The sequence below is a fragment of the Sabethes cyaneus genome, chromosome 2, assembly GCF_943734655.1.
Source record: "Sabethes cyaneus chromosome 2, idSabCyanKW18_F2, whole genome shotgun sequence".
NCBI classification, from domain to species: Eukaryota; Metazoa; Arthropoda; class Insecta; order Diptera; family Culicidae; genus Sabethes; species Sabethes cyaneus.
The window spans coordinates 167,643,109-167,715,197 of record NC_071354.1 but is presented as its reverse complement, the minus strand read 5'-3'; positions in this window follow the sequence as shown (position 1 = coordinate 167,715,197).

Sequence of the window (72,089 nt, the reverse complement as noted above, 5' to 3'; positions counted from 1 at the left end):
AAGTGACCTGCTTTTCCTTGCTTTCCTTTCGTCATTGGTGCACCTAACAGCGGACAATATACGGTTATAATGCGTATAGTTATGCCATCAATGTGCGGTCGGAATGGCCAGTCACTCTGTTATTGTTATTAACAAATATTTGCGGTTGAAAGCGCAAGAGAACAGTATAAATATCGGCTCTAACGGACAAGATTGGTCTGGACGTTTGTCTGAAATGTGCAGATAAACGGGAATCACCAGTATTAGATTGTCACGAGCAGCCAATTCTGAATGTGATTAGCAAAAGTTTATGCTAAACGAGCGTGTCAGGCAAAGACTTAGCATCCGTTCCATTTAAGGAATATGGCATTTTGGTTGATATGCATAATATGTATGCGCTGCTAACTGTTAGTGTTTAGTCCCCTCTGACGCTAATATCAGGTTGTCAAGGATGAAATTTTTAATTAAAAGTACAGTCAGTATTAGTGGTTTGGAATTTCTCGATTTGTTTCTTTTGGTGACGATTGTATGCACTATTCTGGTGACATAATAATGAAGTGCTAAACACTGATCCTGCAGCGATAAGTATCGTTCAACGAGCTATTCTATGTTATCCTCATTATCCAAATAGTATGCGTTTGGCAAAATCTAACCCCTACCGGAAACTCATTTTCTTCCTTTGCATGCAGGCGCTACGATGTCCAGGCGTCAATGAGCGCCCGTTATCAGCGATGTCGTGAAGAAGCATTCATGCTGAATGCTGTCGGTGTCGTGTCGAGTGTTGGCCACGAATGTGTTCAAATACTGTTGCCGCAGGGCACCTTCACATACATGCAAGATGCAAGTACTGATGCATTCCAATCGTTCTGCTTTATTCAGTATGACCAGTACAGGAAGAATGTTTCATCCTTGTTGCTGGTCATCAGACTAGAAGTTGCCGGAGGCGCGTACCTATAATAATGAATAGTATTATCGCCTTTTATGAACGTCTACCGCCATCTTTCGCGTATCGGACTAGAATGGTACGAGATGCATCCCCATAGAGTAAATATATTCTAACAGAACCACAATTTTACGAAATTTTTATCTACAGACTGAATTATAACCATTGCAAATCTTCTACTATAAGTAAAGACCATCAACTATATTGGTACTGCAGTAGTGTTCGATGTAGATACATCTAAAGTAGTCAACGAATTAATATATACCCGGTACCCAGGGCTATATGGATTTAAAGGTTTATTCTCTATTCCGACGAATTCCGGGTCATCAAACGAAGGTGGCTGGTATTCTCCATTTCGCCATTAAAATCAAATGGGCAAAACAACTCGTTCGAAATAAGCCGTACGAAATTAATTTACGTTCGAATACAGGAAGAAAGTATAAATGTGCTAACCAAAAATTATACAAAGAGGCGCCATTTTGAAAATAGTTGGTTGAAAACATTTTAGCTGTGTGGATTTTTCAAAACTATCGTACAGGTTTTGACCAAAGGGCCATTGAATGTCATGAAATTTTTCATACAAGCATTGCCTGTGGAATTATTATCTATTTATAAACAATATTTTAAAAATTTGAGGTCTCCAAGGTAGTCAAAAATTCCAAAAAGACTGAAAAGAAGAAAATGAATTGGCAAACAACAAAAAACTTGGCTAAACATTTTCCAAGAATTAGAATGTAGTTTTTCCAACATCTTTTTGAAGATCTTCATCCCATTTACCATCCCATTCCTCTAATATGCTATTAATACCAGGATGCGATCCTGGATGCTCCCAGTTGGCTCCGAGGTATGACGCTGGCCTAATAAGCCAGTCGTCGTATGTTCGAATCTCGACTGGGAGAGGCTGTTAGAGTCAATAGGATCGTAGGCCCTGCAATTGTCCTGCATTCTAACAGCTGGCTGCGAAGTCTGTCGTATAAAAACAGAAGGTCAAGTCTCGATAACGGAATGTAGAACCTAGGGTTTGCTTTTACCAGGATGCGATATCCTCCCCCTGCAAAAAATAATTAATTTAATATAATCTAAACATATATAACAAAGCGCGTGACTATGTTTGTTTGTATGTTCCACCATAACTCCAGAACGCCTTGACCGTTCTCCACCAAACTTGGCACACATATTCCTTGATATAAGAGAATCAGCACTGGTGGGTTGATTAAGGGGGGGGATAACAAACAGGGGGAGGCTCCGAAATACTTGGAAGGTTCTTCATCAAACTTGGCACATAATAATATTTTTTGAAACGGTAGTTCTTTTACAATTAACGAAGGGACGGTAGAAGAAAGTAATTAATGTTTTTTAGAGCGGAAAGGTGAGAGGGGGTGGGGGGGGGGTTATTAGTAGCTGCCTTTAACAAATAGTCGTTGTGACTCCTACCTTTTGTCCAACGCTGGAAGGTGCATGGGTCGAACCATGCTATAATCTGAGGTTATAACCGGATTCGGACTCACAACACCCACCAGGGCATGTGGTTCGCCATTACGTACTAATTTACCTTTGAACCATAGAGGCGCTGGACAAAAGGAGACTGCACAACCCTCTTATTAAGTGAGCGTATCTTCAAACTCCACTGCCAGGTGGGTTAAGTTATTTATAGACACAAATTGTTCCTCTTCCTCCATCCATTCTAATCGAACCACCGAATTGAGAAGTTTAATCTAACTCGTTTTTACCAGCCGGGACGACGAAACTGTACAGGCACTTGTGACTTACGTTGTTCGTCCGTTAGCGTGTTAGCCGCGATTCTCAACGCGGATCTTCGGGTTTAAGGCTCCGTTTCTGTGGGATAGACCAACCACGTGTTTTTTGTCTTGACCTTGAAATGAGGTCAGGCATATACAATTAATATTTTTTGAAACGGTAGTTCTTTTACTACCTTGGCTGTACAAATTTTAATATAGCATATCTCTGCTGTATTGCTGATTGCAAGGAAAATTTTACCATCCAAAGTGCGATATCGCTCATAAAAGTGCTATTTTACATTAAATCGTTTCGGTACCTTCGGCGTACTTTTTCGTTATATTCCAAGCAATAAGTGCGCCGACGAGACCGAAACGCTGTAAGCTAAAATAGAACTTTTATGAGCGATTGTGCACTTATTGATTGGACAATTTTCCTTGCAATTGACAATAAGTCTAGTGTCTTTATTTTTAGTTTTCTCTAGAATGCGCGTTTTTTCGAAGTCTAGACTTACAGCAGAGATGTTCCATATTAAAATGAGAGGACGACAACTAGAAGAAAAGAAGAAACGATAGCTTAGTTAGTAATAGTTATAAAGGACAAGGCAGTGGGAATAGATGTTCCACGTAAGTTTGTCTTGACAATAGAAAAATGTAACCATGTTTTAGGCGTAGTAAATGACTGAAGCATAGTAAGTCGAAACGTCCGCTGAAAACATTTAACTTCTTATTTCTTACCGAAAAAGTCAACAAGAATAACATATAGAATTTTTCCGGGTACGAACTCCAACAATGCTATTTGCCATAGCTGGTCTCGATTGACTGTATCGTATGCTGTTTTGAAATCAATAAAGATGTGATGCGTGGGCACGTTGTACTCTCAACAGTTCTGCAAGATCAGTCGGATCAGTAACTTACCAGTATCTAGAAAAGTACCTTGTAGGCGGCGTTTACCAGCGTTATGCCGCGGTAGTTGCAGCATTCGAGCCGATCATCCTTTTTGTAGATGGAACAAACCTCTCCTTCCATCCATTCCTCCGGTAGCTTCTCCCCCCAAATCTTTGAAAAAACCTCACTGAGATCCATTGCCAGTGCTATATTCGGTTATATTTATAAAGGTCTGCCGGGAGCAGATGTTACCAGCGGGTTTGGTGGTCTTTATCTAATCTATACCTATAAAAATGGATTTCTGTCTGTCTGCCTGTCTGTCCCTATGTTCCTTATAGAATCGAAAACTACTGAACCGATCGGCGTGAAAATTTGCATGTAGGGGTTTTTGGGGCCAGGGAAGATTCTCTCGATGGCGAAAGACCCTCCCCCCACTAAGAGGAAGCGCCGGCCACTGCGGGGGGTAGCCCCCCCGTAGAGATCACCTCCATCTTGGTTTATTTCTTTTACTAGATCTACTGACCTCTATTACTTTCCTTCAGTTGGGTCACCCCTGCGAAATGGTACTTTCTACGAAAGGATTTTCCGTGAAATGGTACATCCCGCGTAAGGTTTTGCGCGAAATGGTATTCTGCGAAACTCTATATTTCGCGTTATGGTCAACCGAGAATTGGTGTTCCGCAAAATGGTATTCGGCGAAATGGTTTGTAATGATGGCGAATATTTAAATGCTATCCGCTTTATTTTATCAGGCTAAGCAATGGGGGAGTTGTTTTCTACTTTACTTTACTTTACTTTACTCTACTTTACTGAGGAAAATTTGCATATTAAAACACCCATGAACTCTCCAGAAACTTGCAAAACTCAAGATTGTGACAAAGGTCATCCGAGATTCACGATTTATGTACAACACAGTTTAATTTGTGGCAATACGAAGTTTGTCGTGTCAGCTAGTAAGAGATAAAAGTTCCTTCTATTGTAATAGTAAATCAGTTTTTAGAAGATGATTTATATTACTACACCAGTTGAGTTTCCGGTTGATTCAATCAAACCGTATGGGGCATTTCTCTTAAATTGTATTTGATAGTGAAATTTGTTACCATTTTGTGTGATAACACTATACTATTATATCTTGTATTTCGCTTACGTTGGGATCACTCTCAATAAAACCCGACGTGAATTATTAGTTTTCTAGTGTACAATTTTGCCTTTACGGCTCCATTAATATGCGGTATAGTGTGCCATTTCATTTGCGCTGCAAAATATATTCCATTTTGCTAACTTCATATTTTACTACGAAATTCATCCCGAAAGCCCGATTTGGCAATAGATCGCCAATGTGGTATCCTGCTTGTTTACCATCTCACGACTGACTGACTGACACCCGCATTTAACGCGGGAAGCTGCCTACTCACTTTAACCCTTTCCCTCTGTCCCATTACGTTTTTTTGAGGTAAATATTTGTTTACATGAAATACTTAAGAGTAACTATGCTATATCATAGTGCGTGTTCAATCACTAGTGGTAACTTTTCAACACTATTAGAATTGCATTATATACTATTCTTATGATTTATTCTGGCTTGTTACGACAATTAAGATTATTTAACAGTAGGGATTAAAATCTACATGTAAGGAAAAAAAATAAAGTCTTAACCTAATATCTAACCAAGCTAACTTATGATCTATAAAGAGACCTAGTCATCGCAATAGAGGATTGCAACGATTTTTGTCGGAAATTTGAAATAATTTTGTTTGACATAGCTTCTAGGGTTTCAACACCAGTAAGTCTGTGTAATTCTAATGTAATAAACCAAGGAGGACGCTTCATTTTCAAAATTTTATTTTGAATCCTCTGGAGACTCTTCTTCCTTGTAATACCACAACTTGACCAAATCGAAACGGCATATAACATTGCCGGTCTAAAAATTTGTTTCTAAATCAATAGTTTATTTTTCAGACAAAGTCAAGAATGTCTATTAATGAGTGGATATAAACATCTCATATACCTATTTATTACATTTTGTTTGTATACTTTCAATGTGGTCTTTAAAAGTAAGTCCCATTACGTGCTACCAGCTACTACCTAAGTAATGTGTAATGCATTACACATTAAAGGCATATTCTCCATTATGAGTTACATACTAGAATGCCACAATACATACTTACGGGTCGCCTTAACATTTAACAATTCCGCAACTCTATTTTCTGCCTCCAAATTTCAGTACATAAACGAATCATATATTCACTGTTTTACGACAAAAAATGGCGAACATGGAATATCTAGTAAAATCTATCCCTACCGAAGAGTATTCTAACATTCAGCATCTATCGGTGACTGTACATCCTCGGGTAAAAAGCTCAATTTTGACGCTCTGAACAAAAATCTGATGACTAAAGGAGAAAAGGAGGAAGACTAAATCAAGCGTACTTAAATTTGTGCCATACTGATGTTAGCGGAATTTTTAATCCCGTCGATACTGTCATATGAGCCAGAGCCAGAGCAGCAGTGAAGATATAACTATAGAATATGACACTGATGTTGGCGACGACAGGACATCATCTGATGCCCTTTCGCAGCGCTATTGTTTTGCTCTATGTACTTTGACCGTAATCGAAACATCGAGGTTTTCATCAGTATCCTACATACAAAATCTGATTCAGGAGCCACGGGATGGCTGCAACTATGGCTGCATCATCCTACGACGCGTCGAAGAGAAGAAAGGAGATTTAGATAGAATAGAAAGCGTTTGTAAACTGAATTGTTGTTACTGCAGCAGCTGCAGCCACAGACACAAGCGTTATGTAAATATTTCGATTCTGCGAGGGCCCAACAAGGCCTTCCGGCCATTCTCCGTTGGCAATTTCGGTTACCATCGGGCACACGTTTGCAAGCGATGACTGAGGATGATGAAAAATGGATATCTGACAGACCTGTCTTCGTAGTGAAAACGATGACGATGTACGACATATACGCTTGCTGGTCGAGCCGGCTACCCGGATGATATTCTATTTTTATGCTATGCTTTTTGTTTGATCGAATGAACCGAATCAAATGATGTTCTAAAGAAACATTTTTAAAAATTTGACTAATTGATAGATGGTTAAGGTATAAGTGATTTTAACAGAATGAAGTAAAATACAGCCTTGATCTACTTAACAGTGAATGAATTTTAATTCACACAAAACAACGATGGTCCAGACTAATTTATTCATTCATAATACACGGCTAAACCCAATTGTTGTTTGTTGTTCAAAATAATAACCAGGTTCATTGAGAATTCGCTTCGGAACGCATAATTTTGACAATCGAAAGTATATGATGAGGTTTGAAGCGAAAGTGTAAGTAATCCACTTTCCTTCATTTGTTTGACAATTTAGAACAGTGTTCAGGATATTTCATCGAAAATTCGGCAATTTTTCTCCCTATTTACGCACATTGTACTCTCTGCTTTAACCATGCGGCATTAATTTAAGGCGAATATTTCGCCGCCCTATTCAAAGCCAATAATCGAACGCAGAAAATTGCACCGTTTTCGGAAAAATCCACGGCAACAACCGCTCCTGCTAGGAACCAATTTCATCGTCATAGCAAAAACAGCAAAAGAAAAATAGGACCATGACACAGTGATACCGACGTTTCTTTTATCTTACGCCTCAAGCCATTTCACTTTTAAGGCTGCACTCACAGCTGATGGTAACCATGAACCGGTCGAATGTTGTCATCTGTTGTTATCGTGCTCCATATTCGATCGAACGACGCCAGATCAAGGAACAATGTGATCCGGAGAAAACTACCAAAAGAGATGGCCATTTAAATGCAAATCCCAGTTTTTTTCCTTCATTTTTTCGGTACCTCGCTGCTGCGTTTGGTTTCGGTTCTATTCCGGCGGCGTCCCTCTAAGGACCGATACAGATCACTTTTCCAAGTAATTTGCATCTCTTTCGATAGTTCTTAGAGTACATACTGTTTAGATTTGCATACGAATTGGTTCACGTCAGCAAGAGAATCGTTTCGCAGTCTTCAAACAATTGCGAATCGATTTAAGTTCACAGACAGAAAGTGACGCCGGGCCAGTAGTTGGTATTTTGGATTGAGAAGATTTTCGAAATCGCGTGAATGGTTGTTGGGTAAAGTATAGTTCAACAGTTTGTGTAAAGAAACTGTTGTACTGACATGACCTTTCGAAATCGCTTTCGCTTTTTTCTATGTTTTATAAACAGCTTTGATGAGGATTAAATATTTGACGCGAATCACTGAACTACTGCTTTAAAGTATTCCCTTCTATATGAAACTTTTGAAATAGCAAAAAACTCACCTCATCCTAATTTATTAATCCATCTCCTGGTTTGTTGAAATTGTCGTATACATCGTGTCCGTGTCCATCCACTATCACTTACGTCGAAGAATACAGAACTCAAGACTGAACAAAGCCAAAGATTGCTATATATACAGCTAAATAAGATACAACTTACGCCATCTCTTATGTTAAGGGAGTACTATTCCTTAAAAGTGTTAGTGATCGGAGCTAATCTAAAAAAATGTATGCGAATAATGTTAATGTACTTACTTACCTATGTATCCATTTCCGTCGGTCTGGCAGGACAAAGGTATGAAATTCGAGATCTTCACTGCCGACGGTTACCCGTCATGGCTTCTACCAGTCACCAGGGCAGATTCTCGTGAACAGCCCGGATGTCGTTGGTTAAGCTGCGTTGCCATGAGCCTCCGGCTTTGCCTCTTTTACGCTGTTCTTGCGGATTCCAGTCGATTGCTTCACTGCAGATCTCGTTCGCTCTTTTTCTCAAGGTGAGTCCGATTCACTTCCTCCTCAGTTCTTGAATTTCTGTTTGAAGCGTATTCAAGTTCAATCACCGGCAGCAATCGGCGATAGATTGGTGGGGTTGTTCCATGGTTGGTTCCTGAGAGCGAAACGAATAAATCGATTTTGTACACGTTCTAGGCGTAGAATCCAAGATAGATGGTATGGATATCACACCATTTTCGAGGATTGGTCGAACTAGTGTACAATACAGTGATTTGAGGTAGTAGAGCTCTGTAAAGTCTCTGGAGAGCTTAGAAATAAATCCTAGTGTCCGAGTCGCTTTGATAACTATCGCAGATCGATGCAGATCTCAGCATCAGCTCCAGATTCGTTTTGTACACGGAGAACATATAATTTAAACAGCATGCTGCATGGCGCACCGTGGGATGAAACCCAAATCTAGGTGGACAAAAGTAATTACGCTAAGACCGTTACTCCTAGGTATATAGTATGTTCGGAGTAAATTTGTTATTTTAACTTTCGCTCAGCGAGCACGGACTTAAAGCCTGGAACTGCAAGGGGCCAGATAGGAGCCAGTCGTGCAGGAGATGTGGCAGTGCTGGCCATAAAGCAAGGAACTGCGCGGAGCCTTCCAAGTGCCTGATCTGTACCGGTAAACGGGACGCAAGGTGCCCGGCCGGTGTGCCAGCGACTAAGCCACGTTCATAGTGCAAGTGACACAACTCAACCTGAACCACTGCAGCACGGCTCAGCAGCTGTTACACCAAGCAGTTTCTGAGTCAACAATGTACATTGCCATAATCTCGGATCCATATCGCGTCCCTGCCGGAAACGGCAACTGGGTCTCGGATAGGTCTGGGACGGCGACTATATGGATGACAAGCAGGTTCCCGGTTCAGGAGGTTGTGTCAACTGCAGACGAGGGATTTGTGGTTGCCAAAGTGGGTGGAGTGTTCTACTGCAGCTGTTATGCTCCTCCGAGTTGGTCTATCGAGCAGTTTACGCGGATGGTAGACTGAGTATCAGTTGTGCTGACTGGTTTAAGGCCAGTAGTTGTGGCGGGCGACTTTAACGCTTGGGCGGTAGAGTAGGGAAGTCGTCGCACGAACCATAGGGGTCGGATTCTGCTTGAGGCTCTGGCAAAGCTCAACGAAGATCTGACCACCGTTGGAAACACAAGTACCTTCAGTAGGAACGGTGCGGAGTCTATCATCAACGTGACTTTCGGCAGTCCTGGTCTGATAGGAGACTGGAGGGTAGACAATGGCTACACTCACAGTGACCATCAGGCGGTCCGCTATGGTGTCGGTCAGATAACGAGGCGGTAGGCGGCGAGTAGAACCGACACTCCAACCACCCGTGGATGGAAGATATCATACTTCGATCCCGAACTATTTGTGGAAGTGATCCGAAGAGAGTGTGGTGATCGCAGTATGCCCGATCCGAACGCTGATCATTTGATTGAGATACTGTCACGAGGTGTGACGCTGCCGTGCCTAGGAAAAACCGACCTAGGTATGGGAGGTCATCGGCTTACTGGTGGATAGCTGAAACTGTAGAACTCCGCGGAGCGTGCTTTCGTGCGAGGAGAATTATGCAAAGAGCTCGTTCGGACGAAGGTAGCACTTGTTACTGCACGCGCAGCGCTTAAGAATAGGATAAAAGCTAGTAAACGACCCTCCTTTGAAAGGTTATGTGCTAGTGCTAATGCGAACCCGTGGGGTGATGCCTACAGGGTTGTACTGGCAAAGACCAAGGGCGTGATGGCACTCGCAGCGCGATCGCCAGAGATGCTGGCGAATCATCGAGGGCCTCTTTCCGCGCCACGAGCCAAGGCCCTGGCCTCAAGCCACTGAATCGTCCCACGGTCGACATTCCAGTATCTCAGACCATAGCGTAGGATGGTCGGCCTCCATGCCGAACATCCAAAGTAACGTGGGTGATGGCGGCTTAGAGGTTGGGGAGGAAGCGACGGTTACGAATGAGGAACTCATTGAGATCGCTAAATCCCTAAAGGTGAGCAAAGCACCGGGACCAGACGGAATCCCGAATTTGGCCATTAAAGCGGCTATTTTAGAGACTCCCGAATTATTCGGAGCAGTAATGAGTAGATGCCTGGAAGATGGCCACTTCCCGGACAGATGGAAGCGACAGAACCTGGTCCTATTGGTGTACCCGGGAAAACCTCCGGGTGTCCCCTCGTCATAAAGGCCGATCTGTCTACTCGATACTGCCGGCAAGGTGCTGGAGAGGGCTATTGCGCAGTTGTCATGCTCGACTTGAGAAATGCGTTTAATAGCGCTAGTTGGGACTCCATAGCTAACTCGCTTCGGAACGTCCAAGTGCCGGTGTCGCTGTACAGGATTCTGAAAAATTATTTTCAGAATCGGGTGCTATGCTACAACACGGAGGAGGGTCAGAAGTGCGTTCCAATCACCGTTCTGCAAGGTTCCATACTGGGTCCGGTGTTGTGGAACGTCATGTATGACCCCAGTAAACCATTTGGTTTGTATATCTCGATTGCAACTGAGATATACGAAATCATATCTGAACGAAAAAGTTATATTTCACGCCATCTAAGAACATATATATACCAAAGTGGAGGCGATATACGTGCGAAAATTTTGACAATTATTTGTAATTCTATTTTGCGTAGTTTTTATAACACGCAACTAAATACTCCTGAATATATGATTAAAATATAATCAAATATTGCAATCGTCTATACTGCTTTATAATTCACAGTCATGAATTGTATATGAAGACACGCACGACTGCAAAACAACTTATTGTTCACTTCGATTTGACATACTCTAATCATTATACAATTCCAACGTGAAATTGACATGAAAACGATTTAATGTGAACTTTCTATTACGATTTTGTGTTATCTGGGACCAGGTGTTGAAGCTAAAGTTCTCGGTATGGGTGGTGGTATCACCTTGGAAGTCTACGGTGAATCTATCAGAGAGGTTGAGTTGACGGCTGCCCACTCTATAATACGGAGTACCACAAGAACGGCCTTGATGACCACATGGCAGCGGGCATGGTCTGATTCCACAAAGGGCCGGTGGACACACCGACTTATTCCGGAAGTATCCGGGTGGGTCGACAGGCGCCACGGCGAAGTCAACTTCCACCTGACACAGATTCTGTCAGGTTGTTTTAGACAGTATCTGCACAAGTTCGGGCATGCGGAGTCCCCCGCGTGTCCCGAATGCGTGGATGTTGAAGAAACTGCAGAACATGTTTTCTTTATATGTCCTCGTTTCGTGGGCGCAAGGAACAACATGCAGGTAGTGAGCGGGCAGGACACGACGCCGGACAACTTAGTCCAAAGGATGTGTTCTAGCTCGAACGTCTGGGGAGCGGTCAATGCGGCTGCTATCCAGATTGTACTTGAGCTACAAAACCGCTGGAGAGCCGATCAACGGCGAGTAAATAGCGTAAGTACCATAGTCCAGTAGTAATCTAAGAGGGTGCGTTAAGCACAATAGCCCCTCCCTGAAGTAATACCGATAAGGTGGTGCCAGGGAGGATTTAGGCTGGAGACTCGAATAGGGTTTTAGTGGGTTTGGGTCCTCACGCCCCATTAGGGGGGTCGGGATACCAAACCCCACTCCCTGAGTTGTCTTCTCAGGTGTCTGATAGTACCGTATCTTCTAAGGTGCTGAGCAGATTTCCCTACTCGTTAAAAAAAAAGATTCGACCCAGTTGATTACAAACAAGTTCACTTGTTTTACTGGTTACACCCTCCGCATACCAGCAGCAGATTTGATTTATCGTTGCTATGTGCTCACTTAACACGGCAGAATAGTGACTTTTGTCAGGTGGAATGTAAAGCGTGAAAAGTGGAATTTTCATACCCCGTATAGTGTTAGCAACACATATCAGCTCCAGATGCCTACCGTTCACTATTTCAACCTGGTTGCAAAAGCGTTTTTGGGATATAGCGATTAACACTCCACTAAACCGTCGTCTACCGCTGCTGAGTGGACTGCTATCATATCGAAAAACATTGTAACTTGTACCAAAGAGTTGCTGTGACAGAATGCAGTCGTCAAGGCCAGTTTCTATCGACACGATGATGTCGTATTTACAATCAAGAGTAGCAAGAAAAAATGTCATCGACTTTCATACTAAGTCCTCGTACATTCTGGTAATACATCCAGATACGGCTGGTATCGTCGCGGGGTGTCTCAGTTGAAGGTACTGCATCAAGCTGCGTCGGTTGAATATCCTGTGACGGCGAATCGGAATCAACGGAGAAATAGGTGTTGGTAATTTCGCACTTGCCTGGTCTGGGACTGCGAAGTCCCGTACCCTACACTCGTACGTACTCGAGGAGCGGGACGACTGTTGTGCGCTGGCAGGGTCGGCTTTACTGCAGTATAAATACCTTGAGACGAATCAGCACAAGGGTATTGTCAAACAAATAAACAAAATAAAAAGCAAAGGACTTATTTGAGAGCCCTGTGGAACTTCGGATGCAACCTTAACTGGGCCAGAAAGGTGTCCATTGAATCGGCCAATCTGCAACCTGTTTGTCAGGCAAGATTCAATCTTTTTTAGGAGTTTGTCCTCAAACTCTAAACTTAAGCTCAAATAATAACGTATGGATATTTATCCTATCAAAAACTTTACTAAAGTCAGTGTACAGTGTTTCAACAACATTCACGAAATCTAAAAAGCAAAAAGGGTGCATTGGAGTTTATGATATTTGATTTTTTGTTCGATAGACTTTTTCAGGACAATGGTGGGGCTGATGCTGCAATCCTATTGACTCTAACAGTCTACTTTAGGTTGAAGTTCTAATATTTGACGACTAGCAACGGTTCTCCCCTAATTGGATTTCAAAACAAAACAACGTTTTGGCTGCTAACTACAGACTGCATAGCCGAAAAACCAAGTTTGAGAATAATTGATTACAGTTGAGAAGCATAAATTCAAGTAAAATTCCATCTTCAAGTTGTTTAAACCCAATTAAAAAAATGTGCAAATAAAATAAAAAGACTTGAAGCAAGAAGAAGAGGTTGAATTTATTACAGCATCAACACCTGGAGAAAAATATTGCTAAATAACTGCAATCACATTTTCGAGAGGAAATAAACCTAATCATTCTAGTTTTCTTTTCTTTCGCTTCTATTAAAAGATGCTGCAATTCGGTTACATTACACTGCTAACCGGTTGGTAGCGAACACGACATGAAACGCTTTTATCTAACAACTCCCGCAATTGCACCGACGACCGACCGGCCGACAGAAGGAGACAAAAATTAGCTCCTCAATCCATCTCCGCTCGGTTTACTGACCTGCTATCAAGTTCAACTACGTTATGGGCTTGTCGGAAAAGGACCTGCCGGTACTTCTCTCGATGTGTAACGATGCCGTCGCATATGATGGCAGGCCGGACGAAGAAAGCGACAGACATCACGTCCTGTCGTCATCGTTTGGCATCAGCATCAGCTGGTAATCCGTGTGGCAAAACAAGCGGAGAGTACGCGCGCGGTGGTAAAGCGCAAGCAGTATCCTCGTTTACGAAAATATCGCTCAACAGCAGCATCTTCGAATGGGTGCGGATATTATACGACTGACTGCAGGGATGTAATTTAAAAATCTTTACATGTGTACGTACATGCATTTGTTAGCACAATATTTTTGCAGGATGTTAGCAGTTTGTAGTTTTTTGTTGTGTTTATTGACTTATATTTACTGGTTTCATTTTTGCTTGTTTCCTTTCACTGCAGTTGCGACCGGGGAAACGAATTCAGAGAAATCGTGTTATAAGTTCGTGCCGCACAGGCTACGGGGGAAACGAAATGTTTCATTTTCTGATTAGATCTTATTACTGACCTAGAGCACTACGTGAGCGTAAATTGACCTTCCGTTGCTGCTATGTTCAGCAGCTTTTACGGCAAACTCTCGTGCACATTCCGCAAGCTGCATCGAATAACTGGTCTTTCATTTTGGAATACATACAGTAAGATTGAGGTGTCTATAGTGGCTGAGATAGAAGATAGAACGGCTGTTTATTTTTGATACTCTGTGATTGATCAGAGATTTGACAATTGCAATTCACATATATTTAGACAGTTTGTATCAATTTTTACAATTATCTTGGCTGTTTGTTAAACAAAAAGTATTAATGATTGACAGGTTTATAACTTACAGTCTAATTCTGTCGCTTGCAATAAAAAAACGGACAGCTGCAAGGCGCCTCCATCGGTTGCAAGAAAAAGGAGTCACATTCACATGGTCGAACTGTCTCTCACAATTAAAAATAGCATTTCTTTTTTTCTGCTCCCGGCAGTCATATGAATATACATCTCTTTTTTACACCCTTGTGATTGAATCGACCGTGCAGTTAGCAGCATAGTTTCAGCCAATTTCTTAACAGACTGCCGCGAGCATATTCGGTGTTTTGTCTATATTATTCGGTAATTGCGGTCCTTGTTATCGCTCGCGGCTTCCAAATTCAAATGATAGCAAATTAAATCAGATATCGATTCAAATCCAACAGTAATTTCTTTAATTATAGCCCATTACCCGGCGGCTACAATTTCGCATTATACATTCCAGTGAGTCAATCGGACGTGCACACGCTGCGACTGCCCAGCTGACCAAGGGAGCATAATTTATTCTGGTTCTAGGTATGGTCCCGTCTAGGTCCAGGAAGCGAAACACACATCTAGGCGGGAGACCAATCGCTTGCAGCGGATATATGATGATAGATTAATTAGTGGTATTAAATCACAATCGAATGCAGGCGACGACCCTGGCGCAAGGGCCGCTCGATTGGATTTGCATTTGTTGATTACTGCTGGGGACTCCGAATCAGTAGGCTGGTTGACTGAGGCGCAGTCTCTGATGCCAATGGCACCAGCGGGAACTTTCCGACCGCTCAAACCGTATTTCCCACTGAGAAGCCAATTTTACCGCTAGTGTTGTTAGTTGTTGAAATAGCGAATGGTCCCGTTGGGAAGTTTACCCGCAAACAGCAGCGCAAGCACCTGTCTACGTTTCGATTGCTCGGTAAATATCCATATATCAGTTAACTGCTTCGTGACAAATTACACGTACTAGAAAAATCGATGAATATATTGCCGATGAAATTAGTTAAAAATAATATCCAGCATTTGCAGAAATTCTATTTATATTTACTTCTACGAAATACCTACTACACTACGAAAAGCCATCTCGCAAATACTGAATCAAACATTTTCCTAATTTAGAACGAATACTTGGGTATAAGTGATTAGCTCTATTTTTAAACCCAGCTTTGAGAATATTAGGTTTTGTGATACTATTACTGGAAAATGTACGGTAAGTGTTGTACTGGTGCATGTACATTCCCTCGGTTCAACAACATAGACAATTAGCTGACTGCACGCATATTTACATAGTATCAAGATAATTGGGTAATTAAGCTAAAAATCAACCGTGATAATTTTTTAGAATATAATTTAATTTGTAATAATGAATATAAAATCTGTTGGATTAATGTAGCTATGCGGTTTATCAGACGACGAAGCAGCTGAGGACACATTCCAGCGTGTCCCGTTACGACGAGGACCCGACTTTCATTGACATTTTGCTCCCGTTAGCAAAAAATACGTTTGTGACTAGGTTATAAACAAGTTTAAAATTATGTCTGTTAAATGTACTTTCTAACGTAGTATTTACTTTTTGATTTAGATTGTTATTTAGGTAGGCACAACAAGTTACATTTCGTAACGGGACATCTTCGCAGAAATACCGCTTTTTCCACCATATTTTAAAATGTGTACACTTCAATGTGCTAATTATTAAACGTTCTGTATGTTGATTGTGTTGAGAACTTCATTCTCTTTGTAGTTCAATATCCAGTATAATATAAGTTGAAATATGCAGCTTTAAATACCGATTTCTTGGTGTACAAGTGCCTGGAATGTGTCTGAGGCTTCTAATACGGAACGAACAAGGGAATAGTATAATGCTCGTAAACAGTACGGATCAGTGAATTCTTTGGCAAGTCTAATAATAAACCCCAAATTTCTATTCGCTTTTGAAACGACATGAGAATAGTGATTCCTGAAGCACATTTGATCACTCAGAAGAACACCTAGATTCTTGACCAAACTCGTGTTTTAGTCTTTGACCATGAAATGCGGTCAGGCATTAATATTAATATTTTTTTGAAACGATGGTTTTTACAATGGATGGAGGGACGGTAGGGGAAAGCAATGAAATTTTTTCGGGAAAGGAGGGGAAAGAGTGGAAAGGAATGGGAGGGGGGGGGTAATAAGAAGCTACACTTGACAATTTGTCGTTGTGGCTCCTATCTTTTGTCCAATGCTGGAAGGTGCATGGGTCGAACCAAGCTATAATCAGAGATTATAACCGGATTTGAACCCACACAACACCTGCCAGGGCGTGTGGTTCGCTGGTACCCATGTACCTTTGAACCATAGAGGCGCTGGACAAAAGAAGACTGCGCAACCCCCTTTATTAATGCAGCGACCTGGGGTTATGGGTTATTTTTAGACACACCGATTGTGCCTCTTCCTCCGTCAGCTGTAAAAACCACAAGGACTACGATCAACGACAACTTGTTAAGCGTAGCTTCCTATTACCCCCCTTCCTTTCTATTCTTTCCCCTCCTTTCCCAAAAAATTTTCATTACTTTTCCCTACCGTACCTCCATCAATTGTAAAAACCATCAAAAAATATTAACCTAGATCTTTGCCTACCGTTAATCTACTGAGTGGTTCTCCAGATATAAAATAATTCCAGTAAATTGGGCTCTTTTTGTGTGAGAAAAAGATCACAGAGCACTTGGACGCACTCAGGGTTAGCAAATTTCTAGCACACCAATCGCTAAAGTCGTCCAGATGTCGCTGAAGTTTGATGTAATCAGCTGTCGAGCGTACAACACGGCTATTGGCTATTTGATGGTATAACCCACCTAAAACTAACAAAATTTTACAATTTAACACATCCGACTCGGCCTGGTAAATGGCTAGATCAAGCGGAATATAGACCACATAGTGGTCGTTAGCCTCTTATCCAGCAACTCCGATCTCGACCTCCTCGTGGTACCAGGCGAAATACGAGGAATATTCGGCATTGACCTAGGCGTCGGAACAAAGACGACGAATGGTGACTCGGTACTTGGAACTGCAGAGCGCTAAATTTCGCAGGTTGCGAACGGGTGCTGATTGAACAGCTTGAACCCCGCAAACTCGGCATCGTAGCTCTGCAGGGAATCTGTCGCAAAGGAGAGAAGGTATGGAAGATACGTGGCGGAAAGGCCCAGTTTTACTAGAGCGGTGGCGCTACCAACGAACTGGGAACGGGCTTTGAAGTGTTGGGTGGAATGCAGGATCGCGTGATAGATTGGAAGGCGATCAACGAGAGAATGTGTGTATTGAGGATAAAGGGCCCTTTCTTCAATTATAGCATCATTAACATGCACTGCCCGCACGAAGGTAGACCCGACGATGAGAAAGAAGCGTTCTACGCGAGGCTGGAGGCAACGTACGACAGCTGCTCGTCACGGGACATCAAGATCGTCATCGGGGATATGAACGCCCAGGTCGGTAGGGAAGAAATGTATAGAACGGTGGTAGGACCCCATAGCCTGCACATCGACACGAACGATAACGGCCAACGATGTATAAACTTCGCAGCTTCCCAAGGTCTGGTGATCCGAGGTACCTTTTTCCCGCGCAAGGATATCCAGAAAGTCACCTGGAGATTTTCTGACCAAGGTACAATGAACCAAATTGACCACGTTCTCATAGAGGGCCGGTTCTTCTCTAACATCACGAACATACGCTCCCGACGGGGTGCGGATATTGATTCTGACCATTACCTAGTAGCAGTACATGTACGCACAAAGCCGCCCTCCTCGGCTGAACATCAGGCAGCTAGATAACCCGCAAGCTGTCGAGAACTACGCGCAAATACTGAATGAGGCACTGCCTTCTTCCAAGGAGTTAGCTGCTTCAAACCTCGAAGACGGTTGGGGCAGAATATGCTCGGCCATCGGAGCACTAGGTATTGAACCCGGGAGTACACAAAATGATTGGTTTGATGGGGAATACCAACAAGCGGTGGAGAGGAAAAAACTGCTTGGAAAAATTATCTAAGTATTGCTACTAGAGAGAACCTGGCCAAATACCGACGAGCTAGGAATCAGTTGACTACGATCCTGAGGAGGCAACAGCGCCAAAAGGAGGACAGAGATCGCGAAGAATTTGAACAACTATTCTGAGCTAATGACACGCGCAAGTTTTATGAGAAGGTGAACCAAACTCGGAAGGGGTATACACCGAAACCTGACATGTGTAGAGACGAGGGAGGGAATCTAATCACAAACGAGCGCGAGGTGGTCGACAGATGGAAGCAGCTCTTCGATGAACACCTCAATGGTGAAGTCGCAGAAGGAGGCGGAACGGAAATTAACCTAGAAGCGCCCATGGAAGATAGTAATGTCCTAGCACCTGTCACCTGATCTCCAAGAAGTCAAACGAGAAATCGGGCTGCTGAAGACCAATAAAGCCGCTGGGAAGGACCACCTACCGGCAGAGCTTCATAAACATGGCGGAGAAACACTTGCAAAGGCTCTACACTGGGCTAGACTCGGCTAGGCTGCTGCAACTATCGCGGTATTACGCTGGTAAACGCCGCCTACAAGGTACTCTCCCAGATCCTGTTACGTCGGTTGTCATCGATAGCACAAGGTTTCGCAGGAAATTTTCAGGCGGGTTTCATGGGGGCTCTCGCAAATACGGACCAAAATTTTACTATCCGACAGATCTTGCAGAAATGTCGGGAGTACAACGTGCCCACGCATCCCATCTTTATTGATTTCAAAGCAGCATACGATACAGTCGATCGAGACAAACTATGGCAGATAATGCGCGAACACAGTTTTCCGGACAAACTGACGCGACTGATCAGAGCTACATTGGATCGAGTGATGTGTTTCCTACGCATCTCTGGGACACTCGCAAGGTGACGGTTTATCCTGCATGCTGTTCAACATCGCTCTTGAGGGGGTGATCCGACGAGTGGGCATCGAAACGAGAGGCACGATTTTTACCGAGGGTAGCCAACTTCTAGGCTTTGCAGATGACTTCGATATCAAGCCAGGAGCTTTGCGACGGTGGAGGCAATCTACGCCAGACTAAAAGCGGAGTCTAGGAGAATTAGGCTAAAAATAAATGCGTCGAAGACCAAATACATGAAAGGCGACAAACTAGAAGTGGTAGAGGAGTTCGTGTATTTGGGATCGCTGGTGACCGCATACAACAATACTAGTAAGGATATCCAGCGGCTCATCCAAGCAGGAAATCGGGCCTACTTTGCCCTTCGTAAAACGCTACGATCAGGAAGCATGCACCGCCGCACGAAGCTAACAATGTACAAATCCCTTATTAGACCGGTAGTTCTTTATGGACTTGAAGCCGTGACGCTGCTCACGGAGGACATACGCGCCCTTGCCGTGTTCGAGCAGAAAGTGCTGCGGACGACGGTATTTGGTGGAGTACAAACTGGAAGCGGAGAGTGGCGGAGGTGTATGAATCACGAGCTACAGGCACTGCTTGGGGAGACTCCTATCGTACATCTAGTCAAAGTTAAATGGCTACGGAGGGCCGGACACGTTATAAGGACGACAGTGCGACGAAAACAGTCCTCCTCAACAATCCCACCGGCTCCAGGATCAGGAAGGTCCGACGTGCACGATGGCTCGACCAGGTCGAAAGCGATTTGCGACTTCTGAGACGACTAGGAAATTGGCAACGAGTGACTCAAGACCGAGTTGAATGGAGACGAGTACTTGAAACAGCACGAGTCACCTCGGCTCTATGCTGAAGAAGAAGAAGAAGAAGAAGAAGAAGAAGAAGAAGAAGAAGAAGAAGAAGAAGAAGAAGAAGAAGAAGAAGAAGAAGAAGAAGAAGAAGAAGATTCGGTTGTCAGCTTGAGGCTATCTATGAAGCTGTCAGCTTGAGCCCGCTCTATGTTGGCTACGTTTTTTTGTACAGGTTAGTATAGGAAGTGTCATTCCAGTACCTTTAATATGTCAAAAAAATAGCGCTTTTTAGATATTTAACCTTTTAGTTTTATTTCCTTTTTTTGTCAACAAAAAGAAAAAATGTACAGTGCACATATTTTTTTAGAAGGGCAATTTTATTATTTACAACTTTGCTGAAGACACCAATTCGATTAAACAAACCATTTTTCTAATATAAAATATTTAATTCATTAGTAACATTTTTGGTTAGGTTCTTTTGAAAAAGCAGTCGCGATCTTAAAACAATAACTGATAAGATAAAAGGACATCTTTCTTTAAAGCGAACATCTATTCAAAGTTTCAGCTAAATCAAAAATGACAAATTAAAATCGTTTTGCGAAACTCCGTGGAATCACTCTGCTAAGAACAATCAAGGAAATTCGTCATGGATGCATGAACTTTGCAACTTTCCAAGGCTTGGAGATCAGATGCACTTTCGTGCCTCGCAAAGATATCAAAGTCACCTCTAGATCACCTGACCAGCGAACCTCGAACCAAATCGACCATATTCTCATCGTGGGCCGGTTTTCCTAGAACATCACCAACATACGCTCCCTTTGGGGTACGGATAACAACTCGAATCATTACTTGATAGCAGTACATGCGCACCCAAAACTATCGACTGTATGTACCTCGCAATAAAGCCGTCTTCCTCGACGAAACATCCGGCAATTAGACAACCCGCCGATCACTGCCGAGAACTACGCGTGCCTCCAGGATGAAGCTCTACCTTCCGCTGTGGCGCTAGGTGCTTCAACCCTCGAAAACAGATGGAGCAGGATAAGCTCGGCTATCAGAGAGGCCGCATCCGTGGCTCTAGATGCAATAACTTCGAGTGCATGAAATGACTGGTATGCCGAGTTGTTAAGGTGCGTTTAAACTGGGCAATTTTTCGGTAACATGCGGAATGCAACGTGTTGGATGTGGCATGTTGCTAGTTATTGCTCAATGTTGCTTCTCTTGCCACCTGAACATTTGTTATACGTTGCCATGTTGCTTGGAAACATCAGACAACAGTTTGGAAAAAGTGGCATGCCACACGTTGCCAATCTAAACGCACCTTTATTTTTACTTTTGAAGCAGGTCTAAATCGCAAAATGATAGGTTATTATATGCCGTTATAACCTTCAACCAATTTTCTTGCGAATGGTTTCAAATTTGTATTTTTGCTATCGTAATAGTAAACACCGTGTACCAGGTACAGGGTGCCACAAAAAGCTCAAATTTTACTCACTCGCTCACTATCTTGCGAGCGGCTGGCGAAAAATTTCCCCTGCAAGAAACTCCATTGACAACCGCGAGACGGGATGAATCCCGAATGCTTCCGTTTTGGGAGAGGATGAATCGAACGCACAGATGCCGCTGGAAAATTGTCGCTCACAGATTCGCCAGGAAATCGCATCCAGAACGAGGGAGCATACCTCGCCAGGCAGTGTGCTCCAGCCATCGGTCTCAGTTTTATTTGACAGTCGGAAAAGCGAACAAAGCAACCGAGTAGCCCTTCGGTAAAAGCGTGCCCTCTGTATCTGTCCTCTAGTTGCCACACAAAAGGAAGCGAAGTGGTGCGGATCTAGCCCTGCGGTCGTTTCCAATTAAGTTTGTTAACCCGGTTAGGGAAAACCCGTTCGGTGGAATGGACCAGTGAAGCAAAATGGACAAAGCGAGCAGATGTGTAGGTGTGTTTGTGTCCATTGCAAAAGGTTAGCCTTGAAGGGCATCCCCTTGAGTTGGCAGTATCGAGATCGAGACGGGTTTTTCTGCCAAGATGTTTCGCTCCAGCGTGGATGTGAAAAATAAAACAGTTCGATCGAAAATGTGTGATTTTCGTTACTTTTCTGATAAAAAGGTTTGATATTGTGGTAGGATTCTGGCTAAACTGTTGCTGCTGATTAACCATCTTGTAACTATGTCTGGTATGAACAAGCTAGCGAGGTTAGCGTCTGCTGTGAACATCCAATGGTATTCTCACTGGTTAAAACTAAAGCAAAATCGCTGGTTGTAAGGAGTGAAATTAATGGAGTCTGACTAGTTTGCTACAGTATTGATCAATATTTTTCCCGTAATGATAATGAAAAACGTTTCAGAAAAGGCTGTGATGGGTTGACGCTAGATAGCTTTTGACTGTGAAAATTTTGTGACTGACTGCAGAAAAAGAAAAAGAAGGTTCACGACGCATGGTTTGGGGAGACTGAAAGATGCAGCACAGTAAGAGCAGCGAAAATACTGGATTCCTGATCCCTTCTCTCTCGGTTGTCGCTCTTTAGTTTGGACAATGCTGGAGATTATGGCCAAAGAGAGAGGGAGCTTCCGTTCCTGACTCTAGATGAGGACCAGACAAAGTGGGTTGTCGAAGAAGACTCTAGCTTACAGTGGTTTTCCGTTTCTGTGCTTTGTATTCTTGAAAACTCGCAGTGTGATGATGTTGAACTATAGTTGAAGTTTTGAAGAGTCCTTGCACTCATTAGGCCAAGAACTGCTGCAAGAACCGAACCCCACCTCAATGCATGGCAGCAAATGTGTTTCGAAAGTTTTCGCAGAAAATTGTTCGTATGTAGGTACATAGAAAAACGAAGTAAAAAGTGTCAAGTGAGTGAAGTGGAGTGGGCTCGAGTGCAGAGTGCAAAGTAAGAAAGTTTCACGGCGGGAACCGCACGCTTATGCGAAAATCAGCAGGATAAGGGAAAGTTTGACGTGAAGTCATTTTGTCTGATGCTCCGCAAACACTAGCGCTGGCAAAAGTTTGGCGCGGAGGATTGGTGTTTTTTTCTGTCGAAGTTGTCACCCAGAAAAAAACAGACGGAAGTGCCGAACAGTGTGTGAAGCTTTTTGTGAACCTCTTCCACCGGTATCGTTTTGGATCGCATACTAGAACTGACTTCCTGCCGGATTATTGAATCGAAACACCGTCATCGTAAGTAGTAATATTAATTAGTACATTAACTTTTGTTTCGAGTGGTTGTTGTGTATGAGTGGAGAGTAGGTACGTGTGTCAAGTCAGAGTTGCCAATGTTACGTAATACTTCCCAGCGTTGATCATTTTGATTAGGGCTTGATAGCATGAAGTGCCAGTAAGCTTATTGATGGTGTCAGTTCAGGTGTGAGATTCGAGAAGAGGTCGTCATTTCGCTACTCCTATTGTTACTCTGCTCTTACTTCCAAGGAATTGGTCATATAAAACGAAATCGCTTCTGGTGCAGAATATGAACATTTATCATAAAACTGTTAATACTATTAAAAATGATACAACCTTTAACACTTTAACAATTTATCCTTCTTTATCGACAGACTTTGCAGTTGGTTATAAGAGTACAGGACAATTATGGGGCTACTACTGTATTCTACCTACTCTAGCAGCACCGCCCAGCCGAGATTCGAACATACGACAACTGGATTATTAAACCAGCATCGTACTTCGAGGCTAACCTAATTGGACGGGTACTGAACTTTATACCGAACCGAACTTTAACGTTATACGAAAAATATTAATTTCTCAGCTATGCTCCTCCGCCCCTACTTTTCGATTAATAAGTCCCGATTGTGCGGTTGATTGGTCTATTTTTCTTTGATTCAAACAAATACAAATAATTAAAAACTAACGTAGAACTAACTAGAAGCCAGTAGATCTAGGAAACCTAAAGATATGGGATATCCGATTGACCTTCGAAACGGCCAATATTTCTGACGGCGGGTCTCTAGCACGACATGGCCTGTAGCCGTCTCGCCCTGCAACATCTCTAAAGTGCTTGTAGTATCTTGCATGTAAGACGGCAGTTTCCTTACGTTCTTCACCATTATCTGTGTGAATAATGTGAAGTTAATAAGAAGTTAATAAGATTCTCAACAAAAACTTATAGCTATTTATATCTTCTTTTCAGTGTGTATATGAAAAAGTTTTTTTTTTCTTTTTTTCTTTAGATTACAGTCACTTTAACCAGTTTTGGGTCATTCGTGACTTCTGCGGGGTTTGGATTTGAACCCGGGTCCTCGGCGTGAGGGGCGTGAATGCTAACCACTACGCCGGGACTGACCCCTGAAAAAGTTTTTGTTAGAAAAACTTTTTTCCCATAAATTTGACCATTTAGCAAAGTATGGAAGACTTGTAGGCCACATAATTATCTATATTCAGAAACAATTTCATCAATTTCTAAAATGGTGTTTTTTTGGGAAATCGGTTTTTAATTTTTAAAGCGCTTGTTTTTTCAGTGTAGAAATCCATTTTAATTTGTTTCAGGTTTTTTACGAAAATTCATTAAATTTCCTAAAAGTCATTCATAGATCATTATTTTGTAGGTGCTATAATTTTCGAGTTAATTTTTTTATTAAAATAAGAGTGAGAAAATAAGCTCTTTCCAAAAGTTAGTCTAGACCAATTTTGGAAAAACTAAGTATGACAAGTTGCCTATTTACATGCATTCTATACACACACAAAGTAACATTGAATTTTGAGAGGGTCGTGCCAACCTTTGGTCGAGTTGGCGTGAAATTCGTCAAGTCTAGACTGAGGATGGACTACTCATGAACTGGTTCGAAGGTTTCAAATACCCTGGCCATCGACTTACATACTGCCATCATCATCATATACTGCTATCAGGACTTAACTTTCCTTAACTTAGTATACAGAATTCTCTCCCGTATCCTGTTGAGACTGAGCTCGGTGCAGGAATCCTTTTTTAGCAATTATCACTGAAGTTTTCCAGTGGGATGTTTCATGACGGACCTTGCGACAGATCCTCGATAAATTTTGAGAATATAACTTTCAGACTCACTATTTGTTTATAGCCTTCGCGGCGTATGATTCAGTTAAGCGAAATGAGTTGTAGCAGCTTGAACATTGTTTAATAACAAAATTGATTAGGTCGGTATGTGCTACTCCTAATAGTTTAAAGCCAATCATGTGAATAGCGGGAAAGATTTGCGACGTAGATGGGTTGAAGTAAGTTGACGGGCTGCGAGTTTGTTGTTTAACATTGCTTTAGAAGGTACTAGCCGACCCGACAAACTTCGTATTGCCACAAATTAACCTGTGTTGTACATAAATCATGAATCGCGGATGATCTTTGTCACAATCTCGAGTTTTGCAAGTTTCTGAGGAGTTCAACCTTAGATGATTCATTTTGGTAGTTACGTAACTATGAAAGCATCCCAGGTAACCAATAAGCATCACCAATGCTATTCAAATGTAGGCCTATAAGCATTTAAGTCGCCTTAAATGCTATTTTGACAAAATATACAGCTACTTTACTGATAACCTTCTTATAGTGCTGACAATGCTAATTTACAGCTAATTACCGACACGAAGAATTTGAATACAATTTTGGATGCCAATTTAAAACACCTGCAGTCAAAAAGAAATATACAAAAGCGTGCAGTATAAAATGCCAGATACGCTGATTTGCTGCTTATGTTAATGCTTATTAGGTACCAGGAATGGGTAGTTTAATACACAAATTTGCCATTTTCCCTCACAGTAAAGTAGAAAACAACTCTCCTGTGCCCTCAGTGCATAACCAGAAAGCGGATAGTAATATTCGCCATGATTGTACAACATTTCGCTGAATATCATTTTGCGAAAAACCTTAAGCGGAATGTACCATTTCACGGAAAACTTTTTTGTGGAAAGTACCATTTCGCGATTCTCTCCTTACTCGCTGTCGCTCGTTCCAGGAAACCCAGGTAGACCTAGGAAAACAGATAAACCTAGACAGTAGTGATTTCTGCGGGGAGTTGCCTCCCCAAAGTGGGCGGCGCTTTCGACGGCGGGTCACCGGCAACCAACCCGGTAACAATGTGACAGCTCCCATACTAATCAAACGTACCTAAAACTGCTGGTTCATGGTTCACGACAGATGTTTGAAAGCGGCGTAAATATCGAAGAAAGAGTTTATTATCATTTGTTTTGGCAAAAAATCCCTTGTGCATATAAGATCTGAATTGGTTTATTATTTCAATAGAGTATTTTACGAACTGACAACATTATGTCAAGTATCAAAACGTTTCTGTGGTAATGACAATAGCAGCATAACTGGTTCATCTGTCATAATAACATGCTCTATTTGGTTCTGTCATGTAACAGAGTGTTTTTTGTACAACTGCAACGAACTCTATTGCTTGGATTTACTCTTGAATTTTGCTTAACTTGTTCTGTTAAAGACAAAATCGATCCAGCAATCATGAAAGAGCATTTCATTTTGAATTGCGCAGCGGATAACTTTCAATGAAACAATATTTAAATACTTTAGAGCAGACAACTCGTACACAAGAGTGACAATCTTGTAATAAATACCGCTTTTTATCTTGTAAACAAATCAAACAACCCACCAAGAATTCAAACAATTTTACCGAAAACATGAAAAAATGCTGAAATAATCAATACGCACTTTTCAAATCGTTGCCCAGACAGCTTTTTGCGTTCACATTTAACGTAACAAAAAATAACATTTCCTTTGGAAATCGAAGGTGCGTCAATTTTGGCCGGTACGTAAAAACGATCGTCGCGACATTTTTGACACTGGCGGGTGTTATGGGAAACTATTAATAATTGTCACTATGTTACGGGGTAGCCGGCAACACTCGTGGCCGTCTCGTCCTGAATGATCTAGTGTTACTATAAATAGTTTTTGTGGTATTGTTATTGACTAATGTTTTATGGAGAGTCTCTAACTTCTCGATTCGTTCGATTAGTTTTTGAGTTGTATTTCATTTGTATGGGAGCCCCCCTCTTAAAAGGGGAAGGGGTCGTAATTTGCCATAGAAAAAATTGGGAGATGGGTTATGACTCGCTTTCTAAAGAGGAGAGGGGTCTCAATTCACCATAAAAAAAAATCTTGCCTCCAAAACCACTTACATGTCAAATTTAGTTCCATTTGCTTGATTATTTCTCGAGTTATGAGGAAATTTGTTTTTCATTTGTATAGGAGCTCCCCCTCCTAAAGTGGGAAGGGGTCCTAATTCAGCATAGAAAATATTCTTGCCTACAAAAACACCCACATGCTAAATTTGGTTCCATTTGCATGATTAGTTCTAGAGTTATGAGGAAATATGTATTTCGTTTGTATGGGAGCCCCCCTCCTAAAAAGGTAAGGGGTCCTAATTCATCATAGGAAAAATGGTTGCCTCCAAAAACACCCACATGCCAAATTATGTTCCATTTGCTTGGTTAGTTCTCGAGTTATGAGGAAATTTGTATTTCGTTTGTATAGGAGCCCCCCTCCTAAAGTGGGGAGGGGTCCTAATATACCATAGAAAATATTCCTAAAGTTGGGAGGGGTCCTAATTCACCATAGAAAATTTTCTCGAGTTATGAGGAAATTTGTTTTTATTTGTATAGAAGCCCCCCCCCCCCTCCTAAAGTGGGGAGGGGTCCTAATATACCATAGAAAATATTCTTGCCTACAAAAACATCCGCATGCTAAATTTGGTTCCATTTGCTTGATTAGTTCTAGAGTTATGGGGAAATTTGTATTTCGTTTGTATGGGAGCCCCCCTCCTAAAAAGGTAAGGGGTCCTAATTCATCATAGGAAAAATGATTGCCTCCAAAAACACCCACATGCCAAATATGTTTCCGTTTGCTTGATTAGTTCTCGAGTTATGAGGAAATTTGTATTTCGTTTGTATAGGAACCCCCCCTCTTAAAGTTGGGAGGGGTCCTAATTCACCATAGAAAATATTCTTGCCCTCGAAAACCTTCACATGCCAAATTTGGTTCCGTTTGCTTGATTAGTTCTCGAGTTATGAGGAAATTTGTATTTCATTTGTATGGAAGCCCCCCCTCTTAAAGGGGAGAAGAGTCATAATTCCCTTTCTAAAGTGGGGAGGGGTCCCAAATTACCATAGAATAAATTCTTGTCACCAAAAACACCCGCAATTTTGTTCTATTTGCTTGATTAGTTCTCGAGTTATGCAGAAATTTGTGTTTCATTTGTATGGGAGCCCCCCCTCTTAGTGGTGGGAGGGGTCTCTAACCATCTCTAAAACCTTTCCTGGCCCCAAAAACCTCTACATGCAAATTTTCACGCCGATTGGTTCAGTAGTTTTTGATTCTATAAGGAACATACGGACAGACAGACAGAAATCCTTCTTTATAGGTATAGATTGTTCGAAGAGCAGGCGCTCGAAGCTATACTCGATGTAAACCGTAGAGCCACAGACAAACAGACGTAATTCTTTATAGATACTCCTACAAAAATTATCAAGCACATTTTGCCTGAACACTACCCAAGCAACAATTTGAGTTTTATTGCACACTTATGATGGTATTTGTGACCAATTTTGGTCATGAAAACCATCATAAGAGTGTAATAAAACCCTCATTGTTAGTTGGGTAGCACCATCTATAATTGACATTCTCCCCATCCAGCTTCACCTCGGTATCAACTTCGTTTTGACTTTGTTAATGGTAAGTCCCAACGGTCGATTCAAATGATATCGACCTCATCCGCAAAACCAAGAAGCATGTGAGATTTTGTAATGATAGTCCCGTTCCTTTCCCCGTTTGCTCTTCGTATTGAACTTTCCAAGGCAATGTTGAATAGCAGATTAGAAAGTGCGTCCGCTTGCTTCAGCCTATCTTACGTCACGAAAACGGTTGAGGTCTTGTCCGCTATTCTGGCTCGCTTCATGATTTTGACTCACCCAGCTTCGCATGAATCAGCGTAACTAGTTTCGTCGGAAACCCGTGTTCTAGCCTTATCTGCCACAGCTCATTTCGTTTGACTGAATCGTATGCTGCCTTAAAGTCCACAAACAGTCTGCGAGCTGTACTCCCGGAACGTGTCTAATAGCTTCTGCAGGATAAACATCCGATCTGAAATTTTGAAAATAGGGCAAGTGAGGCATTTGTTCTTCCTCTCAGATCTTGACAATGATTCAGTGGATTGTTTCGTGCAGTCGCTCGCTCACCATTTTTCGAAGTTCTACTGTGATACCTTGTCTTTCTCAGCAGCCTTGCTGTTCACCGATTTCCTTCTTAACCTCCTCCTGTGCTGGTGGCTCCACAGTTTGGCCATCGCTAACAATTCTCATCTTGCGCATGTTGACCTCTGTGATTACCTTTCCATTCAACAACGTCTGAAAGTATTGCACATCACAGATGGCAAAATTCTTGCATCTCACCGTTTTGTAGAAACTCCGTGTGCCATTGCTGGCGAATCTAACCTTTGCACTGCGTAGGCGAGCACGTGCTCTTCGTATTCGCGTTTCTTTGTGTTCAGTTTATTGCCGAAAAACTAGGTAAGACTAGGTAAGAAGTGAAGAACGAAGGGAGAAGTGAGAAGTGAGGAGTGAGGTGTGAGGAGTGAGGAGTGACGAGCGACAAGTGAAAAATGCGAAGTGAGAAGTGAGAAAGGAAAAATGATTATTGAGAAATGGGATGTGTTCTCACATCTCAGCAGTGGGAAGCAGGGCCCGACAACGTCATCTTCAATTGCATAGCGTCACTCTACAATGAAGCAGTGAAGCTTCGGTTTCAACAGAATCAGCACCGCTTCAGTTTCAAACTGGCTTCAGTCAGCGTCAGCGAAACGGATTTCACTTCATCATGACTATCGGTTTCAACTTTTCATTTGTACTTTTCTATCAAATATTCAGAAGAAGAACAGCAACTTTGAATGCAAATGAATTGAATTTAAGTAACATTTCTTGCAATGCAACGCATATTACAGTTAACTTAGTCAATGTCGACAAAACATGCCTGACTTTCTGCCGTCGTCAATTGAAAAAGCCACCAACCTCAACTGAAGCTTGCTTGAAACATTCTGTTCAACAAATGATGCAAGTCACTTCATGTATGAAGCGAAGGTAAGAGAAAGTGAGTTTCATTTATTGGTTTCGACGATGCCGGGCCCTGGTGGGAAGTGAGCTGTAAGCACTAAGGTAAGAGTTAAGAATTATAATACCACTTAGTCAAGTGACAAGTGAGAAATGCGAAGTGAGAGATGAGAATTGAGAAATTATTTTTGAGAAGTGAGATGTGAGAAGTCAGCAGTGCAAAGTGAGCTGAAAGCAGTAAGTATGTGATGAGTAATACAAACAATCTCATATTCGACCATAACTCTTTCCGGCCTCGTGTCAATTTGGTTTAGTGTGATTTCAGCCTATCTTCCATTCGGCCTCGGCATACTACGACTAGCGAAGCGAGGAATATCGTTTCCCGTCCCTGGTTATTGTACACCTTATATTTAGGAAAAATGCAAAATCTTCGTACAAAATATGCCAAAGAGTCCCACAATTTTATAAAATTTTGTGCGTTGATGGACTTACGAATCAAAACGATATTGTAAAAAATTGAGATTTCCTATTTTCGCAGAGAAGTCTAAGGAAAATTTTCAGTTTTTATGTGTTATCACCCATTTTAAAAACACATTTTTCGTGAACACGAGACGCTAGGAAGTTTGCACAGTAATTTAGGAAACATATGACGTGTTTAGTACAAGTTTTCTTTCTACAAAATTTCCCATTAATAACCATATGCCCACTTTTCTCTATTTGAATAAAAGATTGAATGAAAGATATTGTAGGCATACATTCATTTGTGTGTTTTGAATGTCCATAATGTTGAAATGGTATAGAAATAAACTCAGCTCTAAGAATTTTTAAAAACTATTGTGTCTAAGGAAGGGTCGCAAAATTCCATTAAATGTTGTGCACGGGCATTGTTTATGGACTTATAATTATAAACGAAGTAATATTAAAATAAATACAATGTCTTCTATTTTTGATTTTGGACTTATAATTATAAATCAAATAATATTAAAATAAATGCAAGGTCTACTATTTTTCTGAAAAAAACTTCAAGGGAATTTTTCTGATTTTCTCGGGCATCGTTTAAAAAAGTCTTATCTTTTGAATAAAGGATCCTACAATTAATCTTTGGTACCGAAAATTCTAACCATTCTGGGTGTGGTATAGTTTAAATGCGTAAAGCACTCGAGTACTAATCGAGAAATTGTGGGTTGGAGTCCCACTGCCACAAACTAAACCCAATATATTTTTAGCCGCGGATCGAAACTTTCCCAGCACTCAGTCTAACATTTTTCGCACCAAACGCTCCTCTGCTTTAATCAAAAAAAATTTCTTCAGTAATCTAAGAAAAATATTACCGTGTACCCCCGTTGGTATGACCTTCTTTAATCTGAACATTTTTAATCTGTACCCTGGTGGTATGAATGCGTTCACATTAAAAAACGATCAAGCGTCACACACAATTGACGTTAAAGTGGACCGGTAAATTAAAAAAAAGCAAAAAATCTTAATGCGTTTCCTCTTGCTCAGGAGCTTTGGCAATATAGCTCATATGCAACTTATCTCTCTCCAGCACTCAAAATAGACCATTTTAGTCGAAGCTGCCGAGCCAATTTCGTATTATACAAACCAAACCTTTAGAATTCGCGCATGTTTGAGATGTTTTCAAAACGTTTGTTTTCGTCAAATCAAAACAACAAGTTCATAGGGTGCGCGTCTTGCGCGTGTGTGAAAATGAATAGAGCTACCAAATATTCAGATTAAAAATGAACTCGCCCAATCTGAACGAGCTGTTTTTCATATTAACGGGGGTTGAGTGTATTTGGAAAAAGTTTTACACACAATATTTTACAGTGGTAAAAAACTCGAACATTAAAAAAAATTTTTGAAAATATTTTTTTTACTGATTTTTAATCTGTTAATAGTAAAAATTGCAAGATAGTATATTTTGCAGTCACGTTTTTTGGCTGTATGTCACTCAAACGACAGTGTTTGAATAACAAATGAAATTCATCACGTAACCATCACTAATCAGGTAGCTATTTAACTGAACATCATTAAAATTTTTTTTAGGTGGACTCCATGAAAAATCTATATACATCCAATTCTGGACTGAAAAACTTAAAATTACTTTTACTGTTACTTCGCCGGCGGCCCTAGTAAACATCCCCTATTTAACTGGCGTCACTGGAAACCGCGTTGAAACACATCTGCGTGTGAGTGATTCGTTAGCTTCGTATTTCGCACAATCGTCCTAATCCAACTGCTAAAATGAGAGCAGAATCTCTTGCTGCTTCAATTTTGGTTCCTGCGCTGGTTGCAGGACAGCTACAGTGGTACTGATGTGATACCATGCCAGCGTGGTTTTTCCCGACACTTATGACGGTAAACTACAGGGTCGACCGAGGTACGGGTGGCCAGCCACTGCTGTTATCGCAGCAGGGATGAGGTTTACTGCTTGCGTGTGTTGGTGAGAAATTTGCCCCATCTCTTCTAGAAAAGCAGACATCTGATGTTGGACCCTCCGATATCTGCTATCTGTCAGTAGGACTTCGCTGCCGCTGCTGTCTGGCGTTTCTGTCTGCTGCTGGTGGAACCCAGTGAGTTGATTATGAGCAGTGAAATTACGAGCCGGATCGGTACAGCAGTATTTGGCGTTTCCCAGGAGCACAGTAGCATCTACAGCGGCCAAGTAAACCAAGCGTTTCGAGAACAGTGACGAGTTGTGCGAGGGAGTGGAAATAAAAATGTTCAATTTCATGCATCTATATTCTGGAAAATTTTAATTGAAAAAGTTTTCCTTGTTGTGATGCTTTTTTTCCTGACGAAAACCGTTCGCTGTCTTAGATTTATAGTTGATATACTCTTTTGACCAAGCAATCGTAACCTGCACGTGTGCACGATTGCTGTGCTGGATTTAAAGACCGTATGGTCATTCTCGAGTGTTATCTTGTTTGTAATCAAATAATTTCTTACCAGATTTAAAGGCTAGGTATATGGTTTTTCTCTATCCCGTTTTGTTGCAAGTATGTATCAGAGTTAGACAAAATGCTTGGGACAGGCAAAATTTTGATAAAATTCAACCGTTTATAACTTCTACAAAGTTAAACATGTTTAGATGCATTCGACGGCGTAATTTTTCTAATTCTGGCATACCGTATTCAAAGATTTCACGAAGCTTGAAAATTTTGAAGTTTAACACCCACATTGATATGGTTTAGGACATATGCAAAAGGGACCATCTTCTCCACCTTCTGGCTGTGAATACCTACTGCATGTGCGTGGTATTAGAGGTTAATAGGAAAAGCCGACCTAACCTAACAAAATATCCCAAGTAACAATTCTAAAACCGCTTGGTTTTGCTTCAATTCTGTAAAGGTTTTATTGCGGTATTAATGATTACCTCCAGTTTTAATTTGGTATTATGCAATACCAAGATGATACGATTCAAAAAATATTTGTAGCCTGACAGCCATAAAAAATGAGTAAAGCCTAGGAGCTGTATTTATTTTTCGAAAGTTGACCTTCTACTTTTGTTCAAAAGATTAGGATACAGGGCAATTGCGGCGCTAGAGCTACGATCCTACTGACTCCAACAGCCTTTCACAGCTGAGATTCGAAGATACGATGACTGGCTAGCTAAACTAGCGTCGTTCCTCGAGGCGGACTGGGAGGCTATAAAACCATTATAAAACTGTTAAAAAAGCAAATTTAACGTGGTTGCTTACGTTATCACTATAAAACTGGTTGGCTGCATCTCATCTCTCTCTCTTTTAAACTTACTTCAATTGTTTCTTCGAGAAGGCGTACCAGTATAAAATTGATTTTATTGTGGTTGCTTGTCAATGTTAGCTTCGAGGTACGATGCTGGTCTAACAGAAGTTAGTGCTGTTGCCGAAGCCAGGAAAGCCTATGGTGTACTGTCTCTGAAGCTGCCTAGAGGCGTGGTGATCGTCGGCATTGCCGATGGCATCGTATTATCGATGACAGGCGAGTCACTGTAGGAGGTAGAAATTCTGGTGACAGAGGCGATTAGAACTATCGAGAACTGGATGCATAGTGCGAAGCTACAAATCGCTCACCATAATGGAAGAGCTACAAATCGCCCACCATAGTGGAGAATCAACCATCGAACTACCAATCCCGATTAGTAGACAATCTTGACAGACGCATCGGTGGAGTGACGACCAAGCTTGGACATAAACACTACAAGGGCGGCCGTGTACAGATACAGCCTCCCCCCGAAGTAATACTTAACGGTAGTTCTGGGGAGGTTAAGGTCAGACGCCCGTGAGGTTTTTAGTGGGTTAGAGTCCCACACTGTGCCACGTGATGCAGCAATACATCATTAGTGTGCCTGGCATTGAGCGTTTCCTCACGTAAAAAAAAAAAAACAAACAGACAGACAGACAGATTCATCATCATAAGTACTTATATACGATAATATCAGATTAAACGCGACTTGCTTCATACGGCTATCCAATTCTGTGCTGTAAATCGTAAGTGTGTCAGCTATTATCATTATATGTGACTGAAAATCAACTTGGGCGCACTTTATTAAGCTTTAGTTACGATTCCAAATTTGTTAACAGATATTTACAATAATTTTCCTATATTGATGTACGATTTGGTTCTAGTGGGTAGCATTTTCCTATGAAAACATTTTTAAAAGTAAGAGGCTTTCAATAGCGGACCAAGTAGACGGCGTAAATCGAAAGACTTGGCCGTTTGGATTCGGTCAACCGGAAGCTTCGTTGAATAATTTTTCTATACTTACTTACTTTAGTGGCAACGGTCCGTTACCGATCCTGCACCGAACGAATTATGGTCCTCCAGTACCGTTGGTCCTGGGCTGCCGTTCTCCAATTCCCACGAACACCAGCTGAACGTGCATCGTCTTCGACAGCACACACTCACCGGGTGCGGGGTCTGCCTCGGAGTCTACGGCCTCTTCCTGGTTTTCTACTGTCAATAGTTTTGGCTACTCTTTCGTTGGGCATTCTGGCCACGTGCCCAGCCCACCGCAGCCTGCCACATTCCACTACCTTCACTATATCAGCATATTTGTATACTTGGTATAGCTCGTGATTCATGCGTCTGCGCCACACTCCATTTTCCATTTTGCCACCAAGTATAGATTGCAGAATTTTACGCTCAAAAACCCCAAGCACTCATCGATTGGCTTCCTTTAGCGTCCATGACTCGTGTCCGTAAAGGGCCACCGGGAAGATTAGTGTTCTGTAGAGCGCCAGTTTTGTGCGAATTTGTAAACTACGGGACTTCAGCTGGCTACGTAAAGCGTAGAAAACCCGATTCGCGGCTGCAACTCGAAGTTTCGGCTTACAGCGTTGTCACATGTCACGAGTGTACCAAAGTATATAAATTTCTCCACTACTTCATATCGTTCCCCATCTAACACTACCTCGGCACCAACACCACTTGGGCTCTCACGTGTTAATGGTAAGTCCCAATCTCGCCGCTTCCCTTTTAAAGGGCCTGAAGGTCTCTTCCACTGCTTTACGGTTGATTCCGATGATATCGACGTCATCCGCAAAACCAAGAAGCATGTGAGATTTCGTGATGATAGTTCCATTCCTTTCCACGTTTTCCCTTCGTATTGCCACTTCCAAGGCAATGTTGAATAGCAGGTTAGAGAATGCATCCCCTTGCTTCAGTCCTTCCAGCGTCACGAAAGCAGCTGAGGTGTCACCCGCTATTCTAACGCATGATTTGGATCCGTCCAGCGTCGCACGAATCAGCGTGACTAGTTTCGTCGGAAAACCATGTTCTAGCATTATCTATTACAGCTCATTTCGTTTGACTGAATCGTACGCCGCTTTAAAGTCCACAAACAGATGATGTGTCTGCAAGTTGTACTCCCGGAACTTGTCCAGTAACTGACGCAGGGTAAACATCTGATCCGTCGTCGAGCGACCTTCACGAAAACTAGCTTGGTACTCGCCGACTAAGGACTCTTCTAACGGTCTCAATCTGCAGAACAAGAGACGGGAGAGCAATTCCTCGATAGTTTTTGTATTCCAGTCGATGCCCCTTTTTGAAATTTGGGTAAATGGGGCCATCCAATCGATCTCGCTCCCCGCTTTTAGAAGTTCAGCCGGGATACCGTCCTTTCCAGCAGCCTTACCATTTTTCAGCTCACTGATGGCCTTCTTAACCTCCTCCTGTGTTGGTGGCTCCACAGCTTGGCCATCGCTTACAATTCTTATCCTGTCCCTGCTGATCTCCGCGTTTACCTTCCCATTCAACGGTGTCTGGAAGTGCTCCTTCCATCTGGCTGCTACTGCCGTTTTGTCGGTAAGCAGGCTGCCAGCACTATCATTGCACGTCACAGGCATGGCAAAATTCCTGCATCTCACCGTTTTAAACAAACTCCGTGTGTCGTTGCGGGTGTGTCGCTCCTCTGCACCGGCGAGCATGTGCTCCTCGTACTCGCATTTCTTTAGACGATGGACTAATTTATCTACACTGTGTACTAATTGAAGTAGTAAAAGAAAAATAACCTAATTTTTTGAATAGAAAATTTATTCGATTACTTGTATTATTGTTCGACCAAATTTTGATTGCAACATTCTTTATATCCAACTTCTTGTTAGAACACAAAGCTATATTTCCACAGAACAACACGGATTTATACCTGGTCGATCCGTAAACACGAACCTTTCAAATTTCACGACTATTTATATATCCCACATGAAACAAAAGGCACAAATTGTTGTGATTTTTACGGATTTAAAAGCTGCGTTCGATCGTATAGACAGTGATGGCCAAACTGCGCGTCTTGAGAATGGACTTCTTACGCGGACTGGTTTGATAGATGGTGGACGGGAACTATAGGTTGAATTTATTAATGTCAAAAGTCATTTCGGGCCGCGGATATATTGAGGAGATCTGATTTAGCCCGCATTTTGCTTATTCCTCGGCCACCACGGGTATAGACCATAGAATACTACTGCAGAAAATTTCGTGCCTCGGCGCATCTCGGATTTTTACGAAATGTCCAGTTCTTATATCTGTGTGACAGAAATCTACGTTGACTTCTGCTCTTCTTTCCGGTTTACCAGCATCGCGGGTATTTCTCAAGGTAGCAACATGAGACTTCTGCTATTTTTGTTGCTTTCAACGATATTGCTTCGCTAGTTAGAGTTGAATGCAAGCCGATGGTTTGAAATTACGTTCGGTGGCTGGTTCTATAGATGATTGCATTCGGTTTTAAAAGCTCTTGGAAGTGTTTATTGGTTGGTGTAGGAAAAATTGGCTTGTTTCCAGCATCACAAAATGTCAAGTGATGACTTTTCAACGCATCCGATTGTTGTCAACTACCAAATAAATGAGCATGTACTCACAAGAGTCACTGCTCACTGCTTGAGACCAAACTCACGTTCAACTTACGTCATACCACGGCAATATGGATAGCTTCCCGATAGCTCGGTTTCATCGCGAAAGTTGTACGTAACTTTAGTGCAGTGATCCTTACTGCTTGAAGAAGCTGTACTCTTCGTTAGTGCAGCGTTGATTGAAAGCACTTGCCTGGTTTGGTTGTCGTGAGCTTTCGTTGATAGAATTACCATCGATTCATCGACTATCTTGTTGCTAATGAACTTTCGTGCATCGAAACGCGCCCCCCCCCCACCGCTCAACCGGACTACTGTAACTTGAATTAGATTCCTGATGACCTGAAGTATAATAATTCAAAACCAGGTTGAGTAATTCGTACATAATTAACTCGTTATTGCCCCGACTAGCTATACACATAGGAACTACCATGTAATATAGAAATTAATTAAATAGGTAAGTATAAAAGACACAAATAGAGTGTGTACTGCATTGGAAACGTTTCACACCACATCAATGATTCTCCCAAAAAAGTATTTTTACCTGATGTTACTCCCAGCCATTGAGTTCATTGATTGAAAACGGAATTAGAACGGATTCGATTGTCGGTTAGATCACTGGTGGATTCACAATATATCGGTAATCGGTTTTCCGCGTATTCGAATAAAAAAAATAAAAAGAATGCAAAAGCAACGAACGCAATTACCACAGCTGAATCGATAAAAAAAGATTTGTGGTTGTGGATGTACATATATTGCATGTGGAGTGCTTCAATGGTTGTACAAAAATCACATTTCATCCCGAGGTAATATATGCTGTTTTTGGAGAAATCTCGCTCGAGGTTGTGAATAGAACGAACCGTATATGTGTAGCGGAACGGAAATAAAAAAAGAACTGAAAAGAGTCGCGACACGTTTGACAGGTTGTTTTATACATCAATTTGAGAGGTAAATGAATCTCTGACTTGACGAACGAACGAACATGGCTTTTCAATCACAAAACAAAGTGGGAAACTGCTAAATCAGATCGCTATTCATCTTGACTGGGAACAAAAAAATTGAAGCCCCCTTCCTAGAAATAAAAACAGCTTCAAAGTAAATAAGGATATTTCATGCTAAATTTTTTTAGTTTAATGAGCTCTTGACCCCACTGGGTGATACTAGGCGTACAGACATTGTATACCATCAAATATTTCAGCTCTTTGGAGTATACGATGGGTGATTTAAAGGGTATTCCAGAAATGCTACATAATTTATGAACTGTTTACGTGTAACACACATTTGAACGGAAGGAATGCAATCCTTCAAATGCAAGTTTAAAATTTATGCATGGACAAATGTTTGCTAATCTGCTATCATTCGTCGACACATTTGCATAATCAATGGAAACAAAGCAAATACAATTCAAACCCAGTAAAAAGTTTGCTTAAGTAAATAACGTAAACTATCTACTGCCTGGCTTGCGTCATACACTATCAATCATCGCAAACTGGGATGTAAATTATGTACTTATCACAGCCAGTGAAAACAAACATCAAAAAATGTTTTTTTTTTCAAATCAAAATATATGCATGATTTTTTTAAAAATAACAAATGAATAACCTAAAATGCAATAAGAATGACAATTTTCAGATTCAATTTAATTGGGTGGACTACGACTGAAATATCATTTCAAACTGCAGATCATTAAGAAGTCATAAAAAGTATTGGTGCTACCAGTATAAATTGGATTAATCTAAATATCTGTTCAATGGAAAAATAAAATGTGATAATAGAATGCGATATAATTATTTTTCCTACGAATGCTGACAGCGTTTCTACTTGACACATAAAAAAGCGTACTAAAAACCAACTTCCTATATGAAATGTGCTCAAAGCAGGCATCGTTTCTTATCTGCGGGGGATGCCCATGCCCAGGCCTTCGGCGGGGATACCCACTTTTTCCCGGAAACAAATCGATAAATTGCCAGTTTCACATGGATCACCATGTGACCCCCGGTGAAAACGGGTTTGACGGGGTCGCTCGGTGATTTACGACCGTTCGTCTAATTATATAGGATTATTATGATTTATTTCGAGCACAAATTATTATCAACTCGAGCAACCCGAATGGATAGAGTTTCGCTGTATGCTCAACCACGCACGCTGCGGATACGTGATGCTGCCGGGCCCAGCCTGGAGGAAGGAAATAATAAAAGTGGTATTAAAAACCACCCGGCAAAGGAGCAATAAAAAACGACAGATCCTAGATGACACAGTGCAGAAGGAAAGGCTGGAATATAGGCTAGATTCACGTTGGAGTGAAACCAGAATCCGAAGACGATAGGGAAAAAATTAAAAGGAAAAGAGGATAACCAAAATTCCGACACATTAATTACTAGTCCTATAATTGTAAAATTTATCTCCCGTTGCCGCATTTTTCGTGCGGTTCCTTATTTCCATTGCGTTAAGCCAAGCATCCGTTGCATCTTACTTGGCCGCCCGTCCGGATGGTTCGAGTTGTGCCCGGCGCAAGCCTGTTGGCTCTGCCGTGCAGTTTTTCGTTCTTTTACGTGATTCTGTTATAGTCTTGAAAATTGTTACATCAGCCGGCTGATCACTTAGCTCCACTTGGAATGCAAAGTCTGGCCCTATAAGATACGCTTGGTCTATTTCCGAGTTAAGTCGGACGGATTTGCCACGGGATTAACCGTGTTAGCATATCGGGTGTGTCTGTATAAAAGGAATATTTTTTTTTATTTTTTATTGAGAAAACAATTGGAAAAATTTCTAAGATTTTGTAATACATTTGTGGACTATTTTTACAGATTAGGATAGCGTTTTTAGTTAAATAAATAGAGTTTGGTACCATATAATACACAAAAATGTCTGCGTGACGCCTTAAATATAGAGCAGAAAATTCGATCGTGACTGCGAAGGAGATTCGACTGAACCAAGAAAAATCCAACACAAGAAAAGCGCTTGTTCCATTGCTCTTGACGCCGACTGGAATGGTTAGTGCCACAGCAATCGCAACAGTGCACTTCGAGCTTTCGTTTTGCTGCACTCTCTCTGATTATGCTGCTGCAGCACGTCCGTCCGTCCGTAAGGGCGGGCGGCGGCAAGATTGGAATTGCATGAATGTACAGTTGCCTCGGTTATCATCCCGACTCCCATGGCAAGGGATTGATTTCAATTTAGGCTTAAGGAATTTTCAATTGCTTTCGTACTGGACTTGTGGAGTGAGACCAGTAGTAGTGGTACAAGACGATAACCGAAGTGACAGCGACGTTCCGTTCTTTATCGTAGGAATACTGGGCTAGCTTCCCAGTAAGAAATAATTAAGTTATCGATTTGAATAAAAGATTGAGTGACACCGAAGAAAATCCAGTCGATGCATGTGTTGAATGCATTAATCGAGAGATTTTCTATCGTACTGAATTTATTTAATATTCGGTCAGATTCTTAGCTAAAATTTATTTTCATTGGAACCAATGTCGTTATATTTTTCAGCCTGATATGAGATAAAAATTTAGCTATTTGCACCAGCGAACAACCTCTATCCACAGCAGCACGATGCCGAATGCAATGTACATAACTTTTAAATGTTGCAATTGTAGTTGCTGATTTTTTTACTAAACCAATAAAGGTCGCTGTGTCACCTACTACCTACAACAAAAATAAAAAATCTGTTTGCAGAAGCTAATGTAATAAAAATGTTAAAAACGACTAGTGAATTTGTGAGACAAATCGAATCAACGGAAGCGAATCGATAAGTGTCTACAAATTAGAGGTCACTGTAAATGAGTGTAGACTGTAGCTGTATACCTTTGTCAATCTTTTCAAACTTTTCAACATTATAATATTTACAAATAACCTCTAATTCTTTCCATTTATATAACAATCAGCATGGTTACCATCTTTTTTGGCTTAATTTAAAATGGCGCGTAAAGATGCTTTTAAACTGAGCAATTTTTTGGCAACATGTGGAGTTGCTCAACGTTGCTTCTGTTGCCATCTGAACATTTGTGATACGTAGCGATAGTTGCATGCCGCTTGTTGCCCATCTAAATGCTCCTTAACAGATTGCTATCCGCTGCTTAAAAGCTAGACTAGAGACGTCAACGCGTCTTCATTTTGTCTGAAGTCGCCATGAAACTGTTGAAAGCGATTTTTAGCGATACGAAAAAGTCTGTATAGGTAAGAGTGAGGTTGCCCGGTCAAGCGCTCTTCGTTTGACCGGGCAACCTCACTCTTACCTATAATTGTTCGAGTGAGTTGCAGATAGATATAAGATCCATAGCAGCGTTTAGCCTTGTAGAATAACTGCTTACGTTCAAACAACTGCGTAGAATAGATATACCCTTCGAGCCATGTTTATGGAGGATGATTATGTTAACGTTCGATTCCGCCATAGCAATAAAATATGCATCAATTTTTGTGCGCAATCCTCGCTCGTTTTGATAATAAACTAGCAGGCGCCCTTTCAATGTTCTTTCAGTGAGGGGAGCTTGTACGGCAGATGATGATGGAGGTAAACATCCACTAGAAGATATGAGCATTCCATACAGTAAAACGTCCTCAAACGGTGGCCATTGCCACGATTCGAGGCCGGGAAGAGTGATTCCCAACAGTTGCCAAGCTAATTATTAAAAAGGACTTGCTAGTATCATTAGGCATGGCGGGCGTGTGACACGTTAGCGTAATATAAAAATTAAATAAAAATTTGAGTTGTTCCGGGTAATTTGGGGTTATTGTCTATATTGTTTGTACCGAAAACTACTAATTTGATGAAACGCTTGAGACAAAATAATTACAAGCTTTGTTGACATACACATCAAGGGCTTCGGCTTTAAGCTTTGATCGTTTTATATTTTCAAAAACACATTTATTACCTTGCGAACGTAATTTTTACTTGATGGAACATATTTTCTAAATTATCATACTAAATTAAATTCACAAGCTTTAATTATTTATTTATAAACAAAACAAAGTTGGAACAATCTTTATATAATTGGAATAGAATTAATAGTAAAACTACTGTTACTCCCGTACTCTCCATCATTGTCTTCCAAATCTAGGGAACCAGCCTATTAACCCTTGTCTTTACAATGCAATTGTTCTTGTAAGAGTGTATTGCTTACATTTTCATGCCATTAGGGCAATTTTTATTATATTAGTGCTGGGTAAACTGCTAGGTTTATTTTTAATTATTGGCACTCAACACTCAACTTTTTAGTAGCAGGACATCTATGTAGCTTATGAAGTTCTCGTTCAAGTATAAATTCTCTTTTTCAGTTCGAATGATTTTAGCTTTATGGTGAAGCAGGGATGGCTCGATCACTTTGACTAAATTTTGATTTATTTGACAGTACCGTCTTATCGGGGCCAAATATGGCAAAGTAAAATATGGGACATTTGTAGAACAGATTAATATTTTTAATTTTGCCGAATGAAGGTTTGCTGTATCTTTTGTAGTTACGGCGCTACAATGCTAGTATCTTATTAGTGACTAAATGAACGTTCATTTAGTCACTGATAAGTTACTAGCGTTGTAGCACAGTAATTACAAACGATACAACAAAACTTTGTTAAGAGAAATTGTAGATTGAAACTACAAATGTCCCATATATAACATTGTCATATTTGGCTCGGCTGAGACGGTACTGTCAATGAATCAAAATTGAGTCAAAGTGATCGAACCATCCTTGATGTGAAGGTCCTCAGAGCCCAGTTGCATTTTTTTTAGTGATTTCAGTACTTTCACGACGAGAACAGAGTTGCTAGTAGTAGGTAATAATCTAATTATTTAATTCCATTTGGCCGGCCGCCAGCACAGCTAGGGCTATATGGGAGGTAGATAATAATCTGTTATGAACAATTATAAAACGTAGAATCACGTATCTATTTTTGCTGTTGAACGAGATCTGACTGTAATTCTATCACATAAAATGCTGTTTACGGTGAATTTTGTTATCAGTGAATTTTGACATAGGATTACGTCTTTGTTTACTATACTGGGGCTGGATAGCACTTTGTGAAAACGAGAATAGAAGTGTAACGTTTTAATGAAAGATTTCAAATGCTAATAACTACTAAACTACTGAACGAAACTGAACAATTTATATGCCGTAGGACAGATAAAATGATCAGCAATTTTACGGAGGGGGTAAGAGCAATTTTGCGGAGGGCGTAAGAGGGGGGGCTCCTATACAAATGAAACACAAATATCCTGAAAACTCGGAAACTAATCAAGCAAATGGAACCAAATTTGGCATGTGGGGGTTTTAGAAGGTAGGATTTTCTTCCATGGTGTACTGAGATCCCTTGCCCTTCTAAGAGGGGGGGGGGGGGGGGGGGCTCCCATATAAATGAAATACAAATTTCCTCATAAATCTTGAACTAATCAAGCAAATGGAACCAAATTTGGCATGTGGGGGTTTTTGGAGGTAGGAATTTTTTCTATGGTGTACTGAGACCCATCCGTCTTTTAACAGGGGGGATCCTATACAAATGAAATACAAATTTTCTCCTAACCCGAGAACTGATTAAGCAAATGGAACCAATTTTGACATGTGGGGTTTTTTGGAGGGTTGAATTTATTTTGTGATGGTTTGAGACCCCTTACCCCTGTGGTAGGGAGATAAGGAATCTCATCAAATGAAACAGAATTTTTTGCGTATGTGCCATATTTTCTGCTATGTAACAAGCGCTAAGCTGTGAGAGTAAACTAGTAAAACCTTCTCGGAGCAAAAGATGTGAATGGACGCCGCTTACAACTTACTGCACATCAAATATTTGTGCCTGTTACCATTCATCTCAAAAGAGAAGGACATTCGAATGGCACGTCATATTTGCCATGAACGTGCTTTGGCTTTAATGTTATTTGTAACCAATGGCCCTTTTAAAGGCCTCAAGTGAGTTAAAGCAAGATTATTCAAACATGTTAAGCTACGCATAATCATATTTAATACAATAATCTGTGGGCTGGTCATTTATTACTAATTCAACCTATATGATGCACACAAGTGATTTGAAAGAAATCTCTATGTCTCAATGGTTGCAGGCGTTGTACTTATGAACCCCGTTCACGTATTTTCAAAGCCACCATTGCATTCAACGAAGAACTGAATCTCAATATTTCGCTATTTTGAACATTCACTTAAACAATGGCACTGACAGATTCTTATAAACATACATATGCCAGAAATGCAGTTTACACTAATCTTTGATCTAATGATCTAATATAATCCTACGTCACCCTTTCGAACAACCCTTAGGGCTGTATACCTTGTAATTTTATAAGTATATTTTCGACACTCTACGACTGTTAATTCAATAGCGAAAATTATTGGTCAATTTCATACTCAACGTAAATATGGCATCACTCCGCATATACACTCGTTTCCTTGGTAACGTATAACGACGGTCGCGGATTCGGAATTTCATTCGAAACGAAGTAAAGTTTTTCATATCAATGCAAGTGGGCGTTTGGGCAAAATCATTATAATATCCTATCAATTAACTGTTCGGATGATAAATTAAAGTTTTCTGTGTCTCAAGTTAAGTTTCGCGAGTGACGTGACGACTGGAATGGCCGAAAAAAATTAATGAAAAATCGACGGCGAAAGAGTGAAAATATAGTGATGAATTTAAATTGGGCAGAAATCTCAGTATTTAGCGTAATTTATGCCCCAAAAAGTAATAGAACCTATAGAATGCAATGTTTAGTGCTTCGAGTTGCAATATCTTATTACGGCTAGCAGATTAGTTGAACTAATTTTATTTTTTTATGATGATTTCCCGAGTCTATGAGAGCATGTTAGTACACTGAAGAAGGGAAGGGAAGGGTGATATTCGGTGCTATACTGACTGCCATAAATGGACTCTGACGACCTTGTCGTTAAAGATGCAGTACTCAACTTCAAGTCTTAAGATCTAGTCCAGTGAGGTCCAGTTTCAAGTCCAAGTAAATGTCCCATTTTAAATCAAACTTAAAATATAATTCAATTCCAATTTTACGTACGATTTTAGGTCCAATTTCCAGTCCAATTGATGTCCAATTTCAGGTCCAATATAATATCTAGTTTATTTCCAATTTTACCTCCAATTTGCAAGTTCATTTTAATCCATATTTCAAGTTCAATGTAATGTCCCATTTTTAATCCAATTTCAAATTTAATTTGATTCTACCTTCAACTAAGGTTTGAAATTCAACTTTAAGCCTGATTTGATGCGGAATTTCAAGTCTAATTTAATGCCCCATTTTAAAGTCAATTCCAAGTCCAATCTAACTCCATTTTAAGGTCCATTTCAATTTTCATCTTCAAGTCCAATTTCAAGTTCAATATAAATCCAAAGTCCATTTTCATGTCTCATTTTAAGCCCAAGTAACACACAAAACAAGTTAGAAAATAATCTTCATGGAAAGTAGTCGTTTAAGAGTACTTTAAACGTACTTTGAAAACATGTGTCGTTATTATTAAGGTTTTGAGATGTTTTGTGATAACATGAATTTATTTGACAGCTCATATCAAATGAATAATGTTTGTTTTTGTCAACATGTCAATACGAAGTTTTTATTATGTCTTCATTACTAAATTTAAACTAGTGGAAGAACAAGTTGTAGCTTATGCTATAATAACGTTTTAAAATGGTATGAAATATTCTGACACAAACTTCTTTCAATTGTTGTTTCATTAGACTTAATTCCAATTTTAAGATTAAGTCGAAATCCAATCCATGGGTGGAATCAAACCGGATCACACTTCCCGTTTTATCTATAAAATTTAATGCAAAAAAGTTTTCGTGGTGAAAGTATGGAGTTCTTGACCTCCAGTCGGCCGGCATTTTTGCGTTACCAAAATTGTTTACGTAAAAAAGATCCGCAATCATACGATTACTTGATCATTTTCAGACCGAAACATGCTTTTGAAAGATCGATGCCTCATCTTCTGTTTCAAGTCCTCTGTGCACGCCAATGCAATGTTCGCAATATTACGAAAAATTATCTGTCACAGAAAGAAGTTTTTTTAGAATACTTGAACGTAGATCATACGACTCATTAGAACCGGGTTATCTTGAAGGCCCGACTTTAGCAGTGATCCAACCCTAACGCCATTACAATTACGAACCTAGTAAAGTGAGTGTTGTTTCAATGATCCTCTCCTTATCTAATTTACCCCTCCTTCCCCTTTACGCCCTATCTTGCTGTGGGAATACTAAAAAACCGTTAAGTTGCATTACTTTCTGTATCCATTTCCTTTATTTGAAAGATTATCGTCATAAAAAATCATGCTAGAGAAAAATTAGCCTTTTATTTTTTTATCATCGAAGAGGAGCTATCGACTGTTTATGATTCCAAACTTTATGTTTTCGGCAGGACAGTCATACGGCAAAGCAAAACGACACTTATTTATTCTATGCCCTTTTTTTTGGCATAGAATAAATAAGTGTTGTTTTGCTTTGCCGTATGACTGTCCTACCGAAAACATAAAGTTTTTATTTTTTTATCTTTAATGTATCTGGTACATCTGGGCAACCATAGCCCATTGCACGGACTTTTCCCCAAACACAGACCACATCCTTTTCACCAGCGGTTTTCCAACGGAGTACTAATTACCCAAGTTCTATTTTCGCTTGAAGCTCGTCGCTTGCAGTTCCACCCTTTTACTTCAGTTTACCCTCCACAATCGACTTATTTTTCTCAAACAACCTTAGCTCCTTATGGATATTTCTATTCCTCAGGAAGTATGGCGACACTGTGCCACTGTTCTGTTTGGTCGAATTTGAATAGTGACAGCTTGTCGGACCAGAAAAGGTAATCAACCTCTTCCGAACGCATTCCTTTTTAAAGATTGTCTAGTTCATAGTTCGAGATGCTACGATGGATGGCGTCACTTTTCAGTTCGCAACTGCGCTTGCCTTTTTCCCATGTGTAGACTCATCACTGCGACCGATACCGTCGATCTATAGTGATATCACCCAGGTGTTTGCTGTATAACCTGCACTGCATTTCATTTTTCAATAATCGCTATAGAGTAACGATACCCACGCATTAGCATAAGTAGTAAATCAATCGCTTATTGGCATATCTGGCTGGATAGCTGATGTAAATTGGCATCCAAAATTCTATGGCAATTCAACTTGTGGATAATTGTCTACAAATTAGAATTGTCAGCACTGTAAGATGGATATCAGTAAAATAGCTGTATATTTTGCCAAAGTGGCAATTAAGTAGCATTTAAGGGTTGGTAAATGGTTGGATAATGCATACAAATAGTTCGTTTTCTAAACACCTTCTTCAAACCTATAGAAGTCACTACTGGAGCTCCACAGGGTTCTCGCGTGGGCCTTTTCTCTTCATCATGTACGTGAATGACATATCCTTTTTCTTAATTCAATATACGCAAACGGCATGAAACTGTTCATGGAAATAACTAATGCGGAAAACTTCTAAACATTCCAGAATGAAATCAATGTTTTCTACACATGGTGTAATACCCAGCTAGCACCAACTCATATATCAATGTACGAAAATTATCGTAAATATCTCCTAACAAATTCGAAATCGTAACTAAAGCTGGATAAAGTAGGACCAAGTTGATTTTCTATCGTATATAATGATAATAACTGACATACATACGATATTCAGCACAGCTCCGTACAGTAGTACGGAGCGACTCGCGCTTAATCGAATATTATCGTATATAAATACTTATATAGTCGTAACGTTCAAAATTATTCGTAATCACGTATATCGCCTCCAAAATAGTACGGATAAGATACGTTCGGCCGTTAGCGAGGTCACAACCAGTCTGTCTCATCTACTAAAAAAGCGTTCGGCTAGATTGCCGTAACTACCGTGGTATTACGCTGGTCAACGACGCCTACAAAGTGCTCTCTCAGTTTTTGTTGCGTCGTCTATCCCCAATAGCAAGAGAATTCCTAGGGCAGTATCAGACGAGCTCTATGGGGTCCGTGATACTACGGATCAAATTTTTATTCTCCGACAAATCCTCCAGAGACGTCGAGAGTACAACGTGCCCACGCATCACATTTTCCTGGATTTCAGAGCAGCTTACGATACAGTTGAACGCAAACAGCTACGGCAGATAATGCACAAGTACCTATGGTTCTCCGGACAAACTGACGCGACTGATCAAAGTTACCCTGGAGCGAATGATGTGTTACGTACGCGTTTCGAGAACACTCTCGAGTCCTGTCGAATCGCGCAGAGAGTTGCGGTAAGGGAATGGACTGTCCTGTATGTTGATCAATATCGCTATTGAAGGTGTGATCTGCCAAGCGGGTATCGAAACGAGAGGAATGATCTTCAGCAAGAGTAGCCGACTTCTAGCCTTGGCAGACGACCTCGTCATCAGTACTAGAAACCTTGGGACGGCGGAGACAATCTACGCCAGGCTAAAAACGGACGCTAGCAGGATAGCCACACAAATCACAAATTATTACGTCGAAAACCAAATATATGGTGGGAAGGGAAGACGCTCCTGAGAAAGCAATATTTGCCTCCCACGGACAGTGACTATTGACACCAATGTACTGGAAGTGGTTGATGAGTTCGTATATTTGTATATTTCGTATATCTGGTTACCGCCGATAATAATACGAATAAGGAGATTCAATAACGTATTCAAGCTGGAAATCGAGCATGCTTTTGCCTCCGCAAGACGCTACGGTCAAGGAGCATTCGCCACCGCACAAAGCACTTTTCATATGTGAATTCTGATATGCCTAAATCCTCGGTTGTATTAAGGTGAAATTAGTCGTCATCAATTCTGTCAATTTCAAAAGCAGTTTTTTTGTTTGAAGCAAAAATTCTGTTCATGAAAATATATTCGCTGTGTTCAGATTGGCAAGAAGAATGCAGTATTTACATTTTTATAAACAGAATCCCGCTTTTGGGCCCAAAAACTGCTTCCCAAATTGGGCTTTCCGACGAAAAGTTAATGACTACTAGCTTCCCGTTAATCTCGTAGAACTACAAAAACGTTTCAAATGATGACTATATTTTTGTATCGATGTCGTTTCGCAATTTATTGGAAATTTTCAAAACTATTACTTAAACCTATTTTTGAATTTAAACTGGTAGAAACCATAATTCTACCGCTTTAGCTTTACTGAGTCTATGTCACGGGATTTATTCTGCTACGGCCGCAGTTTTATCGATGATAACGACCGAAGCGTAGTAATGCAGTTTAACTTCAGCACAATTCAAGCCCTACAATTGTAAAAGACCTAAGTTGAAAACAGCAAACATACTGAGTGAGGGGTTATTTTCCCTTTGCTAGTCCAGGAAAGAAGCAACCTTCACTTGGTTTGTTTACATTTTCAACCTAGGCTCTTTTCACTTGCTGGTCTTGTATTGAGCAGTACAGTGCGAAACTGAAAGTGTCAAGAATAGAAATGGAAAATTCAAAGTCGCTGTGTAGGCTATCCTGACGCCCACTAAGAAAGTGCTGCAAAGCCAGAAGTGGAAGCACTTTAGTTCCTACAGAATGACTAAGCATCATCAGTTCCTTGTCGAGAAGAATGGGCTTGTACGTTTTCTAGTGAATTTAAACTGCTTGCAATTAGAATATAAATAGTTTTGCCCATTGAAAAGTAATCCCTACATATCCACAAACAGCTGGCGTGACCGACTGAGCGCCAGATGAACTACAACCAATTTTAAATTACGGCTGTGCTCATATTTGAGATTCAATATCTACCTTATCATTTTCAGCTGAACCATTTCATCGGATGGGATGGGATGCTCGAAATTTCGAGCGCGACACTCGTACGGTCGCGTTTTGATTGGGCGCTTAAGTTGGACGGTTTGCCGTCAAGAGCCTTTTAATTTGGTGTTTTAATACCGTGAAGTGGTTTTTCCACATTTTCCACTGGTTCAATATCAATTTCTCCAGCTGAAGCACATTCTGTGGTGTGGCCGCTATAATGGGGTGAGCTGTGCTTCTAATACCTAGCATTCACCAGCACCAGCACATACAACTTGCGAAACCGTCAACCACAGCAGAACAAAACGATGTAGCAGATCATATTGGTGGTGGACGGTATGATACAGAGGGTTGACACTAAACATATATAATGACGATTTGATTTTGTATTTCTGTTTTTTAGATGAATGTTCTTCATCAAATCTATTGAAATAAATACCAGTTATCATTAGGCAAAGCTGAAATTTTGTCCTTTTACGGGTACACCTTCGAACACTGTGCCACTGCACCACACCAGAACAAAGCTGTGTGAGCGGTCATGCGGGAATATTTAGTTGTTCCGATGTTCGTTCTGTCAGCACGACGGACCCCGAGCCGGATGAGCCGGGCTCCTGCGATAGCTTAGTCACCATGCGAGCAAGTGGTACGCTCTCTGTGACAGGACCATCATTTACCGGGGGCTTCAGCCGTCGCAGGCTGCTCGCTTTGTTTCACAATTCTTAAGCGACCTGCTCATGTTTGCCGCCTGTTGGTTAGCGTTGTCAGTGAAGATTAATTTTTAATGTTTTGACATTTAAATGAAGAAAATTAGTTTTGCCTTTGATGGTGATGACGCTCTGGTGTGATGCTGAATAAAATATGGCTGTAAAACGGTATGTGAGTACAGTACGGCGCACAAAGTCCCGTTCAGAGATAAGTCAGAGAAATGACGAGCAGGACAGGGAGGGAGGGAATGCCGCTAGGAAATTGGCCATCAAAGAGTTGTTGGGAATTAGGAAGCCGGATTTACGGATAGCGCAAGGGATTTTGTAATTTGAATAAAAACAGAAGTTTACTTCGGTTGGGAGCTGCAAGCACCGGAGACAATTGAAAAGTTTCTTTTTGCAAAAGTTTCCAGTTACGGTAAATTGCTGTGGGACTGAAATAGAGTCGAGTACTGGAAAGTGCAGTAATTGCGTGCAGTGTAGAGTTTCTTATTGTTGGGGAAAAGTTGAACGAAACTGGTTGCTGCTGTTGATTGATTACTATAATGAATAAAATTGAATATAATTTCACACACATGCTTGAGAAAATTGGTTACACTACAATTTATCTGCTTGTGTTGGTATGGCAGTGTGTCTGGTCACGTGACCCAGCTCTGTTTAATTATCTTGTGCTGCAATCACTTTCCTAGAAATAAAAGTTATAAGCGTAAGAATTATTGCCAAAACGAACCATTAACACATCCTGCTGGCTCCTACGGTCAGCACCAGAGAGTGCGAGTGCGAGTCCTCATGGCGTGCTCAAACACGTCATCAACAGAATTTACGACAACTGAACTGGACGACAGTACGGTAACACGTATCAGGACTTGCTCATTTGTAACACTTTTTGTTTTATGTTCTCATATCTTTACTTTTCGTAGACTGTCGGCTTAGACGGTAAATCATTTCTACACTCTGAGCTCGTGCTTTAGCCTTTAACCGATGCTTGTAACGAGTGCTGCCGCCAGATAAGCAGGGGATCTGATCGTGTGATGACAGGAGGAAAACTTTTCCTTTATCCAAATGAAGAAACTGTTTGTCGCTCGCTCTTCGAGATAACTAGAGTAGCACGGAAATCTTACGATCTGCTGGAAATTATCCTATTTCTGCATCAATCATATTCTATTCTGAATTCTGACTATTTCTGTTAGTCATTATTCTTCCGTTATCGCATGCTTACGATGTTTGGTTTAAGTTGAACGTGGAAGAAGTTTCAATTGCTTTATCAGTAATCGTGAGGTGGAAGATTGAACTGAGCAGAAATCAAAATCATTTGGCCGTGAAGGTAATTAATCATTCCCGCTATATCGTACCGCTGACAGATGTAGTAATGAACGGTAGTTCGTTGCGGATTATACATCTCTTCTCGTTTAGGTGGGCAATTATAATGAATACATTGTTGGCCGGTTGGTGACCTTAGCGTAGTAAGTTACATCAATACTATACAATCTTCCACTGCAGACGTGGCGCACGGTTCTGCTTCTGACCGGGATGACCGCTTCCAATTTCGATATGCCAAGTTGAGCAGAAGTGACTGATGGTGGAAACGATGGGGACGCACGATACCGTGACAGCTTTTTGCTGGAGAGCACCCAATAAAACAGCAAATAGGAACGAGAAAAAGGAAACCATGAATCCAGCTGCCACTGCTGAAGGAATGTTTTGCCACGTTGTGGATATGTGTGGCACATAAAACATTCAAGTGTCTTACTGCAGCAGAGCCGGGATAGCATCAGTATGCGGGAGAGAATGTCGACATCAAACGCAAGCATCGCTCTTCGAAGCTCGCATGAGATTTGACGGTGGCGCTGCGCTGCTGTTGCCGAGGTTTTTCACGGAACACGGCTGAGATAAATGTTTTTTCTCCTCGTTTTTCACCCTCCGGGAATTTCGGGGCTGCACAATTTCACTCGGACGCAAATTAGAAGCGTCCACGGGGATGCGAGCTCTGTCCGAGTCACGCTGGAATATGCTTGTGGGATGGCAATAAATAGCGCTTGGAAATGGCTGCTACAAAATTACGAGATTAAAGTTTTCGTGGTCATTACTGACGATGCTGGTGACTAACTTCGGGATGGTTTATTGCTGACAATATAACATTGATGTAAATTTTGATAATGAGGCAATTTCAGCTCACCAGTCTATTTTTTAAAACAGTCTCGTTAAGAATCTGTCAACCAACCAAGTTTATTGTTCCAACCAAGGAAGTAAACTTTCCTTGAATTTCAACCCAACTTTGATGATTAATAGATGAAGAGCTTTCAAACTTCGGCATTGTAACCATTTTCTTCACTGAGAAGCTGAGCTGATAAATGTAAAGCAGTTGCTAAAGGCAACTACCGTCGTCAATTAACGTGTCTTTAATTTCGTTTTCGGAAATATGATAGTATGAATTAGGAAAAAAATTCGCTTTTATTGCCACCGTCGCATCTCAATCAGTTTTTCAAGTAGCCAAAATTTTACAAAATGAATTAGCTGACCAAAATCTGTCTAACAGCATGCATCATAAAGTGAAACCTAATTGACGATTATTAAGATAATCCTCAATGTTCAATCCTGGTTATGATTTGTGGTAGTGATGTTTACACGAAACGGAATTCATTCTCCAAAATGAGCAAAATGACTCATGATTTTAGGATTATACCATGAATAATAACCATGATATCATGAACTTCTCGTGGTACAAAGACTACCTCTAGATCATGAATTATTATTCAGGATTTTGTGTTGCCCGATATGGCAGCCTAGTCTTGATTTCATAGTAGTTTTATTCATGGTATCGGAATTGGATTTCTTTCCGTGGATATTTGAATAAAGATGATTTTAGGTCGCTTGAGTTTACATTAGCTCAATCAATCATTATTCATTTAAAGTCTAGAGCCATGTTATGAATTGATGAATTGAGTGATTTTAATTTGATCTGACAAAGTTAAATACAATACAAAGTTGTATTGTATATCAATACAATATTACGAGTCTTAAGCCGATGGTCTATTACGGGTTCGAGGAACTAAATCATTGTAATCGAGAGAAATTCGATCACATTTTGACACATGCATGTTATGTATTTTCACGGAAAGAAATTTGATTCCGATGCCATGAATGAAATCATGAAATCATGAAATGTGAATTCCTGTCAAATCATGACTGAACTGCCATATCAGACAGCACAAAATCATGGATGATAGTTCATGTTTTTGCGTTGTGTTGTACTGCATGAAGCTCGTGATATCATGATTATTATTCATGGTGTATTTTCATAAATCATAAGCTAGAAACCTGGAATCATGAGTCATTTTGCTCGTTTTGGAGATCAAATTTTCTATCCGTGTGGAGTGAGTACATTTCTAACCCAGAAAATTCTGTGATCTGATCGAGAATCAAATTCATCGAAAAAGAGAACGGCTTTTCTCAAGCGAGTGGTCCAGAAAAGTAAAAGTGAAAGGAGCTGCGTTGCTCTGGCAATCGGACTAAAATTAGTTGTATAAGTAGCTGGGGATAGGAGTCTGAAGAAGTGGCGATGGTGGTCAAAATAAGGGAGCAGACTTTATGTAACTTTCGTTATGGGGATTTCGGGATCAAAACCCGATGTGTAAAAGAGGCTGTAGGACCAAAGGGTGCAGCTTCCCTGGGAGGAAAGAAGTAAGAGGGTGGGAGACATATCTGAAGAAGGAGAAAAAGCTGTATTTTTTCTTACATGATTTTTATAAATGAAAACAGATGTGCAAGTAAAGAGTGCTTGGAAGGCACATGGGGATGGTCTCTGATAAGAAGAAATTGTATTACCTATGAAAAACTAACACAGTGGATATCGTCATACCTTGCCGGTCGGAATGCGTTTGTGCGTGTAAATGGAGCCAGTTCCCCTCCATTTGAAATGCAATCAGGTTTGCCCCAAGGAAGCCATCTGGGCCCATTGCTATTTATCCTTTTTGTGAACGATTTGTGCTCTACAATTGTATCCCCTAAGAGTATGTTTGCCGACGACCTGAAGTTCTACCGTGTAATATCTTGGAGAGTTGTTTGCTGTGCCTTACAATCTGACATTGATTCGTTACTAAATTGGTGCATTCTGAACGGAATGGAGGTGAATGTGCAGAAATGTAATGTCATCTCATTCTGCAGAAATAGACAGATCACTTCGTTCGACTATAAGATGGAAACAGCCAGTATCACCCGGGTTGACACCGTGAAAGATTTGGGCATTCTTCTGGATAGCAAACTTTGTTTTGCGCAGCAGGTCGCAGTTGCTACTGCTAAAGCTTATGCTGTACTAGGCTTTATCAAACGGAATACACAGCAGTTCCAGGATGTCTACTGCCTAAAGTCCCTCTACTGTTCTATTGTGCGCAGTATTCTTGAGTACGGGGTGCTTGTATGGGCGCCCTACCGTGCAGTTCAAATCAACCAGATCGAACGAATCCAGCGTAATTTCATCCGGTACGCTCTTCGAATGCTGCGTTGGAATGACTCAGTCCGTTTGCCTCCCTAGGAGCACCGTTGCGCCCTAATACGTCTGCCCACTTTGGTAAATAGGAGGAGTATGTTGCAACGACTATTTATCTTTGACCTCCTGCAAAACAATGTCGATAGCCCGGAGATGTTAGGACAGCTTCGACTCAACGTCCCGCCAAGGCGTACCCGACGAGCGGACTTCTTTAGACTTTCAATGCACCGTACTTTGTTTGCCAGAAATAATCCTATTGATGTGTGTTGTCGTGAGTTTAATATTGTATCTGATTGTTTTGACTATAATGTGACAAGAACTGCTTTTAAACTTAGAATTAGTATATATTAGAACTGTCTGTACGATACCTTCGAAGACCAGTATTAATAAATTAAATTAAATTAAAACTGAAACACAAATGGCCGAATCACGAATGGTCGAAATACACATGGCCGAATCAGCAATGGACGAATATCACAGAAAATGTGCTCAAATGTTGGGTATATAGTGCGCTTACTCGTTCGAACTCAACTAAGAGATAAACCCTACTAGTCAGTAAACCTAGCAAAATGCATGCATCTAAATAGAGGTGATTTCCGTGGGAGGACTGTCCAAGGCGCAGTGGCCGGCGCATCTGACAGCGGATTATGCTGCCGAACACTCGCGGCCTGCGTTTTCTACTAAATCTCACATTTTATAATGAACGTAACTCATTACTCACGCTTAAGAGAAAGGAAACAGTATCAATCACCTATATTTTACTAGACCAACCTCGAGTTTTTAGTCTTGACCTTGAAATGCGGTCAAACATATTTTATTAAAATTTTTTGAAACGATGGTTTTACAATTGATGAAGGGACGGTAGGGGTAAGTAGTGAATTTTTTTTTGGAAAATGGAGGGGAAAGAGTGGAGAGGTAGGGGGGGGGGGAATATGTAGCTACGCTTAAGAAGTCGTCGTTATGACTCCTACCTCCTACATGCCCTTATGACTTGCAACGTACTGCACGTGACGCTGTTCGTCTGTAAGCGTGATCAATTCATCAATTGTAGAACCATCGTTTCAAAAAATTTTAATAAAATATGTTTGACCGCATTTGAAGGTCAAGACTACAAACTCGTGTTTGGTCTATTTTCATAGCAACGGAGCCTTTCTCCGAACACCCGCGTTGAGAATCGCGGACTAACACGCTTACAGACGAATAACGTCACGTGCAGTACCTTGCAAGTCGTAAGGGCATGCACAGTGTCGTCGTTGTGAAAGTAAAAACAAGTTAGATAAAAACTTCTCGGTCGGTGGTTTCTACAGTTGTTGGAGGAATAGACACAATTTGTGTGTCTAAAAATAACACAAAACCAGATACGTCGCTGCATTAATAAGGCGGATTGTGCAGTCTCCTTTTGTTCAGCGCCTCTATGGTTCAAAGGTACAAGTACCAGCGAACCACATGCCCTGGCGGGTGTTGTGGGTTCGAATCCGATTATAATCTTTGATTATAGCTTGGTTCGACCCATACATCTTCCAGCATTGGACAAAAGGCAGGAGTCACAACGACGACTTGTTAAGCGTAGCTACGTAATCCCCCCTACCCTTCCACTCTTTCCCCTCCAGTTTCCAAAAAAAATCATTACTTTCCCCTACCGTACCTTCATCAATTGTAGAACCATCATTTCAAAAAAATTTTATATTTTACTGTTTGTACTACAAATAAATACGAAAATAAAAAATAAGGCGCAGAATGTGAGTGTCTTGTTTTCCTGAGACTAAGGTACCAGTATCTTACGAAATACTTTTTTTCCTTCAGTATTTGATATTTTTCTAAAGGGTACGAAAAAACTTTTAATTATTTTGTTTACATCTCAACCAGCTTAACGTTGACCTTAAAAATATTACTTTTGTCAATATTATTCGATAAAATAGTTTTCGGCGAGATTTAGACCTTTCGTGATTCGGTCAAATAGGAGTACACCCCAACTAACGGGTGGCAACTAAAATTTTGGAATTTTTTTGAGGCCCCTATACTCAACAACAAATGAGCTCAGAGAGAAATGAAAGTATGTATATGTTAGCTCTCTCTCTCTCACCTCCTTTTGTCAATATATTTTGTTTTGTTTATGCTTGCCCAGTTTTGCTAAAAATGGCGTCGAAACAAGAAGCATTTCGTGAGCGCGCTGTACACTTCTACGAATTGCCACAGAAATCTCAGCAAAAAGTGTACGCTAGAACTTTTAAAAGGCGAATATGTTGCGGTTTTGACTATTTACCATATCCTAAGATATCCAACAACAATTCGCAAGCAAGGTAGTGGAAGATCAGCCAAAATTATAGACGTAGAAGGACATCGTTCTCTTTCTCGTTTCTTCACAAACAAGCCCTCTGGTTTGGCTGTCAATTAAGTTGTGCCAGACGAATGTTTGAAAAAAATTTGGATCCTGGGGTAACATTGCGCATCTCGTTTCGAGTAATTTTCGTTCGAGACGCCCATTTGTTTAACGTGGTCGAAACGAACCAAAATCACTCGAAACGAGATGCGCAATGTCACCCCTGTTTCTACAAAAACATCATGCAGATGGACAATACGTGTGACAATTGTGAAAAAACACAGTCTTTCCCGAATACCCATTAGATCCTATTTTTACCCAAAAACAACGACCCGAAAAATCTGTCTCAGTGCGCCCAATCGAAGATTTCTTCGGGATTTGGAGTTCTTTGGTGTATAAAAATAACTGGAGAGCCACGAATTGCAAACAGTTGATTGGTAGAGTCAAGAGATGCATTCGTAAAGTTGACATGATGGCCGTACAACCCTCCTATTCGGACATCAAACGGATGCTTCGCTGAACAGCCGATTACGGACCATTTTCAAATATACACTTTTTTCAACAATGGATAATGTATCTTTAATTTCGGTAAATCAGATCTTCTTCATGTATCTTTGTCTTTTTTGACAGCTTGAGTTAACACAGTTGTTATAAGCAGTTGTGGCAACCGATATATGACTAATTCTGGTCATAAATATGTATATGCAACTAAAAGTGCTAACATTGTGCTGCTTGGAATTCTTTCGTGATTCGGCCAAATACAAATTCGGCCTTGTGTGATAGTTGTGAAGCTTCTAATGCCTAACTTCCATTATGCCTAATGTCCGTATGCCTATCGTCCGTATCGATTTCTATCGTCTATCATGGACATACAGCAGTCGTTTAAAAAAATCTATTTATGTATATTTATTGAGGCATGTGCACGAGACGAACCCACCACTGTTGAGTCGAACATAATCAACCGATGCACAATGGGCAAAAACGAGCTCGTAATCCCAAGAATTAGAAGCCGCTGGTTTAGAATCTTACAAGATACCTATTCTTATGTAAAAATGCAGGAAATCGATTGGTGATGGTTTCATCCTGCTCAGACTTCGGGAAATCCCATCCATTCCATACTGTGCGAAATGCAGGTATAGTCCATTTTGCCCAATTCACCCCTAAATACATAGTAAAGCCTAATTAGAGCGATTAATACTAATTCAAAGACAGGAAAATAAACTCGAATAGTACCAATTTACTCGAAAGGTATCAGGAGAGTTGATTGTCATCGATTTCACCATGATGGCCATGATGAATTCATGGCAATCGGTTCGTTTTGCCTGATTCTCTCCTAGATCTACAAAAACACGTTCATTTGCTATTGCGTAAAAAAATCATAATTTTTCAACGATGGTGTCTTTGGCGAAGTTTATCAATAAAATACAGCGCATCTTTTCAAACTATGTGATTCAGGTGATCTTTTCAAGGTGATCTTATATTCATAAGTGATACAAACTTTGGTTTTTTTGAATACGTCCAAAAAAATTGTTTTCTTCAGAAAAATTATAGAACACACTGATACGAACAACTTTGCCGAGTATAGTAACTGTCTATCTTTTGCTAGTTGCGAGATATAATGATTTATTTAAAAAGTACACTTAAAAATCCAGGGTGTCGATTTCCTGGAAAAACCTGGAAAATCAGGGAATATCAGGGAATTCATTTTTGGATCAGGGAAATCAGGGAATATCAGGGAATTTCGAAATTCAATCAGGGAAATTTTGTTTACCCGGCAATATTGTTGATCAACTTTGGAATCAAATCAATTTTCGTGTAAAATGTCTAGTGGCGATTCGATTATCTTTCAGTTTGCCGTAAATGAGATGACAATTGTCACCTAGGTGACTCACTTTGTCACCTAGGTTACACGGTTTGTCACTTAGGTGGCACGGGGTTGTTACCTAGGTGACACGGTTCATCTCCTTAACCCCGTATTTTTTGCAGCAAAGCTGAAACTTCCAGGAAAGTTTTGTTTTAGTTTAACTGAAAACCCGCAGACATGTGTCCACCTTCCAGCGGCAAAATTACTAGTTTGAGCTGACTGAAAATTAGCAAGATTTGTTATGTTTACACGGCTGTAATTTTGTTGTATGTAACATCTAAGCTTTGTGCAAAAACAGGTCGATTAGATTGTTTCTCAATCTTTGTTTCTTTGGATTCAAGTTGATACCTCAAACATAACTGTCCCTAGACTCGATAGAAGAGGGCGTTTTCGAAACGCTGGTAAGAAATAGGTTAAGAATCTTTGATATGTGTTCTTAAATCATGAAGAAATCTAGCTTTAGTTTTCAGCAGCTCGCATAAGCCATGCTAAAGGGTTAAAAACTTAAGCCAGAAATCGCCCAAATAAGCTTGACATTCGAGTTTTGAGGGTCTGGGAAAAATATTTGAAGCATCAGGGAAAATCAGGGAAAGTCAGGGAATTTTATTTTTGGATTTGAGTCGACACCCTGAAATCAATTCTGCACAATAACTCCGCATCCACTTAACTTATTGCTTTCAACTGTTCTCCAAAGTTATTCAGTATGATAAAATACACATTTTTTGAAGACTCTTTTCACCGTTGAGTTAGTTTTAATCGCTTTAATTAGGTTATCTATGTATATCGGGGTGAATTGGGAAAAATGGACTATTCTTGCATTTCGCACGATATGGAATGGATGGAATTTGATTCTTCTCATATTTTGACAAAATTTGGAAGCTATTTGAGTTCGTTTCACGGGTGGCAAATAAGTTTTGATACTGTTTAATTAGGTTTTATCATGATTTTTGGGCAAAATAGGGCAAAATGGATCACTTCCCGAAGTCTGCGGAGGATGAAACCATCACCAATCGATTTCCTCCATTTTTTACATAGAAATAGGTAACTTGTAAGATTCCAAATCAGCGGCTTCTAATTCTTGGGATTACGAGCTCGTTTTTGCCTATTGTACGATGTTAGGTTTTTGCCCGTAAGTTTTAATTGAACGTTTGATGGACCTGCCCTGAGGTATCCTAGCCGGACCTGGATTGATTCATAGAGACGCTCCTTCACGGCAATACATTTGCCTAGCGCTTAACTGAAGGTTGTCACTGCTCCCTGCACTAAAACCCATCTCGCCCCATTACAAATGGTCATTTGGTATAACGACTTTTGGTCATAATTAATATTATAGCCAGATTTTGTTGTTTAGTGCTTGCTAACAAGAGGCAGTTGTTGACAATGCGGCTATGATTACCAGAGACGAATCCATGCGAGGACTAAGTAAAACTAACTCGTAGTCGGTAAGTCTAGTGTAACGAAAAAACCAAGACAAAGGGAATTTCTGCGGGGGCTGTTCTTCGCTTCTGACGGCGGGTCACCGGCCAACACTCGTGGCCTGCAGCCGTGTTTACCTGAATCATCTACAAAAGCGACCAGTTGGCCATAAAATGATATTTGAGATATTATACTAAATGGTTCCTAATCATTATGCCAAATAACAATTGATTTAAATCCAAATGGGCAATCCATTCCGAGGCACCGGGTTCTTCGCAACAGGTTTTCAACTCACTTTAATGGTGTTATGCGTACTGCACACTGAGACCGTTAGCGGAGTCCTTCGTCGGCGAGTATCAAGCTGATTTTCGTGAGGGTCGCTCCATGACGGATCAGATGTTTACCCTTCGTCAGTTACTAGACAAGTTCCGGGAGTACAACTTTCAGACACATCATCTGTTGGACTTTAAGGCGGCGTACGATTCAGTCAAACAAAATGAGCTGTGGCAGATAGTGCTTGAACATGGTTTTCCGATGTAACTAGTTACGCTGATTCGTGCGACGCTAGATGGGTCCAAATCATACGTCAGAATAGCGGGTGAGACCTCAGCCGCTTTCGCGACGTTGGAAAGACTGAAGCAAGGGGATGCACTCTCTAACCTGCTATTCAACATTGCCTTGGAAAGGTGTAATACGAAGAGCAAACGTGAAAAGGAACTATCATCTCAAAATCTCACATGCTTCTTGGCTTTGCGGATGACGTCGGTATCATTGGAATCAACCGTAGAGCAGTGGAAGAGGCTTTCAGGTCTTTTAAACAGGAAGCAGCGAGATTGGGACTTACCATTAACATCGCCAAAACGAAGTACCTGGTTGCTGGCAGGGAAGGTGGAAAGCCAAATGGTGTTGGTGCCGAGTTGGAGCTACAACGAGTTGTATCAAGCGTACAAATATACTGATATAGTGACAATGTGGTTGACTGCGATAGGCTGATCACGTGGTCAGAATGCCTGACGCAAAGCTTAATAACAATTCGATGAAATTATTTATAGAACCATCAATGAAAATATCAAAACTTGAAAATGTACTCAATTGATATCATTTGAAAACCAGGCCACCAAAATGACCGTACCGTTTAATAAATGACGTCAAAATAGCTGTAAATTTTAATCACTGGAACATTTTAATGCTTAGAAATGGAATGAAATGAAATCGGATAGCCTGCATAATCACAGACTTAGAATTAATTGGCATTTCTCCAAAGCCATCCTAGAAATCCGCCAAACAGCGTCGAATTATCTGATAGCATCAGCTATTGCCATCAGGGAACTATAATTTACTGAAACAGTCCCATTTGCCGAGTAATTGAACAGAACACACTCATACATGCATACGGATGCATGCAAGCACGCCTGAGCGCTTTAGATAATCATTATACCAACCAACTTCGATTGCATCGGAGGCTGTCTCTGTCTCGTCTGCATCGGCAATGGGTGCATTAATTGCTTTGTTCGGCCGAGTCATACGGTGAACATGATTATACCGGAACACGCATTCGTGGCAGCAGGACAATCGCCGCTGAACTCGCATTTCGTTGCGTGCGGTTCAGATGTAAATGAATAGTTCCGGAATAATCATGGCATCTTGTGATGCGCGGTCTGCTTTCACACGCCTGCTTATCATCGGTGGTGGTGCGCGAATGTTTGCAATCCGGGATCAAATATTGATTTATGCTTTGCAAATACATCACGCACGAGGCTGCGTACCTACGGAAGCAAGAAGCGTTGGTGTACCTTGATGAAACCCTCCTCCGTCTGATCCAATCATTAATCTTATTAATAAACGAAACATCGATGAGTAATTATCGTACTCGATACGCGGGTAGCTGGCAGTTACACGGAAAGTAAACTTTCCCGGCACGTTGAGTGGAAATGCAACTAATTTTTAAAAAATATTTTGATTTTCTTTAAGTCGGTAAAAATAATTGTAAGAATTTTTGAATTGCTCTCATTAATATTTTTCGTTTGTATTGAAAAAATTGAAAACAAAATCCAACTTTACACTTCTTCACTTAAGGTGCGAAAAATTAGATCTTGTCTGAAATTACGTGCGGGTCAGCAATCCATCAACACTGTGCATCAATTTGAGTTGGGTTCTCGTTTCTTGCTGCGATTTCACTTTGATTGAGTTATAACATTGTTAGTCTGTCCTGTGACCCCTGGTGAAGATTGTACCGCCAGAAGGCAGTGAACGTTGGCACGCTTAAATGTTCGCCGCTCGCCCCGGAAGCTGAGGTTCCGTCGGAGCAGATAAGTAAAAGCACACGGTGGAAACTTTTACGTTTCCTATGTCTTGCTGCTAGGCTGGATGGGTGTTTAAAAAGAATCTTTCCAATTTTAAATTCATCTAATCGTAAACCGAGCTGTTTACAAAGTGTTTTATATGCAAAATAGAAAAATTAATATTTAGTGACACTCTGCTTCTGTGCGGAGAAGATGGGAAAAAAATGAGAGACAGTGGCATCCAGCAGCGCTGCAATTTACCGTGTCACTCTTGTAGTCGGCAATCTGTTTCGAAACTTTCTCGCGTAGTACAGTTGCCGGCTTAAAGTGAGGTACGAAACATTTCCTGGCGTGACGAACTTTTTTTTCTACATTTTTTTGTACCGTAGAAAAAAAAGCCTTAGGGACAAAATGAACCAAGCGCAGCACAACAGAACACACAAGCCAACTCCGAATCACCGTAAATTACTAAACTAACAGAAACTGCATCCGAAAAGTTTCCCACTACAATCGGGGATACGGTTTGGGCGGATCAACTTGGGGACACAAAAAGCTTTGTTGGATGTAGTGGAACTTACCTACTGCAGAACCGAACTGAACCAAGCCGAACGAACACTCACTTACTATTCTGAGGGATGTGGCATGTTGTGCACCACACAACACCCCGGAACGAGGCGGCAAGGGACACACCGAAAGGCTATGCCAACTTTGGTATTCTCTGTGGTTGCCGTAATTGTATTAGCTGTGAATTAAGGACGGCAAAAACTTGATAGTCCAGTCAGGTGCAGTTGCGGCAGATGTACATACAGGCTCCGTACGGTTGAATGCATGCATGCATGCGATGCAATAAACACACTGAATGGTCCCTTGTTGGTGAAACAACGGCGCGGTTCTGGTGGAAGCGTTTTGTTTTTAACTTATTTGATCGATTTACTGGTCTGTTCGTGACACTCCATTTGGCAGGGTAGAAAATTTTTCACTGAACGCTGCTGCCTGATTCTGGCATCGAACATGCAGTGTGCGATTTTCATTTGTGCAAGTGCAGCTTGCGGTTGCCACTCGTCAGTGGCACCCTAAGAGGGTCGAGCTCAAGATACGGTTGCATTATTGCGCTGTAGTCGAACTAGAAGGAATCTCATTCAATTGGTTTGTTTATCTCTTTTGCGGGGTACAGCAGGAGCTCTAGTGTTAATCAATTCGAAACGATGCCCGCCGCCAGTTGGTATCGCCATTAACACAATTCATTCATTGATAGAGTAGCTGGTAATTGGCACCAAATTTTCGAATCATGTTAAAAACCGTTTGAAAACAGAACTATTTAGAACGGTTAAGAGGTGAATTGGCAGCTCATTTGAAACAACAGTATTGTTTGCATCTGACACACAATGAGCGTTTATAAATAATTTTTTTGAGTGCGAACTGGCCAAACCAACTAGACAACGGCAGACAACGGCAAACTAGACCACGATTGCTAATTAAGTTAATAGAATGCAACTTTATTTTCAAAACACAAGCGATACATTTTTACATCATTTTTGTGTTATTTTTATTTAATCTAAAGGTGCGTTTAGACTGGGCAATTTCTTGGCAACATGTGGAATGCAACATGCGGAATGCGACATGTTGCTAGTTGTTGCTAAGCGTTGCTTCTGTCGCCACCTGAATATTTGTTATACGTTGCTATGTTGCTTGGAAACATCCCGCAACAGTTTGGAAAAAGTTGCATGCCACATGTTACCAATCTAAACGCACCTTAAGACATAGCCTGATGAACAAAATTTTTCCAACCATTTCAATATCCAAGTTATGTGAGCTGCCTTTTTACAATTCCTAGGACACCGTATACACGCCACTAGAGCTCGCTCCACCTGGTCTAACCATGTTGTTCGCTGCGCCCCTGATCATCTTGTTCCTACCAGATTCGAAGCCAACGACATCTTCGCAAGCTAATTGACCGGCATTCTTGCTACATGCCCTGCCCATCGTAGCTGTCCGGCTTAAATACTCCGTTTTCCTGTGCGTCGTCGAAGCTCTTTCTTTACATTAACCTCTCGAAAACTCCAGGTCCTCTGAATTCTTCATCGAGCATTGTCCCTGCCCGTTTGAAGCAATTGGTCATATGAGCGTTTTCTATAGGGTACATATTGTATGGGAGTTTAGTCTGTTCAAATGCAATTGTTTGTGAAGCCCCTAGTAAGTAGGACTTCCGCTTTTAATACGCCGCTGATTCTCGTGATTGGTGACATTGTTCGCCGGCACCACTGAGTCGTTCGATCCAACTTGTTGCGTTTCTGGTAAATTGGGCAGAAAACCCTATCCGTTCGCTCTTCCGGTAACAGTTCAGTATACCAAATTTAGTGCAGACAAGTGACCATCTTTTCCGGTTTAATTTTAATTAAGCCCGCCTCAATGCCATACGTCTCAGCCGATTTATTGTTCTTTGGCTGCCTGATGGCCTTCTTAACTTTGCCTATCACTGGGGAAGGCACCACTTCTACTATAGAAATTGAATTCTCCACCTTGAATTTCCAGTTAGGTGTTCATAAAGAACTGCTTTCACATACGATCACCTCACGATTGTCCCTCAAAATCGTCAGTACAAAACCTTTGCGGGATTCGTTCAGTTTCTGATAAAATTTTACCATTTCCTGAGTACGATGCAGCTGCTCCTGCCCCACATACTTCTGTTCTTCCAGGTAGCGCATATTTCCCGGAAGAGTTGGGTTGACTGTAACTTCTTCGGTCTGTATCTTTTCACGTTGTGATGAGAGGCCTGCTCAGCGTTCTTTTCTTCCATCTTTCATACCAGTCGTTCCGTTGATTCTGTGCCCCAAGACTCCAACAATCCTCTAGAGGGACTTCGTCATGCTCGTCCGTTTCTGGCAGCGCAGCTTCGAGAGAATGTGCGTGGTTCACGGCTGCTTCAGCTTTTTGGATGCATCTTAACTACCACTAGGTAGTGATCCGAATTAACGTTAGCGCTTGGTATAGGATGCTATGCAATAAGAAAGTACTACATATGGCCATGTTCTTGGAGGCAACAAAATCAATAAGTGTTCGGTCCATTTCGTTGGTCAGTGGGTGTGCGCTGAACTCTCCAATCATCGGTTTTTATTGCTCCACCTAGTCGACATGAGCGTCGCATCTCGGGGACACTCTCGAGTTCCTTCGAGACACGGTGAGGGTTGAGGCAAGATGACGGCTTATCCTGCATGCTGTTCAACATCGCTCTTGAGGAAGTGATCGGACGAGTGGCCATCGAAACGAGAGGCACGATTTTCACCAAATGTAGCCAACTTCCAGGCTCTGCAGATAACTTTGATATCATAGATAGAAACTTTGCGACGGCAATCTACGCCAGACTGAAAGTGGAGTCTCGGAGGATTGCGCTAAAGGGAGGGTATTTTCAGCCCATTAAGCGATGGCATCTATTTTTTCGGCCTATGGCCTAGTTCTAGTGGAAGAACAGGTGGGTTTGACGTTCTTTGAATAAAAAATAGTAGATTACTTACAGTCTTGAGAAAATAGTTAGAACATATTAAAATTGTATGTCGGCAAAGTATTTTTATTGGCGAAAGAAAAGGCAAATAGGCTGAATTTAGAAACCTGCTGAAAATACCCTCCCGTACCCTACATGAAAGGAAGAGACGCAAAGGAAAAACACTCGTACCTTCCACAGATGGTAACCGTTAACGGCGACGAACTAGAAGTGGTAGATAAATTCGTATATTTGGGATCGCTGGTGAGCGCGAACAACAACACTAGTAAGAAAATTCAGCACAAGCGGGAAATCAGGTCTACTTTGTCCTTTGCAAAACGCTCTTTACGATCAAGAAGCACACGCCACCGTACGAAGCCTACGATGTATAAAACCCTTATTAGACCAGTAGTTATTAATGGACTTGAACCTTGAAGCGGTGATATTGCCGTGGTCGAGCGGAAGATATTGCAGACGATGTTTGGTGGAGTACAAACTGAAAGCGGAGAGTGGCGGAAGCGTATGGAGCACGAGCTACAAGCACTGCTTGGAGAGATTCCCATCGTACATCTGACAAAAGTCAGTAAGTTATGACGGGCCGGACACGTCGTAACGTAAACAGTGCTCTTCAACAACGTTCTTCTGAGACAACTGGGAAATTGGCGACGAGTGGTCCAAGACCGAGATGAGTGAAATGGAGATGACTGTAATAGTATGGGCCACCTCGACCCTAGACCGCTGATGACGGCGATTAAGGTTACTCGTATTTAGGCTGGTTCCACGAAGAGGTAGCAATATAAATTGCTGAATAAGAACCTGTGAATCATTGTAGGGTACAAGGCTTCCGATCCCTTTTTACCTTTGTTATACTATAACAAAGGTTTAAAAATTGGTCGAAAAACACGAAATTGATCCGAGGCCCGGAGGGCCAAGTCACATATACCAAACGATAGGGTTCGACGATTTGAGCAATGTCTGTGTGTGTGTGTGTGTGTGTGTGTGTGTGTGTGTGTGTGTGTGTGTGTGTGTGTGTGTGTGTGTGTGTGTGTGTGTGTGTGTGTGTGTGTGTGTGTGTGTGTGTGTGTGTGTGTGTGTGTGTGTGTGTGTGTGTGTGTGTGTGTGTGTGTGTGTGTGTGTGTGTGTGTGTGTGTGTGTGTGTGTGTGTGTGTGTGTGTGTGTGTGTGTGTGTGTGTGTGTGTGTGTGTGTGTGTGTGTGTGTGTGTGTGTGTGTGAGTGTGTGTGTGTGTGTGTGTGTGTGTGTGTGTGTGTGTGTGTGTGTGTGTGTGTGTGTGTGTGTGTGTGTGTGTGTGTGTGCGTGTGTGTGTGTATGTAATGATTTTTTCTATCGCCTGTTTCTCAGAGATGGCTGAACCGAATGGTTCGCTATTACTTTTGTTTGAAAGGTGTTATTGTCTAGTAGATCACTATCGAGTTGTTTCGTGATACGACGTTTCGTTTAAAAGTTATAAGCAAAAATGTGAAAAATACGTGACACGGGTTTCTTCGGAACTACACGACCGATTTCAACGATCTTAGTACCAAATGAAAGCCCTTATTAAAGCTAAATTGTTCAGGAATTTTCAATTGAAAACAAACAAGAAGTTCTTTAAAAGTTATGCTTAAAAAACCTGTTTTGACAAGGTAATAATTATCGCCTGTTTCTTAGAGATGGCCAAACCGATTTATGCGCTATTAGTCTCATTTGAAAGATAATATATCCTAATAGATTAGTATTGAATGGTTTTTTGATTGGACGTTTAATTTGAAAGTTATGAGCAACCGTATACACCACACCAAAATTAACAATAATTTATAATGATTTCAACCAAGATAATTTACCTAATTTGAATTATTTTAATATCAAACGAGAGGTTTTGACACTACGAATATATATGCAAAATTGCATAAGAATTGGTTTTACCGGTTAAAAGATATTAACCCTCGAACACCCGTGCTAACTTTTGTAACACGGTTACTCGCGCGCACAATAGGCCTAAACCAAAGAAAACGTGTGCACTAGAGTTTTGACTGGGAAAACTTGGTTTTAGGTTTATCGCACCTTTGGAAGAGTTTCATGAAATTGAAAGCTCTATCGTCTGGTGGAATTGAAATATTAATTAATCCCCCTAAAATTGAAATAAAAAAAATAGTTTTCTTCAGTGTCAATATAACACATTGATGTGTTCTGCAAAGTTATAGACCATATTATTACAAGAAATTTTGCTAAAGACAGTAACCTTCTATCTCTGCAGCGAAGATAGAAATATCTTATTTATTGTATATGAATTTGTAAAATCAGTTTTTCTATTTTGGCTCTTTTTGTAATTGTGGTATGACTTTTTCATGTACTACAAAATTGTACAAATAGTAAAAATACACAACTTTGCTGAAAATACTATAGCTCTATGTTTGGTTGTTTAGGATCTGTGGAACTTTGATTATAAAAAATACCCTAATTTTGACTCCGCATTACTCGACTACCAGCAGACGGATACATTTTAAACATTTTACATTTGCTGATAGTTTTGCTACATAAATTTTCCCAACAATTTAAATTATGAATACATTGAATAATTATGATATTTTGCTCACAATAAGTTTGTTGAAGAATATACGTTAGTCAAACAACGATTTGTAACTTTATAACAATATGGCGTTGAAAAACCTACACGTGTGGAAATGAACGTGTCTCCTCTTCTGCGCTACGTGTCGTTTGTATTATAAAAATTATTTGTGTCATTTTTGCTTTATGTTGTGTTATTTTTTATCGATTTTGTATCTTTTTTGTACTGTGTGCGTGGTCATTTGGTGTCAATTCGGCATCATTTTTGTGTTTTTATTTTATTTTGTACATCATTTTTATTTTTTGAAACGGTGGTTCTGCAATTGATGGAGAGACCGTAGGGGAAAGTAATGAATTTTTTTTGGGATGGTGGGGAAAGAGTGGAAAGGAAGGGGGGGGCGGTAATAGGTAGCTACGCTTAACAAGTTGTCGTTGTGACTCCTAGACCTTTGAACCATAGAGGCGCTAGATAGAGTCTAGCGTATTGCGGCTTCCACAGATATCCGTACAAGTTACACGTTTAATTCTGTTACATCATTCGCCTGGTTGGAAGAATGGAGATCAACCATCAGTCGCATAGCCAAGCTTATGTCTCAGTCTAAGTTCAAAACACAAACTCGTGTTCAAGTTGAAGCCCAGCTCTGAATCCAAGTCCAAGTCCAAGTCCAAGTCCAAGTCCAAGTCCAAGTCCAAGTCCAAGTCCAAGTCCAAGTCCAAGTCCAAGTCCAAGTCCAAGTCCAAGTCCAAGTCCAAGTCCAAGTCCAAGTCCAAGTCCAAGTCCAAGTCCAAGTCCAAGTCCAAGTCCAAGTCCAAGTCCAAGTCCAAGTCCAAGTCCAAGTCCAAGTCCAAGTCCAAGTCCAAGTCCAAGTCCAAGTCCAAGTCCAAGTCCAAGTCCAAGTCCAAGTCCAAGTCCAAGACCAATTCCAAGTCCAAGTCCAAGTGCAAGTCCAAGTCCAAGTCCAATTTCAATTGAAATCCAAGTCCAAGCTTAATTTAAAATCCAAGTCCAAACATAAGCCTAAGCTCAAGTCTGGGGTGAGTATGAACCCACACGTTCTACGATTCCTACGGAACTGATTAACAAAATTTAGTATTAGACTGCGTAATATAAGGGTTCCGCAGTAGTTTAGAGCAATTAAAACGTGGGTTGGGTTGGTTGGGTTGTAGTCCCACCTGTCATTACACATCCCAATATATTTTTGGTCTATTTATAGAAATTTTCCAGTTCTCCTAGTCCTAATTAATCATTTTTTGCATCAGGTACATCTTCACAGTTCAAATCAAGAGGACTGAGTTTTAGTTTCGTATTACATTGGAGGAAATAATACTGTTAATATAACATTATAAAAATCTAATCTTATTTATTTTCGTTTCACAAACCTGTAAACTCACGAATGCTTAAAGATAATGAAGTTTGAAAATCCTATTTCTCCACACTATAGCACGGGTTTCTAGCATAGAATCCTAAAATCTAATTTTCTTTCTATAGATTGGAACAGCATTTTTCCCCGTCGATAACTGCCATATGACACTTCAACCATCGTTCGTAAAAATACAAGGAGTCGATAGGGCTACTAATGCCGTGGAAAAGCGTAGAGCGTTCTTTCCCGATAGTAGTGTACCGCCAAGTCAACTGAAATAAGAAACTCGATAGGCAAAAAAAGAAAATAAACAAAAACGTCCCCTTTAATATCTCAATTTTCCATCAGCAGTGACGTCAAAGGGTTCGTACACTTTGCGCGGAGATACTGCTAGAGATAGGGGAAAATCATACCCCGGCAAGAAATTGCTATCACTGCTCTTTTGTTACGTGGAAGAACAAAATCGCCGCACTGGAACAAGAAAACGACGACGACGGAAGGCGAATAGGATAACGAAGCCATCAGCTGGGCTAAGTGGGTCAACATCACATGTAAAAGCAATCATCACTGGGAAATCAATCTTTTCGATAAATTCACATCTCCGTTATCGGTTCTCGGTTTTCTCGGTTTGTTGGTGTGTATTTGTAAGATTCGCCATAAACCAGAAGCTCTCTTATTTTTTCTTTGCTCGACTGTCGTACCCAGCTAGGATTTTGTTTGCGTTATAATGAGCTTAAATTTAGAATTCGAAACACAATGGCAAAGACAACTGACTGTCATCATCGGTCGGCGAGGCGTGGCCAGCGAGGGGAACGTGATGCGCAGGCAGACACGGGGGGCAGACGAAATGAAAACGGATCGATCAGAGCGGCGAGCTTTTATTGCAATGATTTGTGGGAGGAAATACAAAACAGATTTTGGTTTACACCAAAGTTTTCATCAATCATTTGATTTGTGGTTGATTTTCATGCTGCGTACAGCGGTTTATGCGAATCGATTCAGATTCTATCACGCCATTTCAGATGTTTGTCTCGCCAAAATCAGTAATTTTCATAATGTAAATTATATAAATTTTGCAGCACATCTTTTTTTGTTACAATTATCAATGCATGCTATTTATAATTGTTTTTTAAAAATAGCATCATTAGAATATAATTATTTATAGATGTACAGACCATCATCACTTTTCAAGATAAATTCTTAGTGCCTATATTTGGCTTTCTATTAATTATAGAAACATTCCGTGTATTGTTAAGCGCATAGGAGATTGAACTGGTGGGTGGTCTAATAGCACTGACGTCTGAGAATAAGTCCACCTGTTAGCGGCTTTCGTAATTTCGTCCTTCCTTGATTTGCTTTTGGAGATTTTGACATTCATGACGCAGTCATATTTGTGCTTTTTGTGCCATTTTTGTGTCC